This window comes from Salvia miltiorrhiza, chromosome 4 (genome assembly GCF_028751815.1).
Source record: "Salvia miltiorrhiza cultivar Shanhuang (shh) chromosome 4, IMPLAD_Smil_shh, whole genome shotgun sequence".
Lineage (NCBI taxonomy): Eukaryota > Viridiplantae > Streptophyta > Magnoliopsida > Lamiales > Lamiaceae > Salvia > Salvia miltiorrhiza.
In genome coordinates this window covers 21,565,576-21,626,827 of record NC_080390.1, presented here as the reverse complement: position 1 = coordinate 21,626,827, position 61,252 = coordinate 21,565,576, and the positions used below count along the sequence as shown (strand labels likewise).

Sequence of the window (61,252 nt, the reverse complement as noted above, 5' to 3'; positions counted from 1 at the left end):
AGTTGTATTGTTGATCATATATATCTGTTACAATGGTAAGTGAGTTCCATATTTATAGAGGTGTTACAAGGAGGGTAAATAAGTCATTTCACATCTCATACGAACCCCCAAGTCGGCTAGGCAGATTCTCTCACAAAAGTTGTCAGTGATTCGTACATCCTCGGCCTTAATCCAGTGCAGAAACTCTTCAGCTCTGGTTTTTCTCCATGGACGTGTTAGCCTAGTCCGATGAAGCGAATTGTCTCTTCTCTTTTTTAGTCCAACTCTGACATCCGATCCATATTGTGCTCTTCTCATCATGTCAGCTCTGGCTCTTTCCATGATAGAATTCCTTTGTTTCAGTTCAGAAGCTTCCACTGTGTGGACTTTTCACAAAGGATATCGTTCAGAATCTTCTCCGCTCTTTCGGTTCCAGGGCTGGAATCTTCATTGTTGTCTGATCTAACTTATACATATTTTACTCCACATCACATGTCAATTAACAACTCATCCTCATGGGTATTAGATACGAGTTTTGGTACACACATTTGATGTGAGTGATCAAATTAAAAGCATGAGAGTGATCACTGAAGAAAGTTCACTTACACACAAGTAATAGAGCAACAGTTGCCACTGAATGCGTAGGGGCTTAGATATTTTATCCAGCATCGGAATTTGAAAATATTAGATTGTTATTTTGTTCCCGCTATTACGAGGAATATAATATACATTCTTGTGTTAGACAATAAATTTTTTGTTTCTATTTTTCTAAATAGAACTTATTCTACATTGCTTAATGGAGATGAAAATATATCTCTTGAGAATGATTTATATTTGCTTAGATGCAAAAAAAAAAAAAAAAAAAAAAACCCTTAATGTGTAAAACAAAATACCTCAAGTAAGTAATATGAATAGTCCAACTTAACTTTGGCGTTGCAGGCTTGGTCACTTAATAAGACGATTAAGAAGATGTTCACTTAATGAAAAACGATTAAGAAGATTAAGAAAGTTAGACTATCACACACTTTTGATGTAAAATCTAATAGTGCTTGTGAATCATCTCAACGGTAAAATGACCAACGAGATACTTTCTGGGAAAGGTATACAAGTTGAACAAGTACTTGAGTTAATTCACATAGTCGTGTGTGGACCGTTTCTAACTCAAGCACAAAGTGGATATATTCGTACTGCACAACTTTCATAGACAATTTTCATGGTATGGAAATGTGTACCTTATGAAACACAAATCAGAAACTTTGAGAAATTTATTAAGTTTAAATTATATATCCAAAAAATAACTTGGATAAGTATTTCAATCTCTACAATTAGATCGAGAAAAAAAATACTTCAGTCATGAGTTCGTTGATTGCTTGAAATCATATGGAATCCATCAACAAGGGACTCTTCTAGGGACGCACCATTCTAATGGGATATTTGAAAGGAGAAATTAAACTTTATTATATATGGTTCGATCCATGATGAGCTTCAAAAAAGTATCTTTGGGACCATGCCGTCTTTAGTGCTGCTTATGTTCTGAATCAAATTCTACTTCCAATTGAGAAAATATCATATAAGTTATGGTATGAAGCATAGTCTTACACATATGCGAACCTGGGGTTGCACTACGTATGTAGAGAAAAGGCTCACTAATTAATTGGAATCAAAAGTGAGAAATATATTTTATGGGATATCCAAAGGAAACACATGTGTACAACTGTTTTCTTGGAAACATAGGGTCTCGTTTCTAGGATTGCGATGTTTCTTTTCAAGACTTGGTCTATAGGGAACAAGATCGCCATGACTTATAGCTTGACGAGGTTTGAGAATTGCAAAGTCAATATTAAGGAAGAAAACTTGTTAGATGATCTAGACAAGATCTAGTGGGAGTTTTTCATTATCTCATTGGTATTGATGCTTATCCTAGAGCGTCATCTACATCCAATAAGAGCAATATTGAAGATTATGTAGAAATGTAAGAATCTTCAATATGGGGGGAGATATTACATTGGATGTCGAAGATTCCTCATCATGATATAGTAAACCAACTTTCTCAAGTTCAAAATGAAGAACTTAAGCCTTCACAATTGCAAAACTCAACGTGGGATAAGTACTAGAGAAAGTAAACTAGTCGAAGAATTAATTTTATTAATCTAAGATCAATATGATAAAGAATTTGGAACTGGTGGTGATGTTAGAACTTATGCAAAATATATGATAATCATAGGTTCCATGATAGTCATAAATTCTGAGAAGTGACACGAAGCCATAAAATCTGATATCTCATTTATACCTCTAAACAAGATGATACTAAATAATCGTTGTATGCGCTCATAGGTGATGCTTTATACAATATGCATTACACTTATAAAGCGTCATCTATGAGCGTATATATAACAATAGCGTCTTATATACACAATAAATACATGACAGTTGATGATAAATATATGGCGTTTCATGACCGTTATCTATAACTACTATGTATGACGCTTTCTAATTATCGTGTATCCATGAAAAGAACATCATATAAGTGTGATGCGTCTTCGACTTTTGGGCCATTTGGCCCTATTTTTCTCTTTCTTTTGTATTGTTTGAGTCGTCTAGGGGAGAAAATAGGTATTCAGGAGTAGGAAGCTCGAAAAAGGGCATATGCACGAAATATGGTTAGAATTGGCATTACCGGAACAAAACTATCCAAGCTTCCAGAAGTAAAACTTACCAGGACGAGAGCTCGGCGAAGTACCCCTCAGAACCATTCGAGGCACGGGAATCTCCGAAGTGTACCACCTGGTGTGAGGCTAACCGAAGGAAGCAGTTGGTAAGGCCATAACAGCAGTCGCAGTCAACACAGATGGGCTATATATGAACCAGGAAGAGAGCTAGGCGAAGTACCCCTCAGAACCATTCGAGGCGCGAGAACCTCCGAAGTGTACCACCTGGTATGAGGCCAACCGAAGAATGAGGCTAGTATGACCATTCCCGTCAACAGCAGTTAGCAGCTGGAGCTATATATGAAAAGACGAGTGGAGGAGATTGCCCGGAAGATTCTGGCGAATTCTAGCAATGGAAGGATCTGGAATAATGTGGAGTCAACCCCAAATCCGCTGGAGATCCATTATCTATCAAATCAAATCAAGGATCAAGCTAAATATGGAAGAAAATAATCTGCCAGATTTGGTCTGCCGGCTAGGGTTTACCGAATTGCTATATAAACTTCAGCATGTGTGGCTGGCAGAGGACAGTTTGACAGCAGTTTTTAGAGTTTTGGAGTCATACGAATTTCAGAGAGCAAAATTTACATTCTAGAGTTTAGGATTACTCTTCTAGATTTAGATTTTAGTTAGTTCACCAAGAAAACAATTTACTTCTAGTTCTTTTATATTTTTCGCACCAAACAATTTAGTTGCTTTTCGTATTTCAATTCCATTATGACGAACAAAGCCAAGGTTGTTGCCTTAGATATTTTTTATATTAAGTATTTCAAATTTCCTTTCATTTATGTGTTCATTCTATTTCGCATTTACGTTTTTCAATATGTGTGAGTAGTTCCCTTGGTGAGGTTTAAGGGGTGGAAATAATTGTTGTCAATATGTAAACATTCGTGAGGCATTTGTTCTTTCAGTTGAGTCTCGTGGTTCCAGATGGATCTGTGCCAAACCATGGACAGTAGGGGCCTAACGGGTGATCTCCGTTCGGTAAAACGCTGTTCGTGTTAAGCAAAGGCCAGGGCATACCAGGGCGTGACAACCGGTATACCCATGACCGAGTAGCTGAGCAGCATCAACAAAAGGCATTGTAGATCCGGAAGGTGAGGAAAGGATTGATGGGATACACTGTCCTTCCTCAGTCTTGGGCTTCTCTAGAAACTACCCATCAACTGTGACGATGCATAAAGCCATGGTTATCAAACGAGGAAGGTAACTTCTGCGCCATAGCATGTCTATGACTGGTCGGCTGACAAGCTGGAAATGGTTGTGTCCAGGAGGCATGTGTCACTCAAAGTGCAGAGTTGGGGACCTCGAGAGAGAAGGTTGGTGAGGGTCATACTTGGTGAGTAACGGGTATGACTACTATTTAAGGAGGAGTGAAGCACTGCCTTGTGACCGGGGATTGTGTGACCTTCGGACCAAGTGATCGCAATGGACTCAACCATCCTAAATGTGAAGTATAACCTCTTGAAATGCCCCAATGTCTTTGGGCCACGCCTTGAGTCTATACGGATCATGGACGGATCATCAGTATGCCTATGACCGGAATAAATATTGACAACAGTTATGACCTAACCGAAAACCTTACCCCTTGTTATATTTGATCTTTGTTTAAGTTTACTTGTGCAGATAAACAGGTTGAGACCGTGACAACTCAATTTGTGCACCCGAAGAGTAAAGTAGTTCATCACTCTCCGTGGGATCGACCCTATACTTGCTGCTAAGACTATTCTTTGGTTGCGAGCAATAGGAGCGTGTACTGTCCGTCTGGGGCATACACAAATTATTTTGATACCGCGCGCCGGACGACGGGCGCGCGCGCCCATCAAAGTGAAAAATGTCATATTTGTTTACAATAGATGACAATTAATAAACGTCATCTAAGATATAAATATATGACACTAATTAACCTTTACTTATTTATTTAAGGCGTCATATTTGATGTTTCAGATGATAGTTTTTGACCGTCATCTATTTATTTTCCGATTTAAACCTATTTTTTCAAAAAAAAGAAATTGAATTTCCTGTTTTAAATTTTAAAATCCAATACATTGAATAAAACAACATATTTCAACATATAATTTAAATTTCCTAAAAAAATTCATACATTAACCATCCAACACTAAGAATCTTATTTATATGGCTGGCAAATCGTGTGTGTCGTATCGTTATCGGGTCAACCTAATATCGACACGACCTGATAAGGTCAAAGCTGAACACGACCTGTTAAGAAAGTGCTCAACACGAACATGAACCCAAAACAATTTACTCAAACCCGAACAGGTCTTACTTCACCGTCGATAAACGAAAGAAGACTTCCATCTCCAAGTTTCACTCAGATGTAGCTCCCTTCTTTTTGTTTTGGGTGTGAAGCAGTGGCAAACCAAAACACCCAACAAGCTAAGGCCGGGTGCTCCATCAGCATGTGCTTATAAACCACGAAAACCAAGTGTTTCTTCTCCCGGATCTGGAGATCACGATTTTAGAAATCGAGAATTCGGTTCTATTCCTTCTGAGAGGGAGCTTGGTCCAGGCTAGTTTTCATTTCAGCCCAATATTGGCCCCGCTCTTTCCCCAGTAAAAAAGGGAGTGGAATCGCGGTTCGGACGACCCATATCTGCTCAAGGAAACTTCCCAAATCCATGTCTTATAGAGCAAGAAAACGGCGACATGAATATTATAACAACATGATTTGAATCGTGTTGACACGATACAATAACGACACGATCTGTTAAAACCTGATTAAATACGAAACCCTAAGGGCTCATTTGGTTTTCAGTAAAGGATTATGTAAGATAATTTGTAACCAGGATATTTAGCGTGGATAATGACAGATTATTAATACTGAGTTGGTATTCGCTATCATGGCTAAATACAGAATATACTGGTTTAAGTTCATCCTAGAAGGAAGGTGGTATTATTAATCCTAAGAAATCTGGATTAATAATAGTGGGTCGTGGGATTAAACCGGGTCATCCGCATTATTACTAAATAATACCAAACACTAGACTAATCTGTACTAAATTAACTAATACAGTGTATTAGCCAATATCAAACACGCCCTAAAGGTCTAAGTGTAGAAAGAATTAAAAATTTAAAATAAATATTTAATAAAAAATAATAATATTAACTCTATCAGGTGACACGAACACGAAATTATCAAGTCCTTATCAGGTCGACACGATAAGGACACGAACCTGATAAGGCTTGACACTAACCCATTAATTTCGTGCAGTTTCGTATCGTACTTTCGTGTTGTGTCGAAAATTGTCAGCCCTACTTATATCCATATCATAATACATAATACTACAAATTTGGGTTAATGTTTCAATCAACCCTAAACTAAGTATAATCAAAAAAAGCTCAAAATAGTAGCTGTTGGAACCTCATATCCAAAATCAACGATTCTCTTCATCATCCAATATTATCCTTTCACACGTCAATCTACAAAGCAAAGTAGCTTAATGAGTTATGCATTATTGAACATTATAATAGTCGATTATTTAGTGAAATATAAATAAAATAATGAGACTTAAAACAATGATGGAGAATCAAGAACGCGAAGCAATTACGTGGTTCGATCACTAAGTGATCTACGTCCACAAACAATCTAAATTGTTTATTGATGATGGAGAAGTTCCCAGATTATAAAGAAATATACACTAGAAATCAAAAATTTCAACACATCACAAGAACTCTCAACTTGTTGCAAAATCTTTCTAGCTTATTCTTTGAATCTTTTTCTCTCATCTACAACGTTACATGTTAATGTATGAAGTATAGAAACTTATATACTGCCCCGGTAAGTGTCTCTTCTAGTCTACCTCAAACACCAGATCTGTTAGTTCATACTCCTTTACCTGCCCCGGTAAGTGTCTCTCCTAGTCCTCCTACACAATCATTGTAGTTGTATGCACGACGTCCTAGGCCACCACCAGTCCCAGAACTTGTCTCAGAATCTGTCCCAGACCCAACCTCATGTCCATCACCTGCATCATCTTCGCCAACAGCTTTTGAAGGTCTTTCACCTACCATTGATGATCTACCCATAGCTCACCACAAAGGTAAACGTACTTGCACAACTAAACATCCCATGTCTTACCATATTTCTTTTGCCCGTTTGAGTCCTCCTTTTCGTGCCTTTGCTCTTTGTCTTCTGTCTACATTAGTTCCAACTTCTTACCATGAGGAAGCTAAACACCTTCTTTGGTGGGCTACTATTGATGAGGATATGCGTGCTTTATTCAGTAGAGGTACGTGGGTTCTGGTGTCTGCCCCTCTATGGCAGTTGTTATAGTTTGTCGCTGGGTGTTCACTCTAAAATTTCTTACTAATGGTAGTATAATCGGTACGAAGCTCGTCTTGTGGCTAAAGGGTTCACTCAGACCTATGGTGTTGATTACTTTGAGACATTCTCTTCCGCTGCTCGTCTGAATTCGATTCGAGTCATATTTTCCCTTGTTGTCAATCTTTCTTGGCCAATGTATCAGTTGGATGTGAAGAACACGTTTATCTACGGTTATTTGACTCCGACTGTCTATATGGAGCAACCTCCAGGGTATATTGCTCGGGAGGAGGATGCTACTAAGGTTTGTTGCCTTAAAAAGGCAATTTATGGGCTTCAGCAAAGTCCAAAAGCTTGGTTTGATAAATTTAGCAGCGTTCTTGGAAATATTAGTTCATGCAGTGCAAGTCGAATCACTCTGTCTTTGTGCGCCATCAAAAATTTGGCATTGTCATTCTCATTGTATATGTTGATGATATTTTTATATCTGGTAGTGATGTACAGGGGATTGATGAGATAAAGAAGTACTTGCAACAACAATTTCATATTAAGGATATAGGACATCCTAAGTATTTCTTAGGATTGAAATTACTCACAGAAAGTCTGGAGTTTCTCTGTCTCAACAAAAGTATGCTACATATTTGCTTAGAGAAACTGAATTGCTTGGACGAAGCCCGTTGATACTCCTATGGATGTTGATTCGAGTGTTTGGGATGACAGTGGAGACTTCTTTGAGGACAAAGCTAAGTATAGACAACTTTTTGGGAAACATATCTACTTGACAGCCTGACATTTCTTTTGTTGTTGGCTTGGTCAGTCGTTTACTGGATAAGCCTAAGCAAGTTCATTAGGATGCTGCTATTCGGATTCTTTGATATATCAAGAAATCTCAAGGGAAATGATTGTTATTGACTCAACCTAAAACACCTCTAGATTGACTTGCAATAGGACAAGAATACTCTAGTAATGGTAAGTTGACCCAAAGTCATCTCTCAAGGAAGATCTTACAGAGCTTCTAATTGTATCACACGAAAGCAGTAAAGCTTGGATTGAAAACTGTAAAATTAAACTAAAGCTTGTAATTAAAACTTAACTTGAAATTAAACTTAAGAATTAACTAGGCGAAACTCAAATATTTAAGCATAAATAAATTACTAACCCTAGGCAGAATTGAACAAAACATAAATACGAAGCAGAAATAAACTATTAAACCTAGGCAGAATTAAAAGCATAAAGTAAAGGCTACTAGAAATTAAATACTACTACGCTAAGAATTTAAATAACTTTAATTAAAAGCTTCTTATCTAATTTGACATAAACGAAATAGCATAATTGAAAGCAAAACATAATTCAAGTAGAAACTAATAAATAAACGTAATTAATAAATACCGAAATCGTCTCGAGAAGCAAATATGTCACTTGATTACAACTCAAAAACGAAGAACTAACTAAAACTGAATTGAATGCTAACTTAGAATTAAAAACTCGAAACTAAAGAACTATGAAAAACGAGAATTGAAATAAAGATTGTTTTGATGCCTAAGGTCGAAGTTATTCTTGGTCCGAAGGCTGAAGGATTATTTCTCATGATGAACGTTAAGCCCTTTATATAGACTGCCCTTTCATCAAACCCTAATGTCAATCAAGAACGGCCCAGTCAAACTGGGCATAAAAGATAAACATCAAGGCATGCGTGTGTGCACAGGAGAGTGCAATGGATAACGTGCTCAGCAAGTCTTGGCAACTCTGGCGAGTCATGGCAGCCCTGGAAAGTCAGCTATGTAGAAATAGTCAGCTCTGGAAAGTTTTGGTAGCTCTGGAACTCAGTTTGGTCAGCTCTGGAGTTTCGGTCAGTTCTGGAACTCAACTCTGTCGACTATGGAATTCAGCTCTGACTTGGGATTGTTAGCTCTGACTCTGGCACGGGAAATCCACTCTGACAAGTGGACTTCAGCTCTGTTGGCGAGGCAGCAGAGTATGCGTCGTTAGCGCTGGGCACCACTTTGAGCCCAAAATAGCAATTTCTGATTCAAAAACTCGAACAAAGCATTCTTCCTCCTATTATATCAAAATCTCCTACAAAGCATTAAACAAACCCATAAACGCACCAACTTCCAGAATATTTGATTCAAAATTAGCACAATCAAACCCCCAAATTAAGAACAATTAGGCATAAATCAGTTATTAAAGAAAAATGGTCATATAAAGATTGAAGGATATTCTGATGCTAGTTATGCTAGCTCTAAAACTACTTTTGGGTTATGCACCTATTTAGGAGGAAATTTGGTAACTTGGCGAAGTAAGAAACAACATACTATTGCTAGATCCTCTGTCGAGGCTGAGCTCACACTGCTATTGAGATTATTAGAGTGAAGAATCTACTTGAGGGATTGGGGTTCACTTAATGAACCTTTACCTATGCATGTAATAACCAAGCAACTATCTACATTACTAACAATCTCGTATTACATGAGAGGACTAAACATATTGAGGTTGACTGCCATTTCATTCATGAGTGTGTCTTGAGTAAGACTATTGCTACTCCTTTCACTTATTCATCCAACCAAATTCCTGATATTTTCTCTAAACCGTTGGGCGGAAAGCAGTTTTCTGAACTTTGCACCAAGCTGGACATGATCGATATATATGCTCCAACTTGAGGGAGAGTGTTATAGAATATTTAGTATTTAGTATTTAGTATATACTTTTTCTTTTTTATCTTTTAGCCCCCATTTTTCCTAATTTATCTTGTAGTCCTAGTTTTCCTTATTTATCTTGTAGCCCTAATTTTTTCCTATATATATGTGGAAGGTCTCTTGTATTTTGTACACTAAACATAATAAATTATTCTTCTCATCTCCTATATCTCCATGTATTACCATTCTATAGGTGAGAGTAGTCTCCTTTTGATCCATACCACATGTCATAACGTGATTTGAAACCAATAGCAGAAGATGGGCATCGATTAATTAGAATTGCGGCAGTGGTAGCTGCTTCTCCCCAAAATCTCTTTGGCAGTCCTGACTCAAATAACATGCATCTTACCCTATCAAGTATAGTCCTATTCATTCTTTCAGATACACCATTTTTCTATGGTGTTCCAGGTACAATCTTGTACCTTCTAATCCCTTTTTCTCTGCAATATTTCTGAAAATTCTCAGATAATAACTCAAGATTATCTGTCCTAATGCATTTCAAAGGAGCCATTTTTCGGATCCACATCTTAACACTAATCTTTGAATCTGTCAAAAGCATCATTCTTATTTTTTAGAATATAAATTCATAGCTCCTTGAGTAATCATCAGTGATGGATTAAAAGTACCTCCATCCATATGTAGTTAATATGCACAAGGCTAAGATCATGCCACGTGTCTTCATCCAGAGGAACTAAACAAAAGAGGAGAAGTTCGGCGCTTGAAGGGCCCCATATTTGGAAGGGACCATAGCCCCACGTGCAGAGAACTGCAGAGTACAAGAAGCTCTGGCAACACACAGTGAAGAACAAGACTTCAACAATGTCGAGACCAGCGGTGGAAGAGAGTAGCTCTGATAATAGGACAAAAGCCCGACAAAAGCTGACACCGTCTATAACCTACACGCCCTCATCTAGTTAGTCGTACACGGAAAGTGCGTGCATTCATGGAAAAGACCAAAGTGCCCCTTTATTGTAATTCTATAAATAGTGCTTCCTCTCATGTATTCGGTCACGCAACCTTAGTGAAGAAATTCCTACTACTTCTTCTCGTTTTCTCCATGGAACGACAGGTGATTGAATCACATCATACACCATTCAAATAAATGATTATTTGTGGACTCATCACTGCTCATAGCTTTCAATCTTCACACTGCCAATGTTTTTAAGTGCCTCTTGTTTAGCAAGTTATATGAGACCTTACCAACATGCCCCAACCTTTTATAACAAAGAATAGTGTCATCTTTGTTAATAACATCTGAATTTTTCCTATAATGGTCTCAACAAGAAGATAATATAAACTATTCTTCCTTATTCATTTTCAAAATAACTGCAAAATCTTTCATCACATACATGTATCCATACTTTGATTGAAAACTATAGCCCTCGACTTGCAGTATACCAAGAGATATCAAATTTCTTTTTAAGTTGGGGAATGTATCTTACTTTTGAAAGCATTTTAACAATATTATCATGCAATTAGTCTCAAGTATGCACACAGTGCGCTAGAGTTTCAAAAGATCGTAGCTCATTGAAGTATTAGGAAATGCAATTAGTAATAATCCAAAGAAGAGCACCCACTTGGGAACAATATATAAAAATATTTTTTAAAATTGTTGCCCTCCATGCCCATTTCTACAAGGGGTATTCGCATGTAGATATAAAAGAAATTTTCATTTTCTATAATTTAACACAACTTTTATTTTATGCTCATAAATACATGAACTTAATGTCTTTTCTAATTTTTGACACCCACAGAGAAAAACTCTCATTTACTGTTGACGTGGATGTTAAAATACATATTCTATGCTTCTAATCTAAATAAGTTCAATATGAAACGGTTAAAAACTGTGAAATAACTAGACAATGCTCAAATATAACATAAATTATGTAAACAAAAAAAATCAATTTTTTTCTTGCCGGTATCCAAAAAAAAGACGTTAAATTCATGTAATTATGAACAAAAAATGAAAATCATATTAAATTTCAGAAAATGAAAAAAGTTTGTTTATTTACAAGCGAAAACCCATTCTACAAACATCATATTTATTTCTTGTAATCAACAAACAAACCACAAACAAAATTATATCAACGAGATTCTCTTAAGTCGTCCCTCAGTGAGCGAGATTATCACTTTTTTAGATTCTGTAATTCCTATGACCATTTAAACAAGATTGTGATAAAAAATTTAATACAATGTTTACTCACAACGAACCGATCGATCATCCTAATAAGACAAGATTTGATATAACAATAAATAATAAAATATTGGATTATGAATAACCGGTTGTAGAGAAAAATCTCTTGACCAACTTATATAATGATCTACTTTATGTCTTTTTATCAAATAGAGTAATGCCACTTGGCATTTTATTATTAAAAGTACAACAATAAATGATGAAATTAGAAGGGGTATTGGCCAATAAATACATCAACTTTCCCAATTTTCTGGAATATAACATCACCTTTAGTTTTTGCTCCATAATACACCACCTTTATGATTCTTCTAGTTTCTCCCATGACTATTTTCTGAAAATTCTAAAACTACCCCAAAATAATCAAAATTGCAAAATAACCCCAACATATTACAATACCAAGACAAAATACCCATATTATGATTTCTAAAACAGTTTAACAAGTAATCAGGCCCAACATGCTTCCGTAACACTTGGAAATAAATCTCAAATTTAAACCAACATTATACCTTTGTCAACTGGTCTTCTTCAGGAGTCAGTTTTGTTGCTTTTTACGGCTCGTCTGCCCCCTTGGCACGCACCAACCACGCACTCGCAAGAGATGGTTGCAACCCTTCTCCTTCACTAAGTGTTGACTAAATATTTTGTTGGAAAAATTAAAGATAAATTTTTACTCAACCGGAATAGTTGGACAAAAACTAAGCGTTTATAGAGGAATTATATAATAATTAATTTATTTCATAAAATACTCCCCAAGGGAGGAGACTAACTTGTTTAGCTACTCATAGTAGCTAATACTTGTGTACATAAAAATAAAAAGGAAACTAAAACTAAAACAAAAAGCTTTGAAAACTAAAATTAAAAAAAAATACAAAGATAATTTTCTAGAGAGAGGAAGTGGTGTGTGAAAATGTCTTGTGATTTTCGGATAATCTTCTTCTCTCCAGCACTTGTGTTTATATAGAGGTTTGATCCCCTCTATTATTGCTTGGTAGTTGGCCTTGGATTCCTTCATCGTGGTCAGCTATCCTGAATGTGACATCCACCTTCTTTTGTCTGCCTTGATTGCCGACATTAATAAGTGTCATCACATGGGGCTGGACCCTTGCTTTATCGTATTGTGATAATGCTGGTAGGGGCCGGCTGCTTTTCCTTCCACTCACTTTTGTCCTGGAGCGTTTGGTGAGTGGTCCTCCTGTCATTCCACCCACTTTTGTCGTTTCTTTTGTGGGTGCGATCCTTGCTGTGAATCACATGATTCACATTGCTTTGTCGGCCACCTTACTTTTTTGGTGCCTGTGGGGTTCTCCCCTTTGGAGTCTGATGCTCGTCATGCTCATCAGACCGGAACCTCCTTCTGTTAGGTTTCGGGAAGAAACATTTGCCGAATTCTGGCTCCTTCTGCAACGAACATTGGTCGCAGATTTTCTCGATCCAATGGCCCAGATGAGCCATGTTGCAAAATTTGCGACGAGTATCTTTGCTCCCCGCAATCTTGTTGTCCCATATAATTTGCCGTTTATTCTCGAAAGATTTTTCGGCAAAAGGGGTTGTAGTTCCTGTCATAGTGTTAACCAGGAACGATCCCAGATCTGAGCTCTGGTAGAACTTGAATCTGGACTTCATTTTGTCCATCTCTGTGAGACAGACCCATAGACCCCATGCTCGTCTGGTGGAGATTTGATCCTCCTTGAATGTTGAGACGATTGAAGCCTGGAAGTCGGGAACTTTGATTCTGTTAAGAGCTCCCGTATCAGGTCTCCGTAGCTTAATGAAATGGAAAGCTTCGCGGATTCCTTTTCCAACTGGTTCTGGCGCTGCACTAAAAAAATACAATTCCAGAACATCTCCCCGTTTGAGGGACTCGTTGTTCTCCCATGCATCGAACACCGTCTTTTGAATCCATTTGGGTAGACCCTTGATCTCGGTGAAAGCTGGAGAGGTGGTATAAACTGAGGCTAACGCCCCGAACTCATACCATTCCTTGACATCGTTTGGATTGGCACCTGGGGTGGTCCAAACTCGTGGATATTTGCCTGCAACATCAACCCGGCAGTTTCCCGGATTAATGCCCCTTCTTGTGAGAAGTTTCTCCCACCTGTCTTGATACATTTGCCAAGAAGGAGAAATATCAATAAAGGCAGTATCAACCTTAACTTGGCCTGTCATTGGCCTAAGATTGATCTCTTCCTCTTTTACCCCAGAGGTGGAGGGTTGATATGTTGATTCAGGGTGTGACCCCTTAACAACATCTTTTCCTCGAGCATCCGGCTGTAAAGCCATCCTCTCAGGACTTGGGCTAGGGGTACTTGAATCCCCTGCTACAGGTAATCTGCCATGTACGAAAAGCATTGCTTTAATCCGATTATCTCGGATAACGCGCAAGAGCAGCTTGTTGAGTGCTTCCTGAAGATTGAACATCTTCATGAAGCAAGCATCGATCTGGTTGGATACTTGGGCTTCGTCAGCCGCTTGTATCTTTCCCGCTTGTTTAGTGTGTAGAACACACTTCTGCCATTCTTGTTGTAGCAGCTCTAGACTATCGAAGAGCTGCCCCTGTATTGCCTCGATGGCCTCCACTTCAGGGAGCTCCATCCCTTGTAAGGAAATCTGCAAGAACATTTTGATCAGATTTCAAGATGACAATATCATAATCATAATATTGACATTCTGCTTGCCATCTAAGCAATCTAGATTTTTCAGGCTTAGATTCAATCTTTTTTGTTAAGAAAGCTTTAACGTTAGTGTTATCTACTTTCAAAACAAATTTCTTAGCAAGTAAGAAAAGCGGCCATTTTTTAAACGCCTTTCGCACTGCAAAGAATTCCTTTTCGTTTATGTGCCATCGCACAGCTTCGTCATCGGAAAAGAGACCGCTACAATATCTGCAAGGTTCTTCTCCATAGGGGGTGATCTTTGTAAGCACTACTGCCCACCAGAAATCACTTGCGTCAGTATAGAGGACCAAGTCATCCTCATCTTGTGGTATTGAAAGCTTCGGGAGATTTTTGCAAATCTCTTTCAACTTCTTTATACCCTCCCGATGTTCCTCCTTCCATATGAATGGAACATCTTTCTTCAGTAGTGTACTGAAAACCTTTCTGTGTTCTGCAAGGTTTTTGATAAACATCCCTGCAAAATTGACAACTCCGAGAAAGCTTTAGAGCTGCTTTTTCTCCTTGAGATCCTCCGGAAATCCCTGGACTTTTTCCACAATATGATCTTGTAGAATTATCCCAGATTCATCAATCTCAATTCCCAGAAACTCCATCTTCTGGGTGGCTATGACTGCCTTCTTTTCAGACAGCACCAGTCCTTCTTGTTGGCAAACATCCGCGAAGATCTCCAGATGCCTGACATGTTCATGAATGTTCTTTGATGCAATAAGAATGTCATCAATGTAAACAAACATAAACGAAGAATAATCTTTGAAGAGATTATCCATCTTCCTTTGGAATATCTGAGGCGCGTTGGCTAACCCCATTGGCATGACATTCCAGACATAATGTCCTTGTGGAGTTGAGAAGGCTGTGAACTTCTTACTTCCCTCCTCCATGCGAATCTGGTAGAAACCTGATTTGCAATCGAACTTTGAGAATACCTTTGCACTTCTGATGCAGTTGATGAGGTGTTCTCTGCTTGGGATGAAATATCTGTCAAACTCAAGAATGTCATTAATCCTTTTATAATTAATGACCAATCTTGGCTTTCCTCGCTTGATCTCCCCATGATTTCGAACCAGAAATCCAGGACTGCTGTAGGGTGATCTTCCTTCTTCGATCAATTTCAAATCAAGGTGTTCCTTGATTATACTCATCATATCCTGTTGATCACGAGGGTTCATCAGGATAGGTCTGAACCTTACGAACTCATGCTCCTTTCCAGTTTTAACTTTCAAGGTTGCTCTGAGCTGGTTCTTGTCCCACCATGCCAAAGGATCCTCGTGGTAACACTTCTGGATTCTCCTTTTGACGTCGGCAATGGACACCTGTTCTTCTTCCTTGATATCTTTGTGTGATATCAGGGATGCTTTGAGGATTTGAGTTTCTTCCTCGGAGAGATCTGGGAATCCCTCAGTTCTGCATTTAAGCAAAACTTCTCCGAATCTCCTTTGATCCTTCATTTGGGGTCTCCGGAGTCTGCCATCATCACCACGCTTGCTGCGAAATTTGATTGGCATCGAGCGATGAAAAGCTCCATTGAGCCTTTGCAAAATGATCTTGTGATCACAATTGGTTGTGAACACTAGCCTCCTGGCTTCATTGTCTTGTATGTATCGCTTGAAGCTTTGCAGAAAATTATTTCCGAATAATATATCTGCTCCGGTATCATAGAAATAAATTGGTGGAGTTTTGACCTTGTACCAAGGTGTCTGTCCTGCTCCGCCGATCAATATTTCCGTTTGTTTTACTCCCTTTGATAGGAGCAAAATCTTTTTGGAGAAATCCCTTCCTGCAATTCGAGGTAGATCTTCTTCCACTTCTGCTGGAAAGACTCCTCGTTTTGCTGTACAGATTCCTGCTCCTGAATCCACATAGGCAGCAAAATATTCTGCCTTGAATTTTTCATACAACATCCCTACAGAGATGTATATCGAGAATGGACTTGTCATTGGATCATCACCCTTTGGCGTCCAATTGTAATCTCCATTCCTCCTGATTTCCATGACCATGGTTTATATTTGTCAAGGAAATCTCGTCCTAGGATCAGGACATCCGCTTCTTGTCCGGCTTGGCCTTCGGTCTGAATTTCAAAACCTCCGACCTCCAGAGTTCCGATGTATCGGTTATCTCCTGGATTTACCAAATAATACAACGAACTACAAGGAAACTTGTTTTCCCTGCTTGTTGTATCAAATCTTGTGGAAACTTGTCTCCATCCTTCGGGACATTTGAGCTTGACTCTCATGTCCGGAACTGGTGTTTCCTGAATCGCCCTTCTTTCATATGAATGAGAGAAACTTCTTGTTATAGGCCCTGAAGTTAGCCTATTTCCTTGGAATCATAGCCTTGGTGCTCCCAGTCTGAGACTCTGGGTATGGCTAAGCACCGGTTTGTCTCCAACATCGATGTCGATTTCCCTGATCCGGGGAATTTCCACTCGGTTTGGAGGGGCTGCCTTGGCGACCTCTTTGAATATTTCTGGAATTTCAATAAATTCTTTTCCCAGAAATAACTCCGTATGATGGGAATTTGATAAGGCATACGAGACTTGATAAGTCAGTGAGTATGGCCTGTTTCCATCTGTCATGTACTCCTTCTTTTTGTAGTCCTGATAGAGAGTCAGGGCTCGGCTGAAGGATGAATCTTGCAGATTATAAGCGATTTGTGGATAAAAATCGGTTATAATCTTCTTGGCATAGAGATTGCCCGAAAAAGCTCCAAGAACTGATTCTCTGGCATCTTTGACCCTTTTGTCGCATAGTGCAACATCAATTGGTTGGTCTGTCCCTGGGAAGAGGGAAGATTTGATCACCAACTGGATAGCTCCAATATGAATCCATTTTATCGTACTCGCGACTTCTGGCTTCATTTTCATAAGATCCTGTCTTATATCTTCGGCTGGAACCAGCTGGATTTCCACCTGATTACTTGTAATCTCAATTGGAAGTGCCGTCTCTCGATTTGTAACGCCGAAATAGACATGATGCTTCCTTTTGGATGGAATCAAGCTATTTAAAACTCGATTCAATCTCCCGTTGGAAAACCCTTGGTATGTTTGTACCTCATCGGTTTCCTTCTTGAGTTTTTTCACAAGCTTTTTCACCACCTCTTCTTGTGGAATCAGAAAATGGCTGGTAAAACCACTCTGATCCTCCTTCTGGGTATGGTGAACCTCGTGCTCTTCTTTAGTCTGACTCGGCTCCGGTTGATCCATCGGTCATCTCCGAATCTTCAGAACTAAAGACTTCTTCTTGCTCATATATACTCTCATCCGAGGATATATCTTCAAATTGATACACGGGTATCAATTTCTGGTAATAGAGAGCATCTTCGATATCCTGTGTGGATTCGAATCTTTTTATCCCTCTTTTCTCGTTGTCGGGGCAATTAGTAGAGATATGCCCTCTTGCACCGCACGTCCAACAGTTGCAGTCTTTGAAACTTTCATTTGCTTTGGCCTGAGTACGCCTGAAAGTTTTTCTCGCCGGGATTCTCTTTTGATTTGAGAATCGGTTTCTTGATGGTCCGCTCCGTTGGCCTGATTTGTAGGAGCGTGCCTTCTGTCTGGTCCACATAGTTCTTGGCTTCCAAGAACTTCTTCTGGACTTTCTTTCATAGGGTTGGTACCTATGTTTCTTTCGGCTCCTCCTTTGATACAGCAATTCAGCACCAATTTCTGTTGGAAGATCAATGTTGTCGCACATCAATGGGGATTTCTTGTTGAGTCTCCTCAATTTCTTGAGATTCCTTTGGTCCGCCGCCTTCTGGCACCATTCGGACAGCTTCTTGTGGACATAAGACATCCTCCTTGAAGCACTATCGAGAGGATATCCTCCTGGTGATACATACTCATTGATGAGCATCTCCCTCCATGGACTTGGAAACTTTGGAAAAAAGAGGTCCATGGCCTTCTGATCTTCTACTTCCCCCATATGGACATATAGGGTATAAAGGCGCAGAAATTCATCGAGAGCTTTTGGCTCCAGCACCATCAATCTCAGATTGTGAAGTGCCTGTTGATATTTCTTGCGCTTCTCTTCCGCGGATCCTTCGAAAAAACTCATTCCCAAGAAATGGATTTTAATCTGCTTAGTAGTCTCCTTAATGATATCATACATTGACGGGCTACTAAACATTTCTTCCCTTGCTGGAACCTCAATTTTGTCCCAGTATTGTTTTGCCATTCCTGCCAAACTGGCTTCGAAGACTCTGGCAAATTCTTTTTTGTCGTAATCTATTGTGGCAATCACGACTTTTAATGATGAGGCCCATTCGTCGATGAGACCCTCCCAATCCTTGAAACTGGCTTCGTCGAGGTTGAGGATCAATCCATATGGATGGACTGGTTCCAGTGTGACCTTTCCTACAGGAGTATCCTGCATCTGAGGCCTCCGTCGTCTGGTTCGTTGGAACTGGCTAGCATTGTCTTGAGCTGACCCCTTTTCCGACGATTCTCCTTCTTGAGGTTCGGTTTTGGGAACCTCATCTCCTTGGTTCATCTTTAGATCAACCATATTGAGGTTAGCAAAAGATTCTGCTAACTCTTGTAGATCTTCTAATCCGATTCTGTCAAGGCTATTCATGATATTTGCCTTTCATGATTCGGATTGTGTCCTTCGGCTGCAACTCCTTGGGTGCTGCCTCAAATAGGAGTGGATTCGTTGGGTCTTTGGACCATTGGTTCCGAATTCTTCCGGAACATGGTTTTCGCCTTTCGATCTCCTCCACCTTCCTCTGAATATCACGCAAGAGGGTTAGGATTTCCTCTTGTTTGAGTGATATTCTGCTCATCTCCATCGGTAGCTCATACAGCTTGTTGCCGTAATATTCCACCGTTTTCTGAATCTCCCGCAAGTTGACGTTGTCGGAAGAGTCTGGCTCGATCTTGTGGTAGCTTGGATAAGCTACTCCCGCCTTGTCTTTTTGTTCCATCAATTGTGTGACTGATGGGCCTCGTCCATGTTTCTCTCGATCCTTGTTCTGGCTGTAGCCATTCTCATGAGATTCTCATGATAAAATTGGATACTCGCGATAATATCGCGAATCAGCTCGATATCTCCTCCTCGTCGTAGGTTGGTTACGAGGGCTCGATTGTTCCAGTTCAGGTCGCCTATTAGACGACTGGTTTCTATCTCCAAATTTTGGAGAGAGTTCCTGTAGTGTACACATCTCGGACACTCGTCCGGATCCATAAACTTTTAATGGAGTCTCCTCCCACATGGGTTAATAATAAAATAAACTAAAAATTATATAATTCCTCTATAAAAACCCGCTCTGATACCATTTTCTTCAAGGATCTTTTAAACTATTTTTTACTTGAAAGTACGTGGCATTGTCTCACAGTCCAGACCCAGATTACCAGGTAATCTATCGGGCACGAGGAAAGTTTCCAGCCGATATACCATTCAAGCCCAATCTTATACATGTTTTAGGTATAAATTGTCTTTTAGTCAAAACCAAAAAGTTTTAGGGGTCAAAGTACAAAGAATTTTATAATGAGGTTATTTTTTGAATATTCCAAACTTTTGCCATGGGAGATTCTAGAAAAAAATTGAAAGGTGATGTATTATGAGGCAAAATCTAAAGGTGGTGTTATAAACTAGAATTTGGTCATAGTTCATGTATTTAGGGGCAATAACCCCAAATTAGAAAATATGTTCAGGTAGTAATGAGTCATTCATAAAATATAAATTTGTAAAATTAAATTAAATTATAAGTTGTATATGTAAAAAAGAGAAAAATTAATTTTATATTAAATGATTGGGTTGAAGAGTCATTGATAAACATAATCTAAATGAATCCGATCGGCCAAAATGCTAAAATTACGATAATTAGCTATTCAATCATTATTTCCATGATCCCGATGCACAATTACATTGACAATAAAAATAAAAATAAAATATTGTAGAAAATTAAAATACAAAATAATTTAAATTTATACATTAGTCACAATTGAATAGGCCATGTTTCCTTATTTAAACGTCCAAATCCAATAAGTCACTTCCTAAAATAGAAAATCATACATAACAAATACCCTCAAACAATTGTTTACACCAAAATACCATTTCGTGGCCCCACAAAATTATCTCTTCTTTCATTTAAAAAGTAATATTTTCATTTCTTTCTTACCTTTTCAAAAATTTACCCTAAAAAAATTACTCTCTCTCTCTCCTATTTTACTATAAACTATTCATTTCTTAATCTCAGTGCCCAAGCCTTGTGGCCAATTGAATTGGAACGAAGGGAGTATTACCTACAACCGTCAACATCACATCATCTTTATCAATTAAAAAATATTTAAAAAGAAAAATAGATGGGGATGTAGCAATTTTCAAAAGTGTGTAATTTTTATACCCGCTTTCATAAAAAGTGGGTAGTAAAGTTTTCGCCCCCTGCTAAATGCTAAACTTCTATGATGCATCTTCGTCATGTCACAAACAAACTAGTTATTTGAAATCAATACAACGATAATCACGCAGTCCTGTTGCAAACACCAATGCCATTGACAGAAAACTCTAATACAGATAATGAAATCTAGAAATTCCGTACAACTAGCCTTTAATCAAAGTTTCATAGCATAGTGGCCTCAGACAAACAACCTGGATCCTAAGCAGCAGATTATAACTGACCTAATCACCAGAGGCGAAATATCGACACATAATCAAAGCTCGGAGAAAATTTTGCGGACATACCTACTCGTCCTTCTTGTCCTCGGGTGGACTATTACCTGTTTCTGGTTTCTCTGTTTCATCAACCCTTCGCCCATTATCATCGACACCCAGCACATCATCCATCATGTCATCCTCTGCAACATTTATGTCTTCCACATCATCTTCATCTTCGTTGTTACTTTGATCAGGTATCTTTCTAGTCTTGGGACCATGCTCGAGTTGATGGGTCTCTAGCTCTTTGTCCATTGTCTCCTGTAAGTTTGCCATAGCGTTATTTGGTCTTCTACCTTTCCTCCCGTTTTGCCACCTTTCCAGTTCCTTGTCCACATTTGCAACATACTGCTCCAAAATCTGTTTCTGATATTGCGACAGTTCCTCTCTCCTAGCATATTTCCACTCTTGAAACATCTGAGACAAGATATGGTATGAGGAATAGTTTGTATGAATTTTTCATAAACTTGGCCACATATTATCCGCCAACGAAAGTTTGTAGACACTTTTACATAAAAGTAATAGAATGTTTGAGTAAGCTTTTATGCTTTTAAAAACAGTGTATAAGATATTTTAGTGCTTATAAGCACCCTAAAAGTGTTTGGCAAACATTTAAAAGAAACATTTTACTTGCTACCAAAATACTCCATCCGTCCACAAAAATTAGTCTTATTACCACTTTCGTTCATCCACGAAAATTATAGTCTTTCCTTTTCTGGAAACCCTTTATATTTTAAACCTCATTCACACTCAATATTTACAAAGAAACCAACTATTTCACACATCAATTTTGGTGGGTCCCTTTCTTCACTCAATTTTGATTAGTCTCTTTCTCTATTTTATACACATCTCATACAACCCGTGCCCTCCAAACCACACTACACTTTTTGTGGACGGAGGGAGTAAGATATTAGGAGGCTTATAACCTCTTTTAGAAGTGCCCTTATAGAAAAAGATCTTATTATAGAAAATCCTACTTTATAGTTATTGTAATTACAACTTTGACATTACTAAAACTTGTATGCTTAATCATCCAAACACTCACTTTATCTTTAAAATTAGATATAGGCATTGAAAAACAAGTTATGCAGGAGTTATAATCTCTTAAAATAAGCTTCGACAAACACCCTCTAAATCTTATTTGAAAACAGGGAAAGAGCTGCGTTTTTCAGTTAAACATGATTCTAGTTTAGCCTCATGCTTGGTGGGATGAACTTACTTTTTCTTTCTGCTGCTCAGCCGAAGATGCATCTTCATCCAGAGGTTTTGCAAACGAGTAATAGATCGGAGGTTCAGCCTTAGTCCTGAAAGATTCAAAGGCACAAGAAATGAATGAGAAATGTCAGGAACATATTAAAATGAAATACATGGGATGAACCCAAATCCAAAACAGAAACATGGGTCATTAAGCTGCTTCAACTTTCTGCACATAAACGAACACTTATCTTGAAGTCAATAAAATTGTGAATATTGACACTTTTGGACCAAAAATAGAAATAACCTGCACCAAAGTGACAGTAAAGCAGTTAGGATTATATGATTCTTAAAGCACAATAAGCAAACATAGATCCATTCAGAAATAATATACCTTATGAAATTTCCAAGTTTTTTGTGGTGCTCACTCCACCGAAGAAACAGCAGTTCCATATTCTTTTCCTCTGCCTTTGCAGCTATACGTGCTCTGAGGGTCTGATAGAACAGGGAAGAGTATTAAATAACAATTATCAGAAGTTGAACTCATGCAGCAGTTCAGCAGACAACATAACAGTACGTAAACAGTGGCTGCAAGCCTGCAACAAATGGTCTAAGTAATATGTTAGAGATACGTACCAGATCTCTCTTCCGCTTTTCTGCAATCTGTTCACGCTCTTGTAGCCTTAGTTTTTCACTTTCTTCACGTGCCCGTTGCTCAGCCTACAAAAGAATATGAATTGAGTTAAATTCATGCGGAAGACCATCTGTACAGTTCAGTTACATTTGGTTTCCAATACAAGCATCTGCATCTTATGTTGAAGTTTCATGCAGTTCTCAACAAGAATACTGAATGAAGAAAAGAGAAAAACACCTTAGTTTAGAAGATTCAATCTGTTTGTAGCTCTAGAGGTGAAATAAATATTTGCAAGGTACCATACACTTCTTTCTTTATTTTTTAATTATCTGACATTCTCCAATACACATAAGACACAACCTACTAAAAAGGGGTAGTAGGTTAGCACCTTTCATAATCCTTTTCTTTTCCCATGTAAATTTTGTTGCTACATTTGTCTGATAGTGTCCTCAGAAAATTAGTCAACATCAGTTCTGAAAAGACAATCCCAGATGGCAATAAAAAATAAATCCAAGTCCAAAGTGGTGCCTATAACTTACAGGATCATTAGTGTCTTGTCACCACGTTAATTATATGATAAAATTTTCAATCTAAGCTAGCAACCTTGTAAACTTCATTGCAACCTTATATGATAAAATTTTCAATCTAAGCTAGCAACCTTGTAATCTTACAATAATTCACATAAAGATGGAGATAAACTAGAAGGCAAAGGCAAAACATAACATCAATCTCACCCTTTTCAGAGAATCAGATCTCCTCATATATGCCTCTGTGCCCGATAGTTGCACGTCCTCTTTCCTGAACCTCTGGATGTGCATCAAACAATAGAATATCACAGAAATTCAGGTATTAGTTAAGCTAGCACGCAATGTTATAATTATAAACTCAGTTTTTGAAAGATAAGTGGCAACGCCTGTTCACTAGTAAAAGAAGCAGCAAGCAAACTGTGCCTAACTCACTTGTAGACCAACATTATTCCAGCATATTTAACAAACCCAAGTTCCAGAGGTAAGAAGTTCAAATGGTTTTCTAAATTTTAACACTAGTTTTTTTCACCAGCTATTAGTTAAAATTAGCCGAATTTGACACCACTGTCCTCATGACTATGTCACATTTATGTATCAAGAAGGTACAAAATCATAGAAGATTGATATTTTATACTCAAGATAATCCAATTAGTAGCACCATTAGGTGGCAGATCCTTCACCAGAGACTCCAGGACCTTATCGAATTTCTCTGGATGAGGGTCGTTAGTACTCCCTCCGTCCACAAAATAAACTCCTAAGTACCCTTAAAAATTTGTCCATAAAATAAACTCCTACTCTGCTTTTTGTACAATTATGTCCTCACTTATCTCCAATATTTACTACCCTTTACCACTAATGGACCCACCTCACAACACCTTTATCACTTTTGTCCACTATCCTTTTATCTCACTCACAACACCTTTATCAGCTTTCTTAGTTTCCATGGCCAACATGAAGTGGAGTTTATTTCATGAACGGAGGGAGTATTTCATTTACAGAATATCTCGTCGTGCAATGGTAATTGGACATCAAGTAGCAAACAAGGAAATTTGCCTCTTCTCAGTACTAAAAGACAGTAATAGTATGTGACATAACCTGAGACACAACCAAAGTTAGCTGTAATCATGCTATGAAAAAAGACATTGCCTCAAAACTATCGTTAGATTCAAAACAAATATGAAACTCTGGACTAATAAACACTCCAGACCTCTTCTCATAGCTGAAAGACAGTAATAGTCTGAGACACACCCAAAGTCATCTATAATCATGCTATGAGAAAAGACATTGCCTTGAAACTATTGTTAGATTCCAACCAAATAAAAAGCTCTGGACTATATAAAAACTGCGAAGTAACATAACCAGAGAAGGGTAGAGGCTATGAGCATGTAAAACACAGGGCACGTGCAACACTTCAAGTAAACATAAAATGAAATGTTACAGAAGAAAGAAATGGAAATACAATACCTCTAACGTGCCAAGAAGCTGGCCAAGCATCCTCTTATTCCTGCTGACCACAGTAGGGTCCTCATCCTTAGGCAATACCCTTGGCACGTGTTCAGCAGGAGGGATTTCAAAGTCCTAAATAATCACACACAACAAGTGAGCAACTTGGAAATGAACTCGACAGAAGACTAGTTTATTCCACAAATTCAAACAAAAAAGCAGTTCCAGACTTTACCATTTTAGCCGACCGCTGATTACCATCCCTCTGAGACCAATTATTAGACGGCTTTCTCTCACCCTGGCTTCCATTGGTATTTACAGCCTCTCTTGTATCAAATGCTACTTCTTTCTCTTCCACATCTGTCGCAGCTTCAGGACCTCCCTCGGTTATCTCCCCATCCTCAACCTTTAATTGAATTATAAAATACACAACTTAAGCTAGAAATTATACTCTAGAGCTTTAATAATATCGTGTACAAGAGTAAGGAATGATTGAAAAATATGTTTCTATTTCAAGCTAATTGTCGTTCACCCCAATTCAGAAAATTGACTTATTTTATTTTGGAATTTTAGAGGATTTTCACCTTCACCACAGCTGAAGAGAGTCGCCTTTTTGCTGGAGGCTGGTCGTCAGCATCATTCCTCTCCGCCTAAACAATGAATAATTAGCGGATTAAGAAAAGCGTGAGGCAACTAACGATGGACAGCGACATATAGATAGAGAAATTTACAGGTCGAACAAAGCCACGTTGACGGCTGCCATTGACGGCGAAATTGCGTGGTCCGGCGCCCGATATGCCACCGCGGCGAATACCCCTGGGATCTCGTAAGCGCTCCGTAATCTGTGGCGCCGGGAAAAATTAGGTTTTTGCGCGAAGATTGGGCAAGCAGAAGTTGTAAGGTTTTCATGAGCAGATATATCGATACAGTCGTTTATGTAAATACAAAGATGTACCTCCCGCTGTTGGCGGCGGAGTTCATCGATCTCTTTCCGAAGCTCTTCCTCTGTCTTCTCGGCCACCACCGTGCTGGCCATTATGTGTGTGTGTGTGACCTACGCGTCCGAGAATGAGAAAGAGAGATGTGCGCTGCTGCAAAACCCTCGCAAACCAGTGTGTAATTTAGGAACTTCTCTTTTTCTTTTTCTATTATTATTATTATTATTATTATTATTATTATTATATTATTATTATTATTATTATTGTTGTTGTTGTTGTTGTTGTTGTTTTAAAACGAAAAAGGGTTCCACTAAATTACAAAAATCGGAAGTAACAATATCTAGAAGCCTATCGGAGAAATCGGCCTTCCAGATCATTGCATCAGAAAAAGCAAGAGAATGCCGAGCAAGCTCGTGAGCTGCACGGTTAGCCTCACGCCGCATATGAAAAAAGTCCAAAACGACATGATGGCGAGCATGAACAAAAGTTTCCCATAATTCATCACATAGAGAATCCGAACCTTGATTCTTATCCGACAAAACATGCACCGCAAGAAGCGAATCAGTGTAAACCACAACTGGGCCCGTGTCGTTTTCCAAGCAAGTTCCGACCGCAAGCATAATGGCGTGGAGTTCGCCCATTATTACCTCTTCGTGTACCCAATGGTCTGGCAGCCCGCCAAAAATAATCCTTCCTTGATAATCCCTTATAATGAAGCCCATTCCAGATCGCAAACCATCTTCACGGAAATATATTAAGATAAAAAATAGTATTTATGATTATTTTTTTATCTCTATTGTTTTTGTATTTGTTATTTAATTTAATTTGAGTTAATATATCAAAATAGTCATTTTCATATTATAAAGATAAAAAATAATCATAAACATTAAAAAAAATACTGATTTTTTTGCTTAAAATATGTATATTTTTTTTAACATTGGCTTAAAGTATTAATTTGCCTTAATTTAGCGAATTCAAAATTAAATTCATGGCAAAATAGTGTTTCCCATTTTAGATTGGCCCGATTAGTCAAAAACTATGAACTGGCCTGCGGTCAACGGTTTGAAATCGTTGATCACAATTTTGATCTAAACTGTGATCATAATCGAGATGAGGAAGGGTGGTGTTGTGTCCAAAAAAAACAGTTGTAACATAAAGTAGTAAATAACGCAAGATTTACTTAATTCGATCGTAAAGATCTACGTCAACGGGGTTGCATGGTGCTTTCACTATGTATCCCGAGAATTCAACAACTTACAAAGAATATTAAGTGATAGATGATATAACAATAGGGAAATACACCTCTATTTATAGGCAACTAATAAGAATTATAACGGGAAAATGAATCCCTTACTGAATTTTACTCGAGGTAAACTTCTTCATATCTATCCTTGCAACTCTCATCCTTATCTTGAACTTAAAACCTTATCAGACTGGGATCTTCCCTATATTCTAGTAGGATAAGACAATCTTCGTGTGTCAGGATTGATCACAGGCTAAACAGGCCTGTTTTAGGCCGGATACCGCCTTCCGAGTTAAATCAACCTTGCATTGACCAATTCAGTCCTGTTCGGGCCGAAATCAGGCCTATTTCCGTTACTAACATCCTATAGATAAGGAATGCATATTTTTATCCTCGTCGGCTCCTTCCCCCCTTGTTTAGTCAAGACAGGGCTTTTGACGTCTTGGCTGAACTAAAGAAATGGTTGCAAATGAGACGTTTTTGGCTTCCAACTTTAGGAATTAACTAAATATTTTTCTATTTCTCGCTTTTACCTGGTAATCTACTGGCAACAGGGTCGTTCTCAATCCAACAGGGTTGATTTCGTTAGTATAGGACTAATTTTCAGGATGTTTGATCAGGCTTATTCTGATGCCTCAACTGCGCGCCACGTGTCGAGACACATTTCTGCGCGTGAGAGACCGTTAACTTTCTCACGCGCTCTTCTCTGCGTACTTGCCAGCTTACTTGCTCTCTCCTCCATGTGCTTTGTCGCGGTTTTGAATAAAACCATAAGACGCAGAAGATCAGAGCTCAAATCATGAACTTCATCCAAGGAACGGACGAGCTCTTCCATGAGGCCTGGGAAAGATTTCACGAACTCCTCCGCCAGTGCCCGCAGCATCAACTGACCAATGTAATGTTGATGCAATTCTTCTATGACGAGCTGATTCAAACTGCTCAATTTATGGTGGGCAGCACTGCAGGTGGGAACACAGCTAGAAAGACAGCTGCAGAGCTGAACGAGATTTTCCAGACTCTGGCCGAGAGTTCTCAGCAGAAGTCGACCCGTGGACGCCGGGTTGAGGCCAGCGCAGTAGCACAGACTGGCGAGCTGCAAAAACAGTTGGCCACACTTATGAGAGAAGTACAACAGCTCAAGATGAGCAACGCGGAAACTCCTCCTGTCCCTGAGTAGAGCGCACAGCCTTATGGAATCTGTGGTGATTTTAGCCATGGAATTAACGAATGCAATAGAATGGGAGAATACACGCCAAAAGGGCAAGCTGAAGTTCATTATGCGCAAGGTTTTCAGAGTAGACCACAATATGGGCAGAGTTATAATCAAGGCCAGCCGAACTTCAATAGCGAATGGAGAGGTCAGCAGCCTTATGCACTGCAGCCAAACTTCTCTCAACAATATCCTCCGAGGTATCAGCATCAAGGGAATTTTCAGCCCAATCAACAATTTCAGAATGCTCCACAGTTTCAGAAACATGTTCAGCCTCAGAAGTCATCCTTAGAAGATACTATGCAGTTGTTTATAGAGATGACCAAGCAAAATATGGAGTCTCAGTCAGCTACGATCAAGCGCCTTGAAACGACTGTTGGCCAACTTTCCGACACTCTGAACCAAATTCAGCAGCAACAGCAGCCTGGGAAACTTCATGGCCAGCCTTTGCAAGCTCATCAGGCTCTAGCTATTACTGCTCTCCCAGAGCAGACAACAACGCCAGAGCTGATAAGGGCGCCAGAGTTGAGAAGAGCACCAGAGTTGAGAAGGGCGCCAGAGCTGATAAGGGCGCCAGAGCTGAGAAGAGCGCCAGAGCTGAGAAGCGCGCTAGAGCTGAGCAGAGCGCCAGAGCTGATAAAGCGCCAGAGCTGAGACTTCGCAAGTCCACTACGCCTTATCGACCACCGAAAGCTATCCAACGTCCCAGCTCGCCTCTGCCACCAATGATTGTTGATCCAACCCAACCACTACCGAAGCAAGGAGATCCAGGCAGCTTCACTTTTAGTATTGGTTTGGGTAGAGTTGGAGAGGTATCGGGCATGTTAGACTTGGGTACGGCAGTCAATTTGATGCTGTTTGATATTTTTCAAAAGTTGGGCAGGAACGAAGAAGAGCTGAAGTGCACTAATATGAGACTTCAGCTAGCTGACGGAGCTATAAGCAGCCCACTTGGACTTTTGGAGGATGTCGAAGTCACGGTGAGAGGAATCAAAGTACTGGCAGATTTTGTGGTGCTCGATGCAGGGAAAGGCATTAGAGGATAGAACGACCATCTTGTTCTGCTTGGCCGGCCTTTTATGGCTACTACCCAGACTCGCATTGACGTGGGATCTGGAACTTTGAGTATGGCCGGGTTAGGTAGATCGGTAACGTTCTCTGTTTTTAATAAGAAGCCTGCTATTTATACTTCTTTATTGCATGGCTGTTCTTACGTAGAGATATTTAACCCTGTGGAAGATAAATGTATTGTGCAGGAATTTCTTAATAATCTGCAGGGGGTTGATAATTTTATGCAGGAAGAAGTGGAGATATTCAGCGCTGAAAATCACTTGCCAGCTCTGACTAGACCGCCAGAGCTAACCAGTCCACCAGCTCTGACAATCCCGCCAGCTCTGTCCATCCCGCCAGCTATGACCAGTTTGCCAGTTCTGGAGAGCACTTGCTCGGAAGACAAACTGCTATATGAGGATGGAATAGTGTAGGAGTTTCTTGATAACCTGCAAGATGAGGTGGCCTTTGAAGAACAGTTTTTGGACAAGCTGCCACTCAAAGTGAATGCAGTGCAAGAATTACCGACTCACTTGAAAGATGATGCAGCTATTAAGGACGAATCTCTGGGTGTGCTGCAACGCAATGATGGTGTCGTGCAAGGGTTGCATTGTGTATGTTGGGAACCCCATGGAATATCAGGTTTTATTTTGATGATACCAAAATCCTTAGGTTTGATTTGTAACAGACTAGAACTCTTTTGAACTCAAGTGTTAGAGTTCGTTTCTAGTTTAGTTAGCAGTTCTGAAGACTGAAGACCGAAGGACTGAAGGACTGAAGACTGAAGATACCAACTGAAGTATCAGTTGAAGAATCAGTTCGGAACTGATTACTTAATGCGTGCTTCGAGGACTCAGCAGACTGATACTAAAGTCAAGTATCAGTTAAACATTCTTCCTCGGACTGAACTTCCAACGTTCAAAGGAAGCCACGTGCTTACACGTACAACCGCATTAAATGCAAAGATCTCAGGATCTCCTTATCTCTGCAGAGGTCATTCCTATTTGGTGGTTACTTTATCAGAGGCGTCACATCTCCTGTCCCTCAAGAGAGTCGTTTCCACCAAACAAGGAACCTCGAAGATTGAAGCCTCAGCCTAAATTCGAATTGCTCTCCAACGGAAGAAATCTTGAAGACGATCTCCGCCAACGGATCTATTCAATACCTCTCCAATAAATAGCGCTCGAGGATCAACTTCAATCTTCACCGATTCAACGACCTAAGCTGAAGCTCTGCCGAAATTGCTACTCAGCCCAAAGCTTAATCTCCCCAAAGCTTGAATCGAAGAAGAGAATTCCAAAGCCAAAAATCAGTCACTACTGATTACACACATTCTCTTAGACCTTAGGCATATATCTGTTTACCCAGAAGCCCAGGTCAAAACTTGCTCCAAAGAACTTGTTCTTTGAAGTATAGTTGGCAAGTTTTTCAAACCTCCTTTCGCAAGAAAGAAGCCGAGTGCTTGAGTGAATAGGAGTTCAGGAAGGTACTCTGACTCCGTGAGATCCTAGTGCAAGGTCGTGCTAGGAGTGAGAAATCCGACGCGAGTGAAGCGTGGGTACTGAAGTAAGGTCTCTTCAGTGAAACGGTTGTGTGCACCCGGCAAGCACACGGTACGGTTTGCAGTGCACCAGTTAAGCACTTGCGAAGTGAATTGTTGGTCTGATCAACCGACCGTGGATGTAGGAAAAGGTTTTCCGAACCACGCAAAACTCTCTGTGTTATTTACAGCTTTCAGTCTTTCCATTCTTATCTGTGTTCTTACTGTTGATAAACTGAATACTGAATAACCGCAAAGAGAAACCTAAGACTAACAACTTGCTCAACCGAAGCTATTCCGAAACAAGTTTATTTCCGCTGCGTATGATATCAGTCTGACTGATCTATCTTTTGATAGTCAGGAAGATTTATATCATCTCTGTTTTAGCAAACTCGACTGAAGTCCTTACGTGCATCAGTTAAGTTCCAGTGACTTAACTGATAACTCATTACTGAAGAGTTTTCAGTATCAGTCGTCAACCCTGTTTGGTCAAAACTCTTTTCAGTCAACAGGTGTCAAAGTTTGCATGTAAAGTTTTGTTTCGATCTCATTCTAGAGATCTCTCTGTTTTTAGAGGAATTCGTCAAAAATAGCCCATAGGTCTATTCCCCCCCATACACCTATTCGAGACCCTCCGAATCTAACAGTGTACTGCCTGAGGAAAAGAAGAATGAAGGGAGTTTAAGTTTTGGCTTCCGAAAAAGAGTGGTCAGGAAGTCTTTTGATGCGATGAGCGTTGTATGCTCATTAGGAGGACCCGCAGCTGCAATCAAGAAGGATGTGTGTTCACAGGGACTAAGGCGGCTGAAGCTTTAATATGATTTCGGTTAAGGGTTTCTCTGAGTCGGGCTGGCGACTTTAAAACTAGTGCTGCATGGGAGGCAACCCATGTTGTTTTTCTTCGTTTGTTTTTCATTTTTGTTTGTTCTCTTGTTCTTTGCTTTCTGTTTCTGTGTTTTCTTGTTTTTGGTTGCTTGTTCGGTTGCTTTGATTCTGGGTGTTTATGTTTTTGTCTGCAGAGAACATGGTCCAGCGCTGCAATTCTACTCTGACATTGCCGCTAGCGCTGAAGAATGTCGGCACTGCAAAGTCCACTTCCAGATCTGCAATTCCACTCTGAAAAGGACCAGCGCTGACATTTACACTCTGCTGAAGGCTGCAAACCCTAAATTTCGCCGCCCCTCACAGCGCTTCGGTCTTTCATCGCCAATGATCAGGGACGTCTTCTAACTCTTTTTATTTTGTGCCCTGAGGACATGGCCTTCTTTAAGTGTGTGGGGGGTGCTTGTTTTGTTGCATGCTTTCGATTGGGCGATTGGTCCCTCTATTCTTAGCTTGCTCTTGGATACTTGCGATTTTGTTTATGAATTTGTGGAAGAGAAGATGGTTTTTGATGTGATTTTTGGGTTAGTGTGTTGTTTGGTGGTTATTCTTGTTTTGCTTTTGATATGTGTTTCTTGTTTGTGCAAAGAATTATGAGTTTTGTTGCAACACTGTGGTAAGCAAGTAAAACGTGATTTGTCCGGTAGATGCTAGAGGGAGTGTTGTCATTGTGATTGCCTATGATCGTATCCTTATTTGTGAAATGTTTTAAATGCTGGACGAATTGCCAAATCTAAAAAGGCCAGCTCTGAAAACTACAGCTCTGAGTCTCTGCTTCTCTAGTTTAACTATGAGCATGGGAAACCACATGAAAAGACTTTGGATTACATCCAAATGGTTTTATTTCATGAATTATGGCTCAACTTTCGGAATTTAAGTGATTAAGCACACAAAGTGTGAAAAATGGAGATACTGATTATAAAGGCGATCACATTAGGGAATTCACTTCTAGCGGAGAAATGGGTCTGATCGAATTACTTGCATTACTATTTTGTTGTTTCGTAAACTTTAAGTTACTTGCATGATCTGAGAGATATGTGTTGATTGGAAAATTTTGAATTGACTTGTTGAATGTTTAGATGTAAATAATCATCGTGAAATGCTCTCTTCCTAGGATTCATACTGATTTGGCTTGAGGACAAGCAAAAGGCTAAGTGTGGGGGGGAGGGGGGTTGATTTATGCTTAATTGTTCTTATTTTGGGAGTTTGCTTGTGCCATGTTTGAGTTAATTATTCTGGAATTTGGTGCGTTTATGAGTCTGTTTTATGCTTTGCAGGAGATTTTGATATAATAGGAGAAAGAATGATATTCTGGAGATTTTGGATTAGAATTGCGTATTCTGGCGCAAACTAGTGCCCAGAGCTGAAAAGCCCGCGCCAGAGCAAAGCTGATAATCCCGCGCCAGAACTGACCACGCTCGCCAGAGTTGACTTCCATAGTCAGAGCTCACCATCTCCAGAGCATAACTCATTCTCCAGAGCATAACTCATGTCACAGCCCAAAACCGTTTATTTCCTTTGCAATTTTTATTTGAAAATTATTAAAGTTTCGAGTTATTAATATATATATCTATGAGTCGAGTTTGTGAATTATTTAGTCGCGCCCCTAGTTAGACACATATCTTTGAATTAGCATTTTATCTTTAGAAATATAAATTTTATTCTTAATATTTTAATGTAATTTGGGCCTTATATAAATTATTTTGTAGGCTTGTAGATTTTGGCCTTATTTATATTAATAGGCTGGAAGTTTTAGAAAGCCCATAACATTTATCCATATTTTTCTATTAGATTATGATAAAATTGAAAATAGATTCTTAATTTTAAAGGAATTACAGTGTCTTATCTTCACTCCAACCACTAAATTATTATTATTTTTTTTTTCCCGAAAACTTGTACTGCAAATCTTCATTTTAGCTTGTGGAGTACCAATTTTGTATAATACGAAATTCATTTTATTTACTCCACCGCCTCATTTTAGCTTATTAATTCCTTTTTCTTCTGAAAACAAATTGAAAAACCCTAGCTACCGACTTGGCGTCTGCTCTTTTCACTCAAGTGGTGCGGCGTGACTAGGACGTGAACTTTAAATTCTTGCAGTTAATTTTCATTTAAATTTTAATTAGATTTGGGTGTCACAACTCATTTACCAAAGCAGAGCTAGAACTCGACAGAGCTGAAGCTCAATCACCAGAGCGGACTTCACTCGTTAGAGTCAACACAATTCCAGAGCTGACTACTTATCCAGATCTGACTTCCAGCTCTACCATACTCGCCATCGCTAGATCTTCCAAGACGCTAGAGCTACCAAGACTTGCCGAGCAAGTTATCCTGAAGTCTCCTGTGCGCGCACGCTGCTTGATGTTTATCTTTAAAGCCCAGTTTTGCAAGGCCTTTTTGATCAACATTAGGGTTGAAAGAAAGTCTATAAATAGGGCCTTAATGTTCATGTAATAATCATCCTTTTGCCCTAATCTTTTGCTTCCGTCTTTGAGAATTAAGCTTCCGTCAAGGCAACCAAATACATTAGGGTTTTTTCAAGTTTTCTTAGTTCTTCAAGTTCTTGAGAATTTCGTTCTAGTTAGCTTTCAATTCCGTTTTACTTTAGTTTCCGATTGAAGTCACTACAAGAAAAATAGGTTCTTGTGACGACAATCTGAGTGACGATAAAATTTTTGTCACTACAAACGGTTGTATTGTGACACCGATTTTTGTCGTCACAAAATACTGTAATAGTGACAAATTTTATTGTTGTCAGTAGTTATTGTCACTATATGTTAGTGACGACCATAATTTTATCACTATAAATATATATGTAGCGACAATAAATGTCGTCGTCACAAAAATGTGTAACAGTGACACAATTTTTTTTGTCAGTATTTATCGTCACTATACGTCAGTGACGATCATACCGTTGTCACTATAAACATATATGTTGTGAGACTATTTTTTTTTTGTCACAAAAAATTATAATAGTGACAAGTTCTGTTGTTGTCAATATTTTTTGTCACTAAAAGTTAGTGACGATCTTATTTATGTCACTATAACTATATATGTATAGTGACGATCATATTTATGTCACTATAACCATATATATACAGTAACAATTATTTGTCACGTCACAATAAAATAAATTAGTGATAAAATATATTATTGTCAATATTTATCGTGACTATATATCAGTGACGATTATGGTCTTGTCACTAAACACACACACACACACACACATATATATATATATATATATATAGGGACAATATTTTCGCCCGACACAAAAACTATATATTAGTTACACGCTTTTTTTGTTGTCAATATTTGTCGTCACTATATGTTTGTGACAATATTTTTTTACCACTCCAACCATCTCTATACTACAATAATATCTTCAGTCACAAATAATAGATAATAATGACAAATTTTATTATCTCAAATATATATATGCTATTAGGTAATTTTAATATGTACAATATATAAAATTATATATATAAACATCAAGAACTCATATTATAGTAGTTAGTTTTTTATGTGTTTGGTGTAGATTTGATCGTTTTTTATGTATTGGGATATTAATTTTAATATACAATTTTGTTATTGTACTAAAAGTTAATAAATTATACATATATTTTGGTATAAAATTTTAAATAATTTTTTTAATTACAAATGATAAATATAATTTACATCTTGTGTATTTTGTAAAACTAGTGTTTTAAATGTCATGTATTTACATGTCATTTTAATATTACCTATTAATTTAAAGTATAAGAAGGAGTTGTATTAACTTTTTATGCATGTTAGGGTCATAATAAAAGGTATATTAATCAAATTTGTACTTCAAATCAAATTTTTGAATCATATGATTCTATTTCTAAAACTATAAAATGTTACCTTTGATATTAATTATGTACAGTATTTGCACCATCTGATATGAAAATTAATAATTAAATAAACTTATGAATAGTCAAATATAATACTCTAATCAACAATAAACTATTAAACCCTATTATTGTATTAACTCAACTCAATGAAATCATTAACTACATAGAATTTACGTGAGTCGTCATGATCGTCTTGTGACAACATCTCATTCAAATTTATTACCCTTATTTAAATATTAAAAGTGTAATAATGATTGGCGATTATGATCAGCTTCTTTAAATTGATAGATCGAATATTGAAGTATTTATTAATTTAATCAATAAACAAATTCATCTTTTCCAAGCTAGGGACGATTATGATCAGAATCTTCAAATTTATGTTATGTATGTAGTGTTAATGTGTTATCTATATGCATACATAACGGTAGCAATGTGTTATGTATGAGCTTTATCAGCTAATTTTAAGCTTAGGAAAACTAGTTTGTGCTGCTTGCCGAGCTCGAGGCATAATGTATGAGCTCCTATATTACCTCTTGTAGACTTGTAGTTAGCTACAAGTCTGTCCTAACAACTATTTATCTCTATATTGTTGAAGGCGGATGTGTTACTACGAGGATACTCTGGTTGGAACACGAGAATGGCTCTAAAGGCCTTGGACAAGGTCTTCCCCAATGTTGTGTTGCAAAATGAATTTCTAGTTGTATAGATTTTGTAGCTGGCAATATCATATTATTCGATTTGATATCTATTGCTACTAACTCATATCCAAACAACTCTACAAACTTCCACTCACGTTGCCTACTTCCCATTTGTTTTGAGTTCAGGACAAACCTGTTCAGCCCGCTTTGGTTATAATCTGTTTTGGCAGTAATGATGCAACTAAACCTCACCCAAGTGGCCTCAATGCTCATGTGCCTCTTCCCGAATATATTGAAAATATGAAAAAGATGTAGCTCATATCAAGGTACGTTCCACCTTATCTTGTGTTCTGATTGTACAGATTTTGCAGCTTATGCATATGTATAGAGGAAACCCATACTTGATCTAATGAAATTGTAAATATGATGATGAGTAATCAATCAGTGTGTTTCTCGAACAAATCTTTTCAATATTTGGTTGGGACTTGAACTTTGTTGGTTGTGACATATTATATGATATGGTTCCGGAGAAGCACACAACTCATTTCCTATCTCATATGAAGCAAACTTATGATGAATGTGATAGAGATTTAGATCAAATGTGTTTTATATCCTTGCAATATTTGGAGAAAGTATGTCTTTTGTTGAATGATTATTGTGATGTCTAGGGACTGCTTTTGTTCTTATTTTGTAGTAATATTTTTTTTATCAATTCCAGAGTCTTTCAAATGAGACAAGGATAATATGTCTTACTTCTCCTCCCGTCAGCGAAGCAAGAATTCGTGAAGTTTTAAGCGTGATCACATCATTCTGCATATGATTCTCAAAATACTACTAATTATAAGCTTGATCACGTCATTTTGTATATGGTTTTCAAAATTTCAGTATGTATACAGTGATTGATTGTTGAAATGATAGTTCATAAATGAACGTAATCACGCCCTTTTATAAATTGTCTGCTTATGCTTAGTATTGTTCCTTTGTAGAAAATTAGTGATCGGAATAGAGAGCTGCACAGTTTTACTACGAAGAGGTACACATTAATTTACATGCTTTTATATTTTAAATGCTTTGAAATATTTGTCAGGATGAGCTTATGAGGTTGCAGACTGAAAACATTGAAAATGATGACGGTCCTATGTCAGAAGACGTGGCTTTTGTCAAGGTTCTCGATGAGGAAAAGTCGAGCCGACTTTGTGCATGTGGAGATGGATTGAAGCCACTATCCAAAAGAGAAGAGAGAATTAATCTTGATTTGCAAAAGGAGATTGAAGAGCTGAACAAAAAGAATTAAGAGTTTGCCTCTCGGTTTGATCAGTCTTTAAAAGCTCAAATTAGCAATCACCAAGTGAATCTACAATCTCAAGGAGAAGATCTTTTGAGAGCTAAACTCCCTGCTATCATTCAAAGCCTAAATCAAAGTAGTCAATACCGAATTCTAATTCATGTAAAGTTAGTTGACTAAGTTTATCTTTTATTTATTAGAAAGACATGATTTTATATTATTTCATAAATATGCTTCTGCCTCAATTTTGCAATTTGTATTTGATTTTTTAGAAATAAGCGTGATCACGCTTAAAAGAAGCTTCTACATCAATTTTACAATTTGATCTAGTATTTTTAGAAATAAATGTGATCATGTCATTTCTTAAAAAAGCTTCTACATCAATTTTACAATTCGATTTTTTAGAAATAAACGTGATCACACCTTTTTCTTAAAGAAGTTTTTAATATTAAAATAATTCCTATAATTATACATGTATAGTGACGATTATAACATGTGACTAAATGATTACGTTTTAATGACAATAAAAGTATGCGACTATATGCTGGTTTATATAGTGACGGTGAAAATCACATCACTAAATGAGAAAATTATAACGACGACAAATACATTGTGACTATTGACTGAAAAATTTAGTGACATTTGTATCATGTCACTAAATTACATAATTATAGTGACGACAATATCATGTCACTGAAAACAGAAACTATTGTGACAAGCTTGAAACGTGGCTACAAATTTCAAAATATAGTGACAAAAGTAAAATCGTCACAATTTAATCATATTCAGTGGCAACATCATCTGTGACAATAAATAGATTTGCAGTGACAATATTTTGTCGTCGTCACTGTAGCTTTTAGCGACGGTTGATATAGCCGCGACTTACCGACGACCACAAAAGTTGTCACTATGATGCTTTAGTGACGATTTTGACACATATAGTGACAAAAATTGTCGCCACTAAAACCCTTTTTTTTTTGTAGTGAGTTGTAATCAAGTGACAGTGATTGCATCCTCAAGAAGTTTATGGTATTTCGTATTTATTTTAATTCTTTTGCATCCTTTAAATTATGCTTTGCTTTCAATTATGCAATTTCGTTTATGTCAATTAGATTAGAAACTTTTATTTACAAGTATTTAAATTCTTAGCCTAGTCGCGTTTAAATTCACTACAACAAAAATTGGATAGGACATCACACATATGACATTTGGTTTTTGTCAAAGTCTGTGGTCATATGTGTTTTGTCTGTGGTCTTACATTTGTCTGTGGTCTTTTAGCATAAAAATATGCTAATAGACACTAGACTTATGTGTTTGTTGTTATAGATGAAAGGTTAAAAATAATCTATAACACTGGTCTAATAGTCCATGGTAAAATATATGATGTTATTTTTAAAAAAAATGGTGAATAATAATAAAATAAAAAAATTAATTTTGTTTTTCTCTAAAATTGTTGACCTCTTATAACAATAATTTAATTCGTGGAAGAATTAAACCGGTAACAATAAAATTAAAAATAATAACTAAACTTATACTATTTTTTTTATTTAAATTAATAAAATAATTAAATTATAACAATTAAAGTCATACTATATAATTAAATTAATTTTCCTCGAAAAATTATGTTCAGATTGCCACTGTTTTCTTTTTGCCAACATGATTAAAAAAATACCTTATTCTTTTTTTAATGTTAACAAAACTAATAATTACCATAAAAACATAATTTATTGTGATGTATAAATCTATATATTTATAAATTGTTTGGAATTTATTTCTTTTTCAGATAGAATTTGGATGATTAAACAATTAGTACTTACATATAGGTAGTCGTAGCTTCATATATTCATGATCCAACTATAATCCCTCATTTTGAACGGTTTTTTACAAGATACTACTATATAATAAAGAAATTCCAAGTAAATTATTTTCCCTGCAAATAAGGTTAAGTATACTCTCAAAAACTAGCAGTACTCCGCTGATACTTAATTTTGATAACCGTCGCCGCCGTCCAATGTTCACTCTCCTCCTCCACGGCCGGCAGTTACTCTCTCTCACGGCGCGACTGCCGTTCATTGTCGCTCACGGCGAGGCCGATTTCCAGTGCGTCAATCGCTATTTCTCTCGTACGTTAGTTACTCTCTTGGACGCCTTAACTCCCTCGCCCCATTTTCTTGGCGCCGCGATTGAAGCTTGCCTCCGCCAGGCCATTGCCCGAAAATCGTTTCGATAGAGGTAAGGGATTTTGATTTTATTTCACCTATTCCCTCACTATCTCTCACCCTCGCCCAGATTTGTGCCACTGCCACCGTGCCCTCGCCGACGTCAACGTGCCCCGCCTCCATCGTCGACGTCGCTACTGCCACTGTGTCCTATTGTCGCCCCCTTCGTTCTTATTAGGTTAGTTTTCCTGCTTCTTTATCATTGGTATACGTCTTGAAACTGTTTGATGATTTGCTTTAAAGAACAATTTATTGTTTCAATAGTTGTAATCTGCTAATAAGAAATCAAGTACGAAGCTACTAAATGAAACAAATTCTTGTATGAAGTTTTTTGTCTGATTTTTGTGTATGGTTTTTCTAGACTTAAATTGTTGGTGATTATTGGGAAGAATGGTGTTATAACTTGTATGGACCTTTGTGAATTCTTTTGAATATGAGTTTCCATACTATAGTTATATTCTTACGTGTTGTTGATGAGTAGGGGACACATGTATTATTGTAATGTGTTATTTGTGTATTGATGGAATGACAACATGTAGCCAATTTATTTATGATGATTTTGCTTGTGACTGTGATTGTGTGAAGGATATATGGTGTCACAGCCCGCCCTAACTATGGATAGTTAGGCCGAGTGATCCACGACTAGGGATGGGGTTAAAGAAGAAGGGGAAGAAAAGGGGCGTCATTTATAGCCGTAAAACTTACTCATCTTAATAAAACTCGTCATTTTTATTCATTAATACTCAATTGAAAACAGTCTATGAAAGACAGCATAAAACTTAATTAATATCATTAATCAAGTTATACATCGTATGAAACCATTCTCTTAAGACTCAAAGTATGACATAACATACTATAACATCAACAACATCTTGCAGCGGAAAGTAGCTAGACATATGTATGAAGACATATTCTAGACAGGTTAACTATTTATTAACAACCCTGGAGACTCCGCTCATTACAGCACCATCATCACATCAGCTTAACCTGCACATTTAGAAAACATATGCAGGGCTGAGTACAAAAGCACTCAGTGGGCACGTATGCCTAGGTATAAAAATACATGCTTCAAAACTATAAATTGTCATGCCATCATAAACAGTACAGCAAGGGAGTTTTTCGCTAAAAAGGCCCAAGCTTACTAAGTTCATTTGTGATTCTTAAAGTTCGTCTGATCAGACTAAGTTCTTTTGTAATCTATCATATCTGAAACTGTGTGCCGGAGAGGTGGCCACCTCTCACGGTCACTTGACCGGCCAACCCGCTAGATGACTCACGGTCACTGGTGTACACTAGCCCTGGCAGGATAGCTATCAACTGCTCAGGACCCGAATTCGATTGCATCATTGGCAAAGCCAAAGCAGATAGATATCATACTAAAATTTAAACATTTTATGGCAAGACAACAGTTGTAATATTTTCCAGTTCAAAGATTTGTAACGAAATAACTTGTTCAAAGGTAGCATTAAAGTCGTTTGATAGATATATAAAACTGAAATTAACAGTTAAATCATCTCATGCATTCATTCGTATAAGAGGCCTACGACACGCAGGGGATCTCTATATACGTATAGTAAAAGTAATGCCCACCTCATTGTGTCTCTGTATCAATGAGTAACGTCACTCTCTCCCTCAAGTCGTTACTTCCCAAAAGGACCTTCATCGTTATGAAGAATTGGTGAGAAGTTATAAAAGAAACCTCGATTAATAATCTAATCTCTTTTATGAAACATTAGTATCTCTAATGTTCATCTCTCTTGATTGTTAATCAATATAACAATTATTATCTCTCGTCATTACTCATTAATTATAACATCCTTATGTTATAATTAGCAGCGCTTCAATTAAAAGAAATATTTAACACATCGAAAAGTCCACTTTCTTAGCAGATCTATTCGCTCTCATCTCGTCTAATTAACCGATTAGAAAGTTAAACTTTCCATTAGGCATGTATTTGAGTCACGGGTCAACAAGAATTGACTATGCTCAAATTCTAATTTCACTAAAAATTTCGGCATGACCTATTCATATATAATGTCAGCCACGAGATTTCAACGCGTGAATCTCACTACGTGAACTCGTCTCTCGACTCAAAACTTAACATCTTGACATCTTTTCAACGCAAACCAAACAATTCAAAATCATCAAAACTCTTTATCAGTAAACTATCATTTATACTCGACACCAATTGTTCGAGTGTCAGATACCAACATTTATGCGCGTTAATCATAACTCTCACAACTCACACCATTTAGTCATATCGTATCATCCATCAAAACAAATATAATCAAGTTGTTTTCTAGAAAGTTTTGCTGTTTTTGTGTCATCTTTAAAAATTCATAACAACCAACTCAATCATCATAAACTCTCATACCAATTGATCTCAAAAACTTCATGAAGTGTAGTTCACTCTAAAAATGGTAGTTAACCAAAAAGGTTAAAGATTTTTGGAGATATTGCTCTTTTAGTGCAGGCTGTCAAAGATTGACAGTTTCTGCCAATTTTGTTTAGGCCATTAGAAACCAAGGCAAACCTTAATAAAATTCCATCAAATTTAATCATCCAAAACTAAAGGTATCCTTGAAGATTTGGTTAAAATTTCACAAGAGAAAACGTTCATATGATCTGCCAAATAAACAATGAAACTCATACACTTTTACTGTTGGACAAATATGACAGCAGAACAGGGCATTTTTGAAATAATAAACTGCTCTGTTTCAGAGGTCATAAAAATCGAAATCTTATGTTTTTAGAAAACTATTGAAGTCTAGTTTCGTTTAAAAAAAAACGGTGATGCAAAATCATTCATAGATTAATAGATATAAACGTTTTTGTGAAGTCTACCAATAGTTGACAGATTCTGTCAAGGATTTTTCAAAATATCTTTAAAATAGCAAACATCATCCAAAAGACATGAAATTTTGCAGCAACGAAATACACATATCATAGATAAACATACTAAAATTTCAGAGCCATCAAGCAATGAAAACTCATCGAAACATAAGCTTGAAACTGCTGTAAAATTTTGACAGAATTCCAGTTTTAATTTCGTTCAACAATTATCATCCATAAATTGTAAATCAATTAGCATGCTCATGTGATATCGTAGAACACATATACGCAATAATATTCATTATGCAACGTCTCAAACTTCACGAATTTAAATAATCATACTCTAAAAATTTATACAATTTTCGTGCTTGGAAAAATACGAATTTAATATATATCGATTCTAGCATACCCCTAAGCACAAATATCAAGTCAAAACGATCAAACAAAAATCGAAAGACAAGCTAATATGTGAAAAACGGGGCTGCCCTCATGGGTTTCATAGCTACGGTTCGTTCCGTTCTTACTCCCTTCATTAAACATGCTCAACATTTACCCAAGAACAACATACTAAAATTTCACGACGATCCGACGTCGTTTCAAAATAAAGTCGAGAATCGACGTTTTTCGACGTCGACGAAAATCGAAAATAAAACCATCAAAACGTAGGTAAAGATCTTACCTACTTAGATACGTGATCGAAAAGATGATCGGCGCTCGTCTCGGTGCTCAAATCGGAGGTCAAAAGCTCCGTCCAAGCTTAAATGGAAAATGGCGTGTGTAGTGTGTGTTTTAGGTGTTGTGTGTGTGAATATGTGAGTTGTGTGTGTGGTGTGGGCTGATATAGCGTGAGTTAGTGAGGGGAAAGGGGTTTTGGGAGGTTTGGGGGTGGTTGGGGGTAGGGTAGGTTAGATATTTAGGATATTAACCCGTTAGTCGTTAAATATCTCGTCTCGTCTCGTTTTAACAACTAACAACCCATACTCTTTGTTACTCGCCCTCTCAACCTCTACTCACTTTCATTGCACTCGTAATTCTATATAAATATAGAAAACGCAAGCTCGTTCTCAAAATTCTGATAAACGAGCTCGGTTCGTTTATCGAGAAATCCCGATTTACTATTCGCTCGTCGTCCAAAAATAAAAACTTTCATTATTGGACTCGTATCGAAAAACTAAGAATATTTCTCGATGACGTGCACGTAAGATTTTGAAAGTCGACAAAAAGACGAAATAGCAGTATTTTACTATTCATCGTCAAAAAGTCAAAATTTTGAAAAACGTCTTAACGGACTCAGATCTCACTTCCGAGTTCATCGTTCTCATTCAAATAATTATCTCGAATTATTCAAATACTCAAACTCAAATACGGATATAAAATCCCACATCATTCTCACATCATCGAAAGAACATCTCAACATCTTAAAAAAAATAACAAGAAAACTTCATATAACTCCTCATCTCTTTACAAAGTAAATCAAACAAGGGATCTAAACCCTAATTACTCAAACTCAAGCAATTAACACGTCATCAAAAGCCCGGGTATTACATACCCTCCCCCTTAAAATAAATTTCGTCCCGAAATTTGTACCTCTTGTAAATGTTTCAGGTACTTCTCTCACATCTTATCCTCAAGCTCTCTTTCCACTTCTTTCTAACTATCATATCTCCATTGGACCTTATCCAATGCAATCGACTTATTACTCAATTGCCGAATTTTATGATCTAGCATCATCTGAGGTCTCTCTTCATAACTCAAGTCTGGTTCTAAGATCATTTCTTCTTAGTAAACCACATGGTTTGGGTCGTAAATATATATCCTCTCAATTGTGACACGTGAAACACGTTATGCACATTTCCAAAGCTAAGTGGCAAAGTCAACCTATACGCTATTGAACCTATCTTTTGCAATATCTCGTAAGGACTTATAACTCTGGGTCTAACCTGTCCTTTAACTCCAAATCTATTCATCCCCTTTGAGGGTAAAACCTTTAAGAAAACTTTGTCTCCTATCTCGAAACTTTGTCTCACATCTTATAGGCAAACTCAAGTAGTGGCAACACATTCTCCCGATGTACTCCTCTATCAAGGATAGTAGTTCTTATCATATCTTCTATCGTCTGCTATGCTAAAATTCATCCTTGTACCCAACTCTTTCTGTAACTCATCCAAAAACGTGATGTAATAAAAAAAAATTATTTTTCTCTCAGGTGATCTACACCGGTACTCAATGCAATCTTATAATCTCACGAACGTACAATTGTGCTAACTTATCTGGTCCATACACGATTAGGATCGGTATGAAATGGGCAGATTTTGTTAGTCGATCTACAATCACCCAAATTGTTGTATTTCCTCTTTGACTTTTGGGTAAAGCTGTCACAAAATCCATCTCTATGTGATCCCATTTCCACTTGGGAATCTCCAACGGTTTTAACTTCCCATAGGGTCGTTGGTGTAATGCTTTCACTTGCTGACAAGCTAAGCATCGCTCTACAAACGAAGCTATGTCTCATTTCATTCCGTCCCACAAAAATCTATTTTTCACAACCTGATACATCTTTGTGCCTCCTGGGTGGGCGGTGTAAGGCGTGTCATGAGTCTCACTCATGATCGTATTCTTAAGTTCATCATCGCGGGGAATGCATCTTCTCCCCTCAAATAAGATAGCATTGTCTGATGTTTTTTTTTTTTGTAACTCTTGAGATCTCCTGCTCTTATCCTTTCTCGTAACTTGTTCATTGTCTCATCTTTCCTTGTGCTTCAATCACCATTTTCCTCAAACTAGGCATCGTCGCAACAATACTCGCTATCGTCTCTGGTGGTTTTATCATCTCTATCCTCATCTTGTCAAAGTCCTTTATAAGCTCATCCTCTCTCGTGAGAAGACATCCTAACTTTGACGAGATCTTTCGGCTCAATGCATCGGCTACTACATTGGCCTTGCCAGGGTGATAATTAATGTCGCAGTTAACATCCTTTACTAATTCGAGCCATCTCCTTTGCCTCATGTTAATATCCTTATGCTCGAAAAAGTATTTCAAAGTTTTGTGGTTCGTGAAAATCTCACATCTAACTCCGTAGAGATGATGTCTCCAAATTTTCAGGGCATGCACAACGGCTGCAAGCTCTAAATCATGCGTTGGATAATTTATCTCGTGGGGTCTAAGTTATCGTGATGCATAGACTATAACTCTTTCTTCTTGCATCAAAACACATCCTAGCCCACTCTCTAACGCATCTGCGTAGATGGTATACTCTTTATCCATTTCTAGGACTATCAGCACTGGTGCTGTAGTCAATTTCCTTTAAGCTCTTAAAAACTCTTTTCACACTCCTCTTTCCAATTGTATTTAGCTTATTTTCTAAGTAATTGTGTCATCGGTCTTGCTATCGTGGAAAATCCTTCAATAAACCTCTGATAGTATCCTGCTAAGCCTAAAAAGTTGAGAATCTTGTTAGGCGTAGTTGGTGATCTCCACTCATGTACAGCTTGTACCTTGACGGGGTCAACTTTAATTCCTTCAGATGATATAACATATCCTAGTAAAGTTACTTTGTTCAACCAAAACTCGCACTTGGTGAATTTGGCAAAAAGCTTCTCAACTCTTAGTGTTTCCAACATCGTTTTCAAATGTTTTGGAGCTCCTGCTCATTCTTCGAATAGATGAGAATATCATCTATGAAAACTAGGACAAATTTATCCAGTTATTGATGAAAACTCAATTCATGTGATCCATGAAAACTACTGGTGCCTTCGTCAAACCGAATGGCATAACTATGAACTCATAGTGCTCATACCTCATTTGAAAAGCTGTCTTAGGTATATCATTCTGTCAAAATTTGAACTGGTGGTAATATGATCTCAAGTCAACTTTCAAGAAAAATGCGCTCCTCGTAATTGATCAAACAAGTCATCTATCATCGGCAAAGGATATTTGTTCTTGAGTGTCAATTTATTCAGCTCTCGATAATCTATGCACATTCTCAACGTGCCATCCTTCTTTTTGACAAAAAGGACTGGTGCTCCCCACAGGGATACACTATGTCTAATAAAACCTAACTCGAGCAATTCTTGTAGCTGAATCTTCAGCTCTTGTAGCTCCTTAGGCGCCATTCTATAGGGTGCCTTCGACACTGGTGCTGATCCAGGTTCTAGGTCGATAGTGAACTCCAACTATCTTGTTGGTGGCAATCCTGGTAAGACCTCGGGAAATACATCTCTATGTTCCCTTACCACTGCTACATCCTCAAAGTTTTTTTTTTTTTTTACTTGATTCTCCTTCATCATTCAAGTAAACTAGGTAAGCTTGTGCTCCTTTCTTCTTTACCAATTTCGACGCCTGAAGTGCCGAAACGATTGGAACTCTCTTCTTTCTATCAATGCCGTGAAAACATGTCTGTTCCTTCCCAGGTGGTTGGAAAGTTATCTGTCTCTTCTTACAATCACTCGGGGCAAAGTTCTCTTCTAACCAGTCCATCCTTAGAATAATGTCTACGTTCCACATAGGCATTAAGTGCAAGGTTCTTGTTTTCATCTTTAGTGATCATAACTCAAGCTCTAAGTTAGAAATCATGTGAGAAACTGTAGTAGCTCTTCCTACAGGAGTGATTACTCTCAACTCGGGACTAGCTTGTTTTGGTTCGAGTTTGAAGGTAACATGCTTCAACCAATTAAAGAATGCGAAGCTCCTGTATTAAACAGGATTCTAACTGGTGCATCCAATAACTTGCCCATACTACCTTAAAGTCCTGCCTTAAACCAGCACTTAAAACTCAGACATCTCTTCATCATTATCCATCTTCTGATGAGCGAACGTGATAGCTCACAGAATTCTCAATTATACTCTACAATCGATTTCTTTCCTTGCATCAAACTTCGATAATCAGCCTCTCGCTGCTTACTGTACTCCTCGGTACATACTTCTCAAGAGTAGTCTTCAATTGTTCTCAGGTGTAGTTTACCAGTTGCTCGGGTGTTAAAGTCCTCTGACGTGCCTCTCACTGGTCTTATACATCAAAAGAATCTACTAGGATAACTCAAAAGTTGTAAGGGTTCAACCCTAGAATGACATCAAAACAAATTGTTCAAGAGACTCAAATGAATGACCAGAGGGTGGAATGAAGTAACTACCAGGTCGAACAAAAATGACCTAGAGTAAGAACCCATCTGGCTTTTCAACCGAAAGTTGAAACACATGGGTTTATAAACCCAAAACACGTCTACTGAGATTTGGATCATGCGGACTGGCCAGGTCCAACATAATCACTCCCCAGTCACACGGGATATACTATCCCGAACTTGGAAATTCTGTGTCTTCTAAACCCTCAACATACTATACATAACAAAACTTAAGTTCACACCAGCAAGCTAAAAGCTTAAACTCAGGGTCCTATGTTCTAGACTCTTGTTTCGAAAGTTCAATATTTTTCGACTCTCCTCTCATGTTGCGGTGGTGGTGGCGGAGTATTATCCCGCCTATCCTTCACATCACACTCTTGATGACATCTTTGAGGCATTTTTGAAATCACAAAAGGAAAACTCAACTCGACCAACGCTCTAAGCATCCTCGAAACTCAAGTTCAATTTACTAACTCAACTTTAAGGAAACCCTCACGGTCACTTTAACATTCATCTGTAAGGCAATAAGCACTCACGAAATGCTAACAAAAAGACCACTCTGGTCAACCTAATATATCCATCAGTAGAATGCCTCTTTTTAGAGGACTTACATAAAGGGGTTATATAAACCCTACAAAAACCATAGTATCTATCGTAATGTCCCTTCTAAACCGACACCATTAATAGTACTATGTCTCGGTCTGGACCTCTTACAGTAATTGCTACCAGTTAACTCATCTAGTTGCTACTTTAGCACACTAGGAACATCCATCTATTTAACATCAGTAGGGTACTATATTCGCATGCTTATCTATCAGCATGTCAAAAGCTCAAGTATCAGTATCTCCTAAGTAAGTTATATACATCGCAATGTAATTGAAACTAATCAAAAACAAAGGTGTACTGCTCATACTCTCAAGATCATCCTTAGCTCTAGCCTACATCGGATTCTCTTCTCATCCTCATCAACTCTAGCCCTCCTCGGCTACTTCTCATCCTTTCAACCCTAGTCTTCCTTGGCTCTTTCTCATCCTTTCATAGTTTATGAACATGTGTTTGAAAATCTGCTAGGGTATCTCTGTACCACATACTGTACGCCTCGTCCTCGTATCTGATCTTCCCTGAGTTCGATCTCACAACAGTCCTGGCCAACCTATAAGGAGAACTTAAAGGTGACTCTAGGAACTAACTCTACTTGGCTCCAGCAACAGAAATAAACAAAACATAACTTAGCAAAACTCCTACTAAGTAGTACTGTTATCTTAAAACTCAAGCTCAAAATATCTAAATTCTCATCTCGTCCCATCTTTACTTAGTAGGGAATCTCTCTAAACAATGATATTAGATCCCTTAATCTAAATCATCGTGACTCAGTAAGACAACTCAACAATTCTCTCTCAAAGCCATCTCCAAAGACTATGGCTCATGATACCTCCTCAAGTACCATTAAGGTTGCGTGAGCAAAACTCGCGTCACCAAACAACTCAACATATCGTACAATATCTCATTGCAGCATGCTAATAACTCATCATTAATCATGCTATTATACTCAAGCTCATAACTCAAACTCATAACTCAAACCAACAAGTACTTAAAGCAATTGCTAATTCTCTCAAGCTTTAGCTCTAAGTTCTCATTTCATCCTTCTACTTAGTAGAAAATCTCTCTTAACAATGACATTAGATTCCTTCATCTAAATCATCGTGACTTATCACAACTGCTCAAACAATTCTCATCACAAAACATCTCAAATACATCACATCATAACTCATAATTATGCATCTTCAATCATATAACATCATATGATATAAACGCTCTCATGATTCATCATGTAACGTCAACATATGCTCTTACAACATAATAACTCATTATTAATCATGTTGTCATCCTCAAACTCAAACTATGCATCTTCAAAGCATAACATCATAACTCATCATATAACCTCAACATCGTGCTCTTCAAAATTTAACGTCAAATAAACTTTGAAATTTTACATACCTCGTTGAGCCTGGTGTGATGGTGCGCTGAGCTCACGGTTGTTAATAACTATTAGTCTAGTGACTCATTCTAGACTAAACTCAAGACTTCTAATTCAGAGCTTAACCTTCGCTCTGATACCACTCTGTCACAGCCCGCCCTAACTATGGATAGTTAGGCCGAGTGATCCACGACTAGGGATGGGGTTAAAGAAGAAGGGGAAGAAAAGGGGCGTCATTTATAGCCGTAAAACTTACTCATCTTAATAAAACTCGTCATTTTTATTCATTAATACTCAATTGAAAACAGTCTATGAAAGACAGCATAAAACTTAATTAATATCATTAATCAAGTTATACATCGTATGAAACCATTCTCTTAAGACTCAAAGTATGACATAACATACTATAACATCAACAACATCTTGCAGCGGAAAGTAGCTAGACATATGTATGAAGACATATTCTAGACAGGTTAACTATTTATTAACAACCCTGGAGACTCCGCTCATTACAGCACCATCATCACATCAGCTTAACCTGCACATTTAGAAAACATATGCAGGGCTGAGTACAAAAGCACTCAGTGGGCACGTATGCCTAGGTATAAAAATACATGCTTCAAAACTATAAATTGTCATGCCATCATAAACAGTACAGCAAGGGAGTTTTTCGCTAAAAAGGCCCAAGCTTACTAAGTTCATTTGTGATTCTTAAAGTTCGTCTGATCAGACTAAGTTCTTTTGTAATCTATCATATCTGAAACTGTGTGCCGGAGAGGTGGCCACCTCTCACGGTCACTTGACCGGCCAACCCGCTAGATGACTCACGGTCACTGGTGTACACTAGCCCTGGCAGGATAGCTATCAACTGCTCAGGACCCGAATTCGATTGCATCATTGGCAAAGCCAAAGCAGATAGATATCATACTAAAATTTAAACATTTTATGGCAAGACAACAGTTGTAATATTTTCCAGTTCAAAGATTTGTAACGAAATAACTTGTTCAAAGGTAGCATTAAAGTCGTTTGATAGATATATAAAACTGAAATTAACAGTTAAATCATCTCATGCATTCATTCGTATAAGAGGCCTACGACACGCAGGGGATCTCTATATACGTATAGTAAAAGTAATGCCCACCTCATTGTGTCTCTGTATCAATGAGTAACGTCACTCTCTCCCTCAAGTCGTTACTTCCCAAAAGGACCTTCATCGTTATGAAGAATTGGTGAGAAGTTATAAAAGAAACCTCGATTAATAATCTAATCTCTTTTATGAAACATTAGTATCTCTAATGTTCATCTCTCTTGATTGTTAATCAATATAACAATTATTATCTCTCGTCATTACTCATTAATTATAACATCCTTATGTTATAATTAGCAGCGCTTCAATTAAAAGAAATATTTAACACATCGAAAAGTCCACTTTCTTAGCAGATCTATTCGCTCTCATCTCGTCTAATTAACCGATTAGAAAGTTAAACTTTCCATTAGGCATGTATTTGAGTCACGGGTCAACAAGAATTGACTATGCTCAAATTCTAATTTCACTAAAAATTTCGGCATGACCTATTCATATATAATGTCAGCCACGAGATTTCAACGCGTGAATCTCACTACGTGAACTCGTCTCTCGACTCAAAACTTAACATCTTGACATCTTTTCAACGCAAACCAAACAATTCAAAATCATCAAAACTCTTTATCAGTAAACTATCATTTATACTCGACACCAATTGTTCGAGTGTCAGATACCAACATTTATGCGCGTTAATCATAACTCTCACAACTCACACCATTTAGTCATATCGTATCATCCATCAAAACAAATATAATCAAGTTGTTTTCTAGAAAGTTTTGCTGTTTTTGTGTCATCTTTAAAAATTCATAACAACCAACTCAATCATCATAAACTCTCATACCAATTGATCTCAAAAACTTCATGAAGTGTAGTTCACTCTAAAAATGGTAGTTAACCAAAAAGGTTAAAGATTTTTGGAGATATTGCTCTTTTAGTGCAGGCTGTCAAAGATTGACAGTTTCTGCCAATTTTGTTTAGGCCATTAGAAACCAAGGCAAACCTTAATAAAATTCCATCAAATTTAATCATCCAAAACTAAAGGTATCCTTGAAGATTTGGTTAAAATTTCACAAGAGAAAACGTTCATATGATCTGCCAAATAAACAATGAAACTCATACACTTTTACTGTTGGACAAATATGACAGCAGAACAGGGCATTTTTGAAATAATAAACTGCTCTGTTTCAGAGGTCATAAAAATCGAAATCTTATGTTTTTAGAAAAGTATTGAAGTCTAGTTTCGTTTAAAAAAAAACGGTGATGCAAAATCATTCATGGATTAATAGATATAAACGTTTTTGTGAAGTCTACCAATAGTTGACAGATTCTGTCAAGGATTTTTCAAATATCTTTAAAATAGCAAACATCATCCAAAAGACATGAAATTTTGCAGCAACGAAATACACATATCATAGATAAACATACTAAAATTTCAGAGCCATCAAGCAATGAAAACTCATCGAAACATAAGCTTGAAACTGCTGTAAAATTTTGACAGAATTCCAGTTTTAATTTCGTTCAACAATTATCATCCATAAATTGTAAATCAATTAGCATGCTCATGTGATATCGTAGAACACATATACGCAATAATATTCATTATGCAACGTCTCAAACTTCACGAATTTAAATAATCATACTCTAAAAATTTATACAATTTTCGTGCTTGGAAAAATACGAATTTAATATATATCGATTCTAGCATACCCCTAAGCACAAATATCAAGTCAAAACGATCAAACAAAAATTCGAAAGACAAGCTAATATGTGAAAAACGGGGCTGCCCTCATGGGTTTCATAGCTACGGTTCGTTCCGTTCTTACTCCCTTCATTAAACATGCTCAACATTTACCCAAGAACAACATACTAAAATTTCACGACGATCCGACGTCGTTTCAAAATAAAGTCGAGAATCGACGTTTTTCGACGTCGACGAAAATCGAAAATAAAACCATCAAAACGTAGGTAAAGATCTTACCTACTTAGATACGTGATCGAAAAGATGATCGGCGCTCGTCTCGGTGCTCAAATCGGAGGTCAAAAGCTCCGTCCAAGCTTAAATGGAAAATGGCGTGTGTAGTGTGTGTTTTAGGTGTTGTGTGTGTGAATATGTGAGTTGTGTGTGTGGTGTGGGCTGATATAGCGTGAGTTAGTGAGGGGAAAGGGGTTTTGGGAGGTTTGGGGGTGGTTGGGGGTAGGGTAGGTTAGATATTTAGGATATTAACCCGTTAGTCGTTAAATATCTCGTCTCGTCTCGTTTTAACAACTAACAACCCATACTCTTTGTTACTCGCCCTCTCAACCTCTACTCACTTTCATTGCACTCGTAATTCTATATAAATATAGAAAACGCAAGCTCGTTCTCAAAATTCTGATAAACGAGCTCGGTTCGTTTATCGAGAAATCCCGATTTACTATTCACTCGTCGTCCAAAAATAAAAACTTTCATTATTGGACTCGTATCGAAAAACTAAGAATATTTCTCGATGACGTGCACGTAAGATTTTGAAAGTCGACAAAAAGACGAAATAGCAGTATTTTACTATTCATCGTCAAAAAGTCAAAATTTTGAAAAACGTCTTAACGGACTCAGATCTCACTTCCGAGTTCATCGTTCTCATTCAAATAATTATCTCGAATTATTCAAATACTCAAACTCAAATACGGATATAAAATCCCACATCATTCTCACATCATCGAAAGAACATCTCAACATCTTAAAAAAAATAACAAGAAAACTTCATATAACTCCTCATCTCTTTACAAAGTAAATCAAACAAGGGATCTAAACCCTAATTACTCAAACTCAAGCAATTAACACGTCATCAAAAGCCCGGGTATTACATATGGTGAAGGCAAAGAAGATAACATTGGATATATTGGTTGATGCATCACATATTGAAGGAACGAAGGAGCTACAAGTGTTAACTCGTTTGAATGTTAGATTGAACTTATTTGGTGGTGGATCCACAAATGTTAACTCCTTTTATTTATAGTTATTGTTAGGATTTAACTTATTTTATAATGGATGTGGTAGAATTGATTGGGTTGAATTTAAAGTTGTAATGAATGTTGAAATTTTATTATGATTATGGTATAAAGGAAAATTATTTTATCTTGCTTTTAAATAAATATTGAATTTTAGAGCAAAAAAATCTTATAAAAGTAATATTTAATCAATTTTAATATTATAAAACAACATCATATTTTTTGGACCTACGACATCGGTCAAAAACTGAGGTGGTATACAAAAAAGACCATAGACAATCGGCACCTACGACACTAGTCAAAAACCAAAGTGATACTAATGATATAACAATGAACTCTATGCTCTCAAAGACCACAGACAATGCATGTTGTCTTAAATATTTATTACAACAGACAATGCCTGTGGTCTATGAGCACCTTTTTTCAGGCACCTACGACACTACCACCTACAACAACAGACATTTTCTTAAGTAGACACTAGGCAATGTCCATTGTCTATTAGCTTTTCTGTAGTAGTGATTCAATTCGCCTTTACTTTAATCGTTTGATCTTGCCTAGGGTTTAATAGTTTATTTCGCCTAGTTAATTCTAAGTTCAGTTTTAAATTGAGTTTTTAATTACAAGTCTTAGTTTAATAATCAAAGTTTATTGCTTTCGTTGTGACATAATTAAGAGCCATTTAAGATCTTCCTTGAGAAACGACTAGGGTCAACTTACCATTGCTAGAGTGTCATTATTCTATTGCAAGTCAATCTAGAGGTGTTTAGGTTTGTTAGGTCCCGGGGGTCTCGAATAGGTGTATGGGGGGGGAATACACCTATGGGCTATTTTTCTTTTCCTCGAAGTGAGGGATCTCAAGATAGAGATCTAAACGAAACTTTACATGCAAACAGTGACGCCTGTTGACTGAAAACAGTTTTGACCAAACAGGGTTGACGACTGATACTGAAAGCTCTTCAGTAAGGAGTTATCAGTTAAGTTGCTGGAACTTAACTGATGCACTTATGGGCTTCAGTCGAGTTTGCTAAAACAGAGATGATAACACTCTTCCTGACTATCAAAAGATAGATCAGTCAGACTGATATCATACGCAGCGGAAATTAAACTTAGTTTCGCAATAGCCTCGGTTGAGCACGTTGTTGGTCTTAGGTTTCTCTTTGCAGTTATTCAGTATTCAGTTTATCAATTGAAACAACACAAGTAGGAAAGTAAAACTGAAAGCTGTAAACAACACAGAGACTTTTACGTGGTTCGGAAAAACTCTTTCCTACATCCACTGTCGATTGATCAGACCAACAATCCACTCCGCAAGTGCTTAACAGGTGCATTGCAAACCAAACCGTGTGCTTGCTGGGTGCACACAATCGTACCACTGAATAAAACCCTTCTTCAGTACCCACACTTCACTCGTGTCGGATTTCTCTTGCTTAGCACAACCCGCGCTAAGACTCTCAGAGTCAGAGTACCTTTCTGAACTCCGAATCACTCAAACACTCAAATCTTTCTTTCGGAAAGAAGGTTTGAACGAGTGCCAACTATACTGCAAAGAACAAGTTCTTTGTAGCAAGTTTGACCTTGGCTTCTGGGTAAACAGAGGTTTGCCTAAGGTCTAAGAGAATGTATGTAATCAGCAGTAACTGATTTTGGCTTTGGAATTCTCTTCTTCGATTCAAGCTTTGGGGACGTTAAGCTTTAGGCTGAGTAGCGATCTTGGCAGAGCTTCAGCTTATGTCGTTGAATCGGTGAAGGTTGAAGTGATCCTCGAGCGCTATTTGTAGGAGAACTCTTGAATAGATCCGTTGGCGTAGAACGTCCTCAAGATTTCTTCCGTTGGAGAGCAATTCGAATTTGGGCTGAGGCTTCAATCTTCGAGGTTCCTTGTCTGGTAGAAACGGCTCTCTTGAGGGACAGGAGATGTGACGTCTCTGATAAAGTAACCACCAAATAGGAATGATCTCTGCAGAGATAAGATCCTGAGATCTCTGCATTTAATGCGGCTGTACTTTTGTGAGTACGTGGCTTCCTTTGAACGTTGGAAGATCAGTCCGAGGAAGAATGTTCAACTGATACTTAACTTTAGTATCAGTCCGCTGAGTCCACGTGGCACGCATTGAGTAATCAGTTCCGAACTGATTCTTCAACTTATACTTCAGTTGGTATCTTCAATCTTCAGTCTTCAGTCCTTCGTCCTTCAGTCTTCAGTCTTCAGTCTTCAGAACCGCATACTAAACTAGAAACGAACTTTAACACTTGAGTTCAAAATTGTTCTAGTCTATTACAATTAAGACCTATGAATTTTGGTATCATCAAAACAAGGATTAGGATATTCCACAAGGTTCCCAACAAGGTTGAGTCATTTCATATAGTGAATAATCCATTTAGAAAGTAAGAGTGTCATTTATAAATTGAGAAAGTTGTGATTTTTAATGAATAATTTATTTATGAATATATATTTAATAATTTTACCAATATTGTTAACTAATAATTTCCCTCGATTTTCAACAATCACTAAACTAGTAATATATTCCCTCTGTTACACCTTGATAGTCCACTTACTTTTCACACATTAAGAAAAATACAATTAATATTGCTTGGAAAATACAAACTTGCTAGATGTAATTATTCAATTTCAGCCTTATTAATTCTATGATTTACTATATCTAAATAAGGTTATTTTAGTAAAACATAGATTTAATGTTAATGTAATTTAAAAACAATTAATCTATGCATACATATTATGTATATACATAATACCCTTAAAATTTAAAGTACATTTTTATGTATGGTTGGATCATTAATTATTTAAGAGCTTGACTAATTTACCCCTAAATTGACGTCTATGTATAAGATTTGTTAATATGTTATTTCTTTTTTCTTATTCTAGAGATATTTTAGGAAACAAATCAATTACTATTTGCTTCTTTTAAAATAGCCACTATCATAACTCATAACATATTCAGCAATATACAATTAATCGTGCATAATATTAATTTATATTTTCATCAATTAACCAATATGAGTATACAAAACAACATAAATTAAATATTCACTTAAATATTTTTTATAATTTTTATTATATCTTTTCGTAGGGAATTTTTTTGCGAGTATGTGTAAGTAAGGTAAAAATATTTTACTTATTAAAATAGTGAAAATAATACTCCCTCTATCTTGCAAAAAGTGACTTCTTTTTATTTTGGTTTTGTCTCGCTAAAAATGGCTCAGTATAAACTCTTGAAAAAATGTGTATCACACCACTTTTATTCAATTAACACCATATTTTTAATTTCCGTACGGAAAAATAAAATAAAAAGATGAGTCAATTTTAGTGAGACAAGGGGGATAATTTTTATTAATTAAATAATGATAATTTAGCATGTGTTCATCAATGATTGGTTATACTCCCCAGTCCCACATAATTAGTTCCTTATTCTATTTTGAAATATCCCAAAAAGATAGTACACTTTTTAAAATAAGATTATATAAAAATGGCCTTGATTGATGATGATAAAAGGTACTCCCTCCATCCCAGTGAATGTCAGACGTTTTTTTTAGCACAGGATTTAAAAAACTACTCCATATTTAGTGAAAAAGTGAATGAAAAAAGTAAAATGAAAGAGAAAGTAAATGAAAAAGTAGCTTTAATTTATTACAAAAAGGAAAACGACTTAACTTCGTTGGGACGATCCGAAAAGGAATACGAGTATACGACTCAACTTTGTTGGGACGGAGGGAGTCATACTTAATAATATTATTCAAATATGTTAAAACTTATAATCTATTCATAAAAATAAAATAAAAATATACTATATTAGTATATTATAAAATTATACTCACTTCGTCCCACTAAAATTGACTTATTTTCCATTTTGGGATGTCCCACTAAAATTGGCTCATTAAAAGACAATATTTAACTCTTGAAAAATTGCAGGGCCTACCAACCTCTATCCAATTTACACTTTTTTTCATAATTTTCGTACCCAAAAGAACTGACCAAATTGTAGTGGAATAGAATACATAATGACAACATTGTTCGATTATATCATAAAATTATATAGTATAAAAACGTAGTGCAAGACATTAGTGAAGTTAAGCTCAAATATTATAAACATGAAAGAAATTACTATAATTGTGACGATAATGTAACATGTTAGCCACATTATTCAAATATTTCATAAAATTATTTTACATTAGTATAAGATATTATTAAAGTTGAAATTTTAAAAATTAAAAAAACTGTAACAAGTCACTATAATATTGAATTCGTGTGGCTTTATTATGCATATATTCAAAGTGTGTTCGTCATAACTTTTCATAATACAATCAAATATAATATTTGAGATTTAATACATAATCATCTTTTATTAAATTTAATATTATTTTAAAAGTAAACTGCGAGACTAGTAAAATAATTTAATGGATACATTTAGATATATATATATATATACACACTAAATTAATTTAATATTTCAATTAATAATTTTTGGGATTTTAATAAAAATTAAAATATCTGTAAAAATGCAACGAAAAAAATTAACCACATAAAAAACAATTAGTTGCCCCACAAACCACAAAAATAAAATAAACCAAATAGATCACATAAAAATCGTCATGGATCGGAGTTGAATATCAATATTAATTATATTAGTGGAGTTAGTTATTTTAAATTATGAATTTTTTTTATTATTATTATTAAAGAAAGACTGTAGATTCAATTTTTGAAATTTAAATTGAAAATGCTTTTGTTGATTCCTTAATTGCCGTGAAGGATAGTTATGTAAAATATAGTTTCAATTAAATGGAAATATGATGAATTGACAACAATATCCAATTATGTATATATATAATATGTATATTTAGCACTACTCATTTAAAAAGTGTACTATATATTGGGACATCACAAAAAGAAATAAGGGACTATAAGGGTGGGACGAAGACAATATTAATTAAATAGATTTAGTAGAAATAGTATATTAATTTAACATGATTTAATTTATATCTTATAAATATAAATTGGGTGGGAAATCGTTCTGTCCATATTTATGAATGTATTTAATTGTTCTTTTTGTATAGAATTCAATGAGATGATAAAGAAATGAAGGTGATAATTAGGAGGAAATTAAGGCGTCAATAATAAATTACCTAATTAACATGTTCTAATCCATAACTAATTGCATCGTAATCCAATTCACAAACGGATTAATTGTTAATTATGCAATAAATGGTGCAAATTAATTGTTTACTGTAATTCTTTTTCGTTTTTGTGGAAAATAATAAATGAAAGTGCCTATAAATAGGTACGTAGGTACAATTGCACTAGCATATAGATATATCACAAAACCAAATTGCTTGGAGTGTTTAGGTACCCATTTGTCATGGCTCTTAAGCTTCTCAACCTCCTCGTTCTCATACTAATAGTTTCAATTGGCGCAAACTCCTCACCTTTTGATTTCATAAAAAACCTAGAAGGTTGTCGCAAGGGAAACAACACAAAAGACATCTACAAGCTCAAAACCTACCTCAAAAGATTTGGTTACCTCGGACACGAACATCTCTCCGACGACAACGACTTCAATGACAACCTAGAGTTGGCCGTCAAGACCTATCAGAGAAACTACAACATCAAGCCCACCGGAATAATAGACGCCGACACGGTAGCAAGAATGACAGCCCCGCGATGTGGGGTCCCTGATATCATCAACGGCGTCAACCACATGCAATCCGGCAGCTACTACGCCTTCGTTCTCAACGACAAGTGGATGCCATCTAATAGGCATCTCACCTACAAGTTCTTGGGCAACTTCCCCGACGTCGCCAAGCTTCCGGCTGCCGTCGCCTTTCAAAGGTGGGCGTCTGTCACAAAGTTCACCTTCTCGGAAGTTAATGTCACTCAGAAAAGTGACCTAACCCTAGAGTTTTTCCGGGGTGACCATGGCGACGGTTACCCCTTCGATGGCCGCGGCGGGGTCCTAGCCCATTCATTTTATCCTACGGATGGAAGGTTCCATTTTGATCTCGATGAACTGTGGTTCTATCTTCTTAAAGACAAGAATTCTTTTGACCTTCTAACTATCTCTCTTCATGAAATCGGGCACCTTCTTGGGCTGCAGCATAGCACCGTTGAGACAGCAGTCATGTTTCCAACATTTCAAGGTGGAGAGACTAAAGATTTGGGTCAAGATGATATTCTAGGAATTAGGGCTTTATATAAACTCTAGCTACTATCTATTTAAATGGCATGGGTATAGAAAGTGAGTTTAATTTGTACGATTGCATGTTAGAAATATTTATAGACGAGATGTGGTACGTGAAATCTTATGCTCCATCAGTTGCTCGCATGCACTTGCTCAATTTGTGAAATCATCCATTTCGTTGTGGTTAAGCTAAAAGAAGAAACCCACATTTCCATTTTGTACGTTATGCTTTATCATTTTGAAATAGTATTGTATCTCATAAGTCAATTGTTCATAATTAAACAATAATCACGTGTATACTCCCTTTATCTCTCTCACTAATAATGGCTCAAACATCACTTTATAGTGCCCCACTAATAATAGCTCAAAACTCATTTTATGCCTTAAAATAAAGGATTAAGGGTAGGTTTTACCCATTCTTAAAGATAAAACAAAAAACTTCACACACAAATTGAAACATATAAATCATACTCATTTTTTGAAAAATTTAACATTTATACCATTAAAAAAAAAAGAATTCCCAAGCAAACCCCCTTCCTCCCAATCGCGGCTCCTTCCCTCTTCTGTTCTATCTCTCGCTCTCTCTGCACCGCTTTCCACCTCCGCCCAGTTGCACAGTTGCACTGTGCCTCCGCCGCGCTTCACTGCCTCCTCCGCCAACCGCACAGCCGCACCACCCTCTTCTCTCTCTCTCTCCACCGCCTTCCCCTTCAGCCTCTCAGTTGCGCGCGCCGGCCACGTCGCGCCTCGCCTCCTAGATCTGCCTCCGCCGCGTCGCTCCTCTTTCTCTTTTTTTATTTCTAGATCCGTCGTGGCTCACCTCGCCTCTCCACGTGCACCTCCTCCTACGCCGCGCCGTGCCTCGCCTCCCTTATCTGCCTCCGCCGCGTCGCACATTTCTTTCTTTCTCTCTAGATCCGCCGCGGTGCCCCTTCGCCTAGCCGTGCCTCACCTTGCCGGGGCGCGCCTCTGGGCCGCCTCGCCTCATCGTGCCTTCATTTCTCCATCTCACCGCGCCGCCCATAATCTCAACCATCTTTATCTCTTTTTCTCTCTCTTTCTCTCCGCTGCGGCACCCCTCTGCCTAGTTGCGTCGCGCCGCGCCGCTCCTCCGCCTCATCAGTTCAATGCTCGATGGTACAGTGCTCGACGCTTACTATCTCAACACTCAACACCTTCACCTCATCACTCGACGCTCAGTT

The 61,252-nt window shown here is 37.3% G+C and overlaps 2 protein-coding genes and 3 long non-coding RNA genes across 5 annotated transcripts; 2 read left to right on the top strand and 3 right to left on the bottom strand.

The window, feature by feature from the left end:
• Window positions 1-20,948: 20,948 nt before the first annotated feature.
• Window positions 20,949-26,113, bottom strand: LOC131019388 (uncharacterized). The gene is made up of 10 exons (XM_057947930.1): window positions 25,935-26,113; window positions 25,711-25,821; window positions 25,564-25,629; window positions 25,215-25,385; window positions 25,001-25,114; window positions 23,744-23,815; window positions 23,012-23,095; window positions 22,770-22,870; window positions 22,401-22,485; window positions 20,949-21,598 (listed from the first exon to the last, which is right to left on the bottom strand). Exons 1-10 carry the CDS (start codon window positions 26,013-26,015, stop codon window positions 21,212-21,214), a joined length of 1,272 nt encoding a protein of 423 aa, XP_057803913.1. The 5' UTR covers window positions 26,016-26,113; the 3' UTR covers window positions 20,949-21,211.
• Window positions 26,114-36,177: 10,064 nt separating this feature from the next.
• On the top strand, window positions 36,178-37,885 carry LOC131019387 (uncharacterized). The gene is made up of 2 exons (XR_009100240.1): window positions 36,178-36,681; window positions 37,342-37,885. It is a non-coding gene; the product is annotated as an uncharacterized LOC131019387 (long non-coding RNA).
• A 2,740-nt stretch (window positions 37,886-40,625) lies between these two features.
• Window positions 40,626-43,550, bottom strand: LOC131019386 (uncharacterized). The gene is made up of 3 exons (XR_009100239.1): window positions 43,371-43,550; window positions 41,450-41,516; window positions 40,626-40,846 (listed from the first exon to the last, which is right to left on the bottom strand). It is a non-coding gene; the product is annotated as an uncharacterized LOC131019386 (long non-coding RNA).
• Window positions 43,551-50,104: 6,554 nt separating this feature from the next.
• LOC131019385 (uncharacterized) lies at window positions 50,105-53,029 on the bottom strand. The gene is made up of 3 exons (XR_009100238.1): window positions 52,850-53,029; window positions 50,929-50,995; window positions 50,105-50,325 (listed from the first exon to the last, which is right to left on the bottom strand). It is a non-coding gene; the product is annotated as an uncharacterized LOC131019385 (long non-coding RNA).
• A 6,202-nt stretch (window positions 53,030-59,231) lies between these two features.
• LOC131023140 (metalloendoproteinase 5-MMP-like) lies at window positions 59,232-60,074 on the top strand. Its single transcript, XM_057952687.1, has one exon. The coding sequence runs from the start codon at window positions 59,232-59,234 to the stop codon at window positions 60,072-60,074; it is 843 nt and encodes a 280-aa protein (XP_057808670.1).
• The last annotated feature ends 1,178 nt before the right edge of the window (window positions 60,075-61,252 follow it).

Bases quoted from the DNA above. Each gene is read 5' to 3' on its own strand.
- LOC131019388 (XM_057947930.1), bottom strand. From the start codon at position 26,015: ATGGCCAGCACGGTGGTGGCCGAGAAGACAGAGGAAGAGCTTCGGAAA. The intron at 23,096-23,743 runs GTGAGATTGATG...ATTCTTTTGTAG, and splicing joins GATCTGATTCTCTGAAAAGG to GCTGAGCAACGGGCACGTGA. The intron at 22,871-23,011 runs GTACGTATCTCT...CTGTTCTATCAG, and splicing joins AAAAGCGGAAGAGAGATCTG to ACCCTCAGAGCACGTATAGC.
- LOC131023140 (XM_057952687.1), top strand. From the start codon at position 59,232: ATGGCTCTTAAGCTTCTCAACCTCCTCGTTCTCATACTAATAGTTTCA.